This window comes from Salvelinus fontinalis, chromosome 5 (genome assembly GCF_029448725.1).
Source record: "Salvelinus fontinalis isolate EN_2023a chromosome 5, ASM2944872v1, whole genome shotgun sequence".
Taxonomy (NCBI): domain Eukaryota; kingdom Metazoa; phylum Chordata; class Actinopteri; order Salmoniformes; family Salmonidae; genus Salvelinus; species Salvelinus fontinalis.
The window spans coordinates 54549669-54611481 of NC_074669.1; the positions used below are offsets into that span (position 1 = coordinate 54549669).

A 61813-nucleotide genomic window follows, 5' to 3' on the forward strand; every position below is an offset into this window, starting at 1 on the left:
GCATTCATATTGAAACACAGCCCTGAAGCAGGAACTCCTATACGGCCCCAGACACCAATATTGAAATGTGGCCTATTAGAAAGGAATTCCATACATGGACATAGAGCCGTGACCAGCCATGCCAATCTGCTCAACTGCACCCAATACTCATTAACTACAAGCCAAAACTGTAGGAAGCATTGGAGTCAACATGGGCCAGTTTTGGGGAGGCAGGTAGCCTATTGGTCAGAGTGTTGGATTAGTAACCGAAAGGTTGCAAGATTAAATCCCCAAGCTGACAAGTTAAAATCTGTCATTCTGCCGCTGAACAAGGCAAGTCAGTTAGGCAAGTCAGTTAACCTTTCACGAGTATCTACCCCGGATCCGGGATCACACCCCACCCCCCCCCACACTGATTAGCATCGCTAGCATAGCGTCACAATTAAATAGTAGCATCTAAATATCATTAAATCACAAGTCCAAGACACCTAATGAAAGATACAGATCCTGTGAATAAAGCCACCATTTCAGATTTTTAAAATGTTTTACAGGGAAGACACAATATGTAAATCTATTAGCTAAACACGTTAGCAAAAATCACCATTTTTCTTGTCCACCATTTTCTCTCAACATCAGTAGCTATCACCAATTCGGCTAAACTAAGATATTGATAGCCACTAACCAAGAAAAAACCTCATCAGATGACAGTCTGATAACATATGTATGGTATAGGATAGGTTTTGTTAGAAAAATGTGCATATTTCAGGTATAAATCATGGTTTGCCATTGCAGCCAGCATCACAAATCTCCCTAAAGCTCCTAGAATTACTAGAGACAGCAACTTGTATTACCAATTTACTCATCATAAAACATTTCTTAAAAATACACAGCACATAGCAATGGACAGACACAGATCTTGTGAATTCAGACAACATTTCAGATTTTCTAAGTGTTTTACGGCGAAAACACAACAAATCGTTATATTAGCATACCACATACGCAAACGTTACCCGAGCACTGATTCTAGCCAAAGAGAGCGATATCATATCATCGCCAAAATATATTAATTTTTTCACGAACGTTCTCAGAATTCTTCCGATGACACTCCTGTAACATCATATTACACAATCCATATACAGTTTGTTCGAAAATGTGCATATTTAGCCACCAAAATCATGGTTAGACAATGACAAAAATTGCCCAGCTGGTCAGACAATGTCGTGCGCCATATTAGACAGTGATCTAGTCGTATACATTAATACTCATAAACGTGACCAAAAAATATAGGGTGGACAGCGATTGATAGACAATTTAATTCTTAATACAATCGCTGATTTACATTTTTTTAATTATCCTTACTTTTCAATACAGTTTGCGCCAAGCGAAGCTACGTCTAAAAAGATGGCGTCATAAGCCATTAACATTTTTCGACAGAAACACGATTTATTATAATAAATTGTTCCTACTTTGAGCTGTTCTTCCATCAGAATCTTGTGCAAAGAATCCTTTCTTGGGTCTAATCTTCTTTTGGTTGAAAGATGTCCACTTGTCCGTCGAAATGCCCACTAACGTACGACCGGGACCCCGAAATGTGCCCAGCACGTCAAAGTGCACAACAAAGCAATGCCTCAAAATCGCACTAAAAGGATATAAATTGCTATACAACGGTTCAAATTAACTACCTTATGATGCTGTTAACACCTATAATGGGTAAAAACATGACAGGAGAAATATTACTGCCTACACTAATGTTTGGAAAAAGAGCAGCGCGGTGTCCAACGCGCATCCGGTGCAGCTGGAAAAGAGTTCCTACCTACAGGATTTTTTCATTTATAGTGGCTGTGATTGCGCAATCGATACCATTCAAATCGTCATCACGTAAAGGCATCCAGGGGAAGACGTAAGCAGTGTCCATATCCTGATAGCGTTCACAGTCGCCTTTAAACTGACTCCAGATCAGGGGCCAAAATGTGTGAAATCTGACTCCATGTCAGGGAAATTGCTGTAGAATGAGTTCTGTTCCACTCAGAGACAAAATTCCAACGCCTATAGAAACTATAGAGTGTTTTCTATCCAATAATAGTAATAATATGAATATTGTACGAGCAAGAATTTAGTAGGAAGCCGTTTAGTCTGTAATGCAATTATGCTAATGAGAAAACAGCACCCCCTGTAGTCGCAAGAAGTTTTAAGAACAAATTCTTGTTTTCAATGATGACCTAAAAACAGTGGGTTAACACTGTTTTTAGGTCATCATTGAAAACAAGAATTTGTTCTTAACTGATTTGCCTAGTTACATAAAGGTAAAATAAAAATCCCAGTGGAATGCTTTCGAGCCCTTGTAGAGTCCTTGCCCTGACAAATTGAGACTGTTCTGAGGGCAAAAGTGGGGACGCAACTCAATATTAGGTGTTCCTAATTTTTGGTACACTCAGCTAGCACATCAATTATTAAAAATATCAGAACTTTTCCTCTGAAAAATGGATTGTGACTCAAACTCAGTCATTTCATGATTTAAATGGTGCTGTCCAACTGCTGACATGAATGTAGTTAATCACAGGGGTACCCTGACTGGGACTCAAACCCTGCTACCTGGGACTGTCATTCTAAAACCATTCCCAAAGACTAAAAACTCTTGCTGAAGTCGTTAGGAGTTGTACGAATGTTGTTTAGTATTTTTACAATACGTTCAACTTGTATTTTGTTTATTTTATTAGCTTGCTCGTAATGTTATCAATAACAATGACAACAATGATAATCACACTTATGATGACAAAAACGCCATTGTTTTCAAAACATCAACATAACAAACTCTTGTCTCCAGACACATCTTGAATAATAGGTCTGACGCAGATTTTCTGAATACATGTGACAGTAACACGGAACCCAAACCGGCTGCGCGCGTGCGCCATCGTGCGCTATCGTGCATACATTTATTTTGTCCCCCTACACCAAACGCTACGCACGACACGCAGGTTAAAATATCAAAACAAATTCTGAACCAATGACATTCATTTGGGGACAGGTCGAAAAGCATTAAACATGTATGGCAATTTAGCGAGTTAGCTTGCACTTGCTAGCTAATTTGTCCTATTTAGCTAGCTTGCTGTTGCTAGCTAATTTGTCCTGGGATATAAAAAATGAGTTGCTATTTTACCTGAACTGCACAAGGTCCTCTACTCCGACAAATTAATCCACACAGAAAACGGTCAACCGAATCGTTTCTAGTCATCTATTCTCCTTCCAGGCTTTTTCATCGTTGAACTCATATGGTGATCGCAACTAAACTATCATTGTATTACCACGACACCCGGCAACAAAATTTGTCTTTCAATCACCCACGTGGGTATAACCAATGAGGAGATGGCACGTGGGTACCTGCTTCTATAAACCAATGAGGAGATGACTTTCAGCGCGATCTGCGTCACAAATAGGAACGACTTCTATTTTAGCCCCACAGACGCTCATTGGCGCGCGCGCGCGAGCAGTGTGGGTGCAATAATTGAATAACATGGATTTCTAAATTTATTTTGCAACGCTCGCGCACGCGACGTGCCCGGTCTGGTCAGCATGTTAGTGACCAATTTCCCTGTTCTATAAACATCATCATAAGGTAAACAGTGGTGAACACCATCCAGAAACACAGAAAGCCTAATTATGCAGTCCCAAAACCCCAGAGGCACGTCCTCCAAAAGCATCTCAGAACCACTTGCATCCTGTTTAGCCATCTTGCTGGGCAACAAAACAAAAGATCTACAGCATTTCCAAATAAGTACCCCTCCCTTCCCCCTCCTCCCACCACCCCATTGGCTCCATCCTGTAGGTGCATACCTCAGTGCATGCAGGAAGAGTGTGATCAGAAGAGGCAAACCAACACCGCTCGGTGCAGTTGTCGAAAGGTCGAAACTCTTCTACAACAAAAGCTCTGACAGGTCTCTAAGAGAAGAAAAGGCTATGCAAACAAGACGTAGCATGTGACCTGAGAATAAAACGACATTTGTTTGATTCACAGTCATTCCATCCTGTTTCCTTATTTCAAGTGGTTATACTTGTATTATAGCCAGGTAGCCTGAATTACATTTGTCGTGTCGTGATGTAAACATGGTTGCCGTTTCATTTGTTTTCTTTCAAAATCTCTATTGTTTTTCAAATGCACATCCCTAAAATGAATGGACTCTGTTGATGGGAAAGAAGGAGAGAGAGAGAGTTAAAGGGAGCATACTTAAATTCACACAGGACACCAGATCACTGCTCGTTGTATCATTTTTTCTCGCATCTACTTGCTCTCCTCCTCTTACCTTTTCCCTTCGCTTGTGGACTTCAGTGCACAACACATCAGATGTCTGTGACCAGGCGAAAAAAACTAAGTTGTCACCAAAAGTGACCTGTTTCAAGATTCTAGGTGTATGTCGCACGTCACTTCACAGGAGAAGCATTTGATTTGATTTGATTTTTTAAAAACCAATCTGCTCACCTGCAACCAATCTCCATTAGCCACAAGCCACCACTGTGGGAAGCATTGGAGTCAACATGGGCCAGCATCCCTGTGGAATGCTTTCGACACCTTGTAGAGTCAATGCCCTGACAACTCAACAAATGTTTGGTTTACTCAGTGTATTTCAGCTAGCACATCAATGAGTTGAATCGACATGCATTGATTTGGAAACAGATCTGGCGAGATCCATAAAAATGGATGATATTTTCTCTTCCGACATAATGAAATACCTTTATTACATCACATTTGCTCCATAATTATTATTATCTTGATGAAATACCCTGTTAGGCTTTGTACTATGTTATAACTTACGTCAAAATTCCACCTTAATTCGCTCTAACTTCATGGAAAAAGGATTAATTCAATAAATAAAGCAACTCATCTTTTACTGCGAAAAATAAATTTCCTGGACTTATGGGCAGTTTTCCCTAAATGTATTACACTGAATGAAAAAATCCCATAAGCGCTTAGACAGTCATTTAATGCTTTTTTTTTTTCTCTATCAAATGATCCATAAAGAGACCACTCTAAACCTCTCAGAATACTTTATGCACCCCTTACGTATGGGTGTGCAAGGTTGTATATTATTATTATTTCCATTAACAAATCTCCAGTAATCGATTATACGCACATACAATTTCAACATTTTCCCATATATCTTCAACGAATCAATATATGACGTAGGAAATCTTAGGTACTCACATTAATGAACCGCTACATGTGCATTTCCAATGACTCTCCATCCATACACTCCCAGCGGAACCCAAAAGCGTTAGTTTCCCGGACGCTGTCCGGCCGGTCATGGGAATAATGCTCCACACGTATCGTCTACGGTTCCCTGGACTTCCAGAAATTATAGGCTTGCAGCTACTTTCTAAAATAACATCTAGCACTTAACAATAACACCCCGTGATATTCCATGATTGACAGTGTTGAACGGAACCCCAAGATAACACTACATCTCAAAACGTATTATCCAAATTGAAATCAACTTAGTATACACGACAGGTAGCCTAGTGGTTAGAACGTTGGACTAGTAACCGAAAGGTTGCAAGATCTAATCCCCGAGCTGACAAGATAAAAAACATCTGTCGTTCTGCCCCTGAACAAGGCAGTTATCTCACTGTTCCTAGGCTGTCATTGAAAATAAGAATTTTTTCTTAACTGACTTGCCTAGTTAAATAAAAAAATATACATTTCTATATCTTAATATTCTGTAACGGTCCTGACCTGTTTTATGTTGTTTTTGTATGTGTTTTAGGTCAGGGCATGTGTTTTGGGTGGGCAGTCTATGTTATCTGTTTCTATGTTGGTTTTGGTTGCCTGGTATGGCTCTTAATTAGAGGCAGGTGTTTTGCGTTCTCCTCTAATTAAGAGTCATATTTAGGTAGGGTGTTCTCACTGTTTGTTTGTGGGTGATTGTCTCCTGTGTCTGTGTCGATGTTACACCATACGGGATTGTTTCGGTTTGTTCGTGCGTTTATGTAGTCTGTTCCTGTGTCAGCGTGCTTCGTGTATTTGTAAGTTCGTTTGTTCAGGTCTGTCTACATCGTTTTGTTATTTTTGTTAGTTATATCAAGTATAGTTCGTTCTCGTCTTTGTCTGTTTTGTTTATTTAAATAAATTCATCATGTATTCACAACCCGCTGCGCCTTGGCTCGATCACTACTCCACCTCTTCTTATGAAGAGAGAGAGGAACGCAGTAACATATTCAAACTTCAGATTAACCTTATTTCCACACGCACACAACTTTCGTTCACATTCACACAATACTGTTCCCAAAACATACTTTATCAATTAGTTGTTTTCTAAAATATTTTTTATCACCTGCAGGAATATTTTCTAATTTCTATCTCGGTGTTAGATCCTAAGAAAATGCAACTCATATATTTATATCTTACAATACTAACCCATGGTACAGGATCTCATAACCTTAAAACAGCAGTAACCTCAGGATTTATTTCTAAAATGGGGTTTGTTCTAAAACAATTACAGATGCACCTTACTATCTTATACTATATCATTATAATGCATTCTCTAATGCATTCTCTAATATTTATACAGCACTTTTTTTGGGGTCCACACAGGTCTCTAACCTACACAGGGTTTTTTGCTGGACTCTGTTTAATGTGATTTTCTCTACACAGTAAAATCCAGACTGGAGCTGTGAAAACACATAATGTAGCAGGTGACCTGAGAATGAAGTCTTAACTAGTCCACACAGGTCTTGTTTCCATCCAGTCCACAAAGGTTTGGATGGTCATCCGCCCCCCAAGGTTCTGGTCCACACAGATTTAGATGCTCAAGTTATTTTGGTCATAACTAGTTTCCACAGGTTTGGATGCTAACGTCAATTGGTCTTAACTAGTTCATACTGATCCTAGTCGTCATCCGATACACACAGATTTGGAAGTTAACGTCAGATGGCAGATCCCTCGGAACCCCAATGCACATTTTTTATTTTTAAAAATGCTATTGTTTCCAAGAAATGTCAGTCTCACCTTATTTCTCTGTCTCTGTTCAGAACATTGTAACCACCCGCCTGGCACCCTCCTTCATATCTTAGACAGGTCCCTGGCTTCTCCTTCAGTAGAGAGTGGGTTTCCCTCAAGCCACTAAGTGTGGCCCCATGCACAGTTAAACCCAGGTCCTCAGGAGCCATCAGCAGATGGAGTTTGGTGTCCCATCTGGGTCGCCAAATATTGTGGTGAAAATTCTAACCAAGTGAGAGAGACTTTGACATTTCTTCAAACAATCATCTTTATTCAATATCGATGAATTATTGAAATAATAAGACTAGTCAAAGAAAAAGTATGTATTTACCTGATTTATTTGATATTAATGCTTAACAATTCATATTTAACTCAACTTTACAGACAATGCAGAGTTTTTATATGGTTGACACTAAAATCCGTAGTCGGGGCTGGTTCCACCCCTCCCATGCTGATCGGGGGCACCACAAGCCATGCTGGGTTCATCCTGTGGTTATCTCAACCCGGTGCCGTTTTAACCTGACCCCGGCTTAGTTTCCCAGAAGCCAGGATGATTAGAACAATTAGGGATTGTTCTAAACTCTTTCAGGCTATCTCTATCTCGGGTCACACAAACCACATCTTGTCTATGTAAGGCCGGCTATTGGATTTTTATCACAAAGTCATTGTCAGCTCAAGCTAATCTCTATCAAAACCCATTTCTTGACCACACACCCAGACTAACTGCAGGAAGCTAGAGTGGAATCCATAAAAACACAGCATCAGTGGGACAGAAATATGTTACTGTTAGTTAAATATTAATTGTTAAACATTCATATCAATTAAATCAGGTAAATATGTACTTTTTCTTTTACAATCCTTACATTTTCATAACCCTTGACTAATTCCACATATTGCTGTGTTCCAGACTGACTTCAAAATTCATTAAATATATATTTTTCCCCTCAACCATCTACACAAAATACCCCATAATTACAAAATTAAAACATGTTTTTAGAAATGTTTGCAAATTTATTGAAAAGGAAATACAGAAATATCTAATTTACATAATGTTCACACCCCTGAGTAATTTTTGGCAGCGATTACAGCTGTGCATTTTTCTGGATAAGTCCCTAAGAGCTTTGCACATGGATTGTACAATTCTTGACAATTATTATTTTCAGAATTCTGCAAGCGCTGTCAAAATGGTTGTTGGTCATTGCTAGACAACCATTTTCAAGATTTGCCTTAGATTTTCAACTAGATTTAAGTCAAAACTGTAACTCTGACATTTAGGAACATTCACTTCTTTTTTGTAAGCAACTCCAGTGTAGATTTGGCCTTGTGTTTTAGGTTATTGTCCTGCTGAAAGGTGAATTTATCTGCCAGTGTCTGGTGGAAAACAGACCCAGGTTTTCCTCTAGGATTTTGCCTGTGCTTAGCTCCATTCTCTTTCTATTTTATTCTGAAAAACTCCCTAGTCTTTAATGATTACAGGCATACCTATAACATGATGAGGCCACCACTATTCTTCAAAATATGGAGAGTGATACTCAGTAATGTGTTGCATTGGATTTGCCCTAAACATAACACTTTGTATTCAGAACAAAAAGTGAATTGCTTTGCCACATTTTTTGCTGTATTTCTTTAGTACCTTTTTGCGAACAGGATGCATGTTTTGGAAAAAATATATTCTGTACAGGCTTCCTTCTTTTCACTCTGTCAATTAGGTTAGTATTGTGGAGTAACTACAATGTTATTGATCCATCCTCAGTTTTTCTCCTATCACAGCCATTTAACACTGTAACTTTTTAAATTTCACTATTGGCCTCATGGTGAAATCCCTGAGCAGTTTCCTTCCTCTCCGACAAATGAGTTAGGAAGGACGCCTGTATATTTGTACTGACTGGGTGTATTGATACACCATCCAAAGTGTAATCAATAACCATCCTCACAGGAATTTTTACTACCAATAAGTCCCTTCGTTGTGAGGCATTGGAAAACTCGACTGAGGGACCGTACAGATAATTGTATGTGTGGGGTACAGAGATGAGTCAGTCATTCAAAAATCATGTTGGACACTATTATTGCACACAGAGTGAGTCCGTGCAACTCATTATGTGACTTGTTAAGCAAATGTGTACTCCTGAACTTATTTGGGCTTGCCAGAACAAAGGGGTTGAATACTTATTGACTCAAGACATTTCAGCTTTTCATTTTTAATTCATTTGTAAAAATGCCAAAAAAACATAATTCCACTTTGACATTATGGAGTATTGTGTGTAGGCCAGTGACAACAAATCTCAATTTAGTCCATTTTCGGTTCATGCTATAACACAACAAAATGTGGAAAGAGTCAAGGATTGTGAAAAGTTTCTGAAGCCTGCGTGACTCCAGAGAATGCGTTAGCCACACACCTTCTGCAGGTGTGTTCAAAGAATTCTTCAAAGATTTCAAGACAGTAGTAGCTTCCTGGTAGCAAGTGGATGTTATTCTGGTTACTATGGTTATTGTTACAATGATCAACCGGTAATGTGAGTTGAGCAACTTTCCAGAAAATGAGAGACAGACAACTATTGAGATTAATTTTATATGTCTCTATGTACTATTTAATCTACATACAGTATTAAAGGTAATACACAACATCCGTAACACCAGCCATTTTTGCTTGTTGAATTACATTCTCAACGTTGACCATTAATGCATTTCTGTATTGGATATTGATTTGTTTTATTTCTTATATATTTCTTATATACGGTTGAAGTCTGAAGTTTCCATACACTTAGGTTGGAGTCATTAAAACTTGTTTTTCAGCCACTCCACAAATTTCTTGTTAACAAACCATAGCTTTGGCAAGTCGGTTAGGACATCTACTTTGTGCATGACACAAGTCATTTTCCCAGCAATCGTTTACAGACAGATTATTTCACTTATAGTTCACTGTGTCACAATTCCAGTGGGTCAGAAGTTTACATACACTAAGTTGACTAAGTTATTGTTCTATTGATCAACCGGTAATGTTAGTTCTGCAACTTTCCAGAAAAAAAGAGACAGACAACTATTGAGATTATTTTTTACATGTCTCTATGTACTATTTAATTTACATACAGTATTAAAGGTAATACACAACATCAGTACCACCAGCCATTTTTGTTTGTTGAATTACATTCTCAATGTTGAATTATTATTGCATTTCTGTATTGGATATTGATTTGTTCTATTTGTTATATATATATGATATAATTTATTCGGTATTACATGTACAATTCCTATTGTTGTTGCTGTTTTCGTAATGTTTATGTGTATCACTTCACTTTGACAACATCGACCTTGTCATTACTGCCTATTGAATTTCAGAGAGAGAGAGAGAGAGAGAGAGAGAGAGAGAGAGAGAGAGAGAGAGAGAGAGAGAGAGAGAGAGAGAGAGAGAGAGAGACGGAGGGTTGCTACAACCTAGCCTATAAATTAAAGTTTACAACTTAGATGCACAGGTCGAGATAAACATTTTAGTAATCAAGGTGACAGACAGTGACACATTCAATACTGCCTTGCACAGTCTAGTCTGCATCTATACCTGATCAGGGGTGTAATCATTAGTCCAACAGTTGCATTCTGTTTCGTTCTGTTTGTTTCCGTTAAAGAAAAGAATCGGATGAATGAATACACCCCTGATCACAAGCAAACACTGTTCACTTTCATAGCAGCCACATACAAACATCATGATCATTTTCCAATATAATTTACTCATAAAACCTTTTAACATCAGCAGTTTTCCCAAGTGCTAATACATAAACTCAGCCTTAAACCCCAAACAGCAAGCAATGCAGATGTAGAAGCACGGTGTGCTAGGAAAAACTCCCTTGAAAGGTAGGAACCTAGGAAGAACCCTAGAGAGGAGCCAGACTCTTAGGGGTGCCCAGTCCTCTTCTGGTTAGGCCAGGTGGAGATTATAAGAGTACACGGCCATTAAGGCCAGATTGTTCTTCAAGATGTTCAAACGTTCATAGATGACCAGCAGGGTCAAACAATAATCATAGTTGCAGAGGGTGCAACAGGTCAGTACCTCAGGAGTAAATGTCAGTTGGGTTTTCATAGCCAAACATTCAGAGGTTTAGACAACATGTGTGGTAGAGAGAAAGAAAGAAAGAAAGAAAGAAAGAAAGAAAGAAAGAGAGATTTGAATACAGCAGGTCCGAAACAAGCTACCACGTCTGGTGAAGAGGTCAGGGTTCCATAGCCGCAGGCAGAACAGTTGAAACTGGAGCAGCAGCAGCACAACCAGGTGGACTGGGGACGGCCAGGAGTCATCAGGCCAGGTAGTCCTGAGGCATGTCCTAGGGCTCTGGTCCTCCAGGAGAGGAGGAGAGAGTTAGAGGGAGCATACTTAAATTCACACAGGACACCAGATCAGTTATCGTTGTATAATTTAACATCTACTCGCTCCTCTTACCTTTTCCGTTTGCTTGTGGACTTCAGTGCACAACACATCAGGTGTCTATGACCAGGAGAAAAAAACATAGTTGTCACCATACGTGACCCGTTTCAAGAAACTAGGTGTATGTCGCACGTCACTTCACAGGAGAGGCATTTGATTTAAAAAAATGCTTCACCAATCTGCTCACCTGCAACCAATCTCCATTAGCCATGAGCCACCACTGTGGGTAGTATTGGAGCCAACATGGGCCAGCATCCCTGTGGAACGCTTTCGACACCTTGTAGAGTCCATACCCTGACAACTCAACTAATGTTTGGTATACTCAGTGTATTTCATCTGGCACATCAATTATGAAAAATGAATTGTGACTAAGACTCAGCCGGGACACGCTGTCACGCCCTGACCTTAGAGATCCTTTTTATGTCTCTATTTTGGTTTGGTCAGGGCGTGAGTTAGGGTGGGCATTCTATGTTTTATGTTCTATGTTTTCTGTGTGTTTGGCCGGGTGTGGTTCTCAATCAGAGGCAGCTGTCTATCGTTGTCTCTGATTGAGAACCATACTTAGGTAGCCTTTTCCCACCTGTGTTTGGTGGGTAGGTGTTTTCTGTTTTTTTGCGTCTGCACCAGACAGAACTGTTTCGGTCGTTCTCTTTGTTGGTTTTGTTATTCAGTGTTCAGTATTATTAATAAATCATGAACACTTACCACGCTGCGCTTTGGTCACCTTCTTCAAAAGACGACCGTTACACACGCTGTAAATGGTGCAATCCATCTCCTGCCACACACGAATGTAATTAATCACAGGGAACTCCAATCCTGCTACCTGGGACTGCCATTCTGAAACCATTACCAAAAGTCTAAAATCTCTTGGTGAAGTCGTTAGATGTTGTACGGAAGTTATTTAGTATTTTTACAACAGGCTCAACTTTTATGTCGGGTTTTTTATTTGCTTGCTCGCAATGATATTAATTATAATGGCAACAATGATAATCCCACTTATGACAATAAAAACATCTTTTTAAAACATTTTTTTCAAATCATCAACATTTCAAACTCTCATCTCCAGTCCAGACCCATCCTGAATATTAGCCCAGATCAGTCCTACAACTTTGTATTTACCAAGCTCTGTTTTAAAAGGCGTTGTACTAAAGGGCCTTGCAGCCAACTCATGTCTTCTTCAAAAAGTATGTATCTTTTGCGTTTGTGGCATTGGGCAGTCACTGTTACAGTGCCGATGTTTCACGTGATCACAAAGCCAATCCAGTTGTCGTACAATCGGTGGGACACACACACCAGCAGCAGCCTCCCTCCTTGTCTCATTCACCCTTTTCAGATTGGGAACATACCGGTCCCGAATCTTTCTCCATGTTTCCTTGATATCAGTATCGATTTTCAAATTTTGTGATATCTCCCTCTAGCTGTTGTCCTTTTGCGTGATTGTCCGAATTCAACCATAAAAGTTCTCGTATTGTCTCACCAGCTCGCACGGACGCTCGTCAAAACCGGACAGAAACATAGACATAATTGCACGTAGCAAATCTCGAAATAAAAGCACAAAAAGGAAGCTTGCAAGTAGTAGAAGCAAAGTAGCAGAACATCAATCTCTTCTCAGTTTATACCAGATGTGATGTAGACACAGGGGCGGGACTTCCGTTGCAAAAATCACTCAATACTAGCTCCCAGTCTTCACAAGGAATGATAATTATGTTTATAAATTAAATATTGTCTACTCAAGAAATGTTTCATTGCAGGTGTCGGGTCTCAGATTTCAGGTGGAAAATTTGTGTAATCTCTGGAGACCCCTTTAGGCTTCAGACAAACCATCTAATCCACAGCAGGAAATTGCATATATGGGCATTGCCTTCAGTATTGGAATGCAGTCTTGGTGCAATAACTCCATATATGGGCACAGACTTTCATATTGGAATGTGGCCCCGAACAGGAACTCCATATATGTGCACCGGCATTCATATTGAAACACAGCCCTGAAGCAGGAACTCCTATACGGCCCCAGACACCAATATTGAAATGTGGCCTATTAGAAAGGAATTCCATACATGGACATAGAGCCGTGACCAGCCATGCCAATCTGCTCAACTGCACCCAATACTCATTAACTACAAGCCAAAACTGTAGGAAGCATTGGAGTCAACATGGGCCAGTTTTGGGGAGGCAGGTAGCCTAGTGGTCAGAGTGTTGGATTAGTAACCGAAAGGTTGCAAGATTAAATCCCCAAGCTGACAAGTTAAAATCTGTCATTCTCCCGCTGAACAAGGCAAGTCAGTTAGGCAAGACAGTTAAGAACAAATTCTTGTTTTCAATGATGACCTAAAAACAGTGGGTTAACACTGTTTTTAGGTCATCATTGAAAACAAGAATTTGTTCTTAACTCATTTGCCTAGATACATAAAGGTAAAATAAAAATCCCAGTGGAATGCTTTCGACCCATTGTAGAGTCCTTGCCCTGACAAATTGAGACTGTTCTGAGGGCAAAAGTGGGGACGCAACTCAATATTAGGTGTTCCTAATGTTTGGTACACTGAGTTAGCACATCAATTATTAAAAATATCAGAACTTTTCCTCTGAAAAATGGATTGTGACTCAAACTCAGTCATTTCATGATTTAAATGGTGCTGTCCAACTGCTGACATGAATGTAGTTAATCACAGGGGTACCCTGACTGGGACTCAAACCCTGCTACCTGGGACTGTCATTCTAAAACCATTCCCAAAGACTAAAAACTCTTGCTGAAGTCGTTAGGAGTTGTACGAATGTTGTTTAGTATTTTTACAATAGGTTCAACTTGTATTTTGTTTATTTTATTAGCTTGCTCGCAATGTTATCAATAACAATGACAACAATGATAATCCCACTTATGATGACAAAAACGCCATTGTTTTCAAAACATCAACATAACAAACTCTTGTCTCCAGACGTATCTTGAATAATAGGTCTGACGCAGATTTTCTGAATACATGTGACAGTAACACGGAACCCAAACCGGCTGCGCGCGTGCGCCATCGTGAGCTATCGTGCATACATTTATTTTGTCCCCCTACACCAAACGCTACGCACGACACGCAGGTTAAAATATCAAAACAAATTCTGAACCAATGACATTCATTTGGGGACAGGTCGAAAAGCATTAAACATGTATGGCAATTTAGCGAGTTAGCTTGCACTTGCTAGCTAATTTGTCCTATTTAGCTAGCTTGCTGTTGCCAGCTAATTTGTCCTGGGATATAAACAATGAGTTGTTATTTTACCTGAACTGCACAAGGTCCTCTACTCCGACAAATTAATCCACACATAAAACGGTCAACCGAATCGTTTCTAGTCATCTCTTCTCCTTCCAGGCTTTTTCATCGTTGAACTTATATGGTGATCGCAACTAAACTATCATTGTATTACCACGACACCCAGCAACAAAATTTGTCTTTCAATCACCCACGTGGGTATAACCAATGAGGAGATGGCACGTGGGTACCTGCTTCTATAAACCAATGATGAGATGACTTTCAGCGCGATCTGCGTCACAAATAGGAACGACTTCTATTTTAGCCCCACAGACGCTCATTGGCGGGCGCGCGCGAGCAGTGTGGGTGCAATAATTGAATAACATGGATTTCTAAATTTATTTTGCAACGCTCGCGCACGTGCCCGGTCTGGTCAGCATGTTAGTGACCAACTTCCCTGTTCTATAAACATCATCACAATGTAAACCGTGGTGAACACCACCCAGAAACACACAAAGCCTAATTATACAGTCCCAAAACCCCAGAGGCACGTCCTCCAAAAGCATCTCAGAACCACTTGCATCCTGTTTAGCCATCTTGCTGGGCAACAAAACAAAAGATCTACAGCATTTCCAAATAATTACCCCTCCCTTCCCCCCTCCTCCCACCACCCCATTGGCTCCATCCTGTAGGTGCATACCTCAGTGCATGCAGGAAGAGTGTGATCAGAAGAGACAAACCAACACCGCTCGGTGCAGTTGTCGAAAGGTCGAAACTCTTCTACAACAAAAGCTCTGACAGGTCTCTAAAAGAAGAAAAGGCTATGCAAACAAGACGTAGCATGTGACCTGAGAATAAAACAACATTTGTTTGATTCACAGTCGTTCCATACTGTTTCCTTATTTCAAGTGGTTATACTTGTATTGTAGCCAGGTAGCCTGATTTACATTTGTCGTGTCGTGATGTAAACATGGTTGCCGTTTCATTTGTTTTCTTTCGCAATCTCTATTGTTTTTCAAATGCACATCCCTAAAATGAATGGACTCTGTTTAAATGTGATTTTCTCCACACAGTAAAACACAGACTGGAGTTATGCAAACACATGACGTAGCAGGTTACCTGATAATGAAACCACATTTGTTTTTATTAACAGTCATTCGTCCGGTTTTCTTATCTCAAGTGGTTTTACTTGTAATGTCAGGTACATTGGCAGTGAAACCTGCTACCAGTGTTGCTGAGAAGCCAGGTACCTTAAGATACTTTATGTATCAAAGAGATCAAACACAATGTTTGAAATCCTTGTAGTCAAATTACATAACATGATGAGTGAAAGAGAAAAAAAAAGTAATGGCAGAGAAAGCAAGAGAGAGAGAGATTATGCGTTTGCAACACAATAATTACAGTTGAAGTTGGAAGTTTACGTACACATTAACCAAATATATTTAAACTCAGTTAATCACAATTCCTGACATTTAATCCTAGTAAAAATTCCCTGTCTTAGGTCAGTTAGGATCACCACTTTATTTTAAGAATGTGAAATGTCAGAATAATAGTAAAGAGAATGATTTATTGCAGCTTTAATTTCTTTCTTCACATTCCCAGTGGGTCAGAAGTTTACATACACTCAAATACAATTTGGTAGCATTGCCTTTATATTGTTTAACCTGGGTTAAACGTTTCGGGTAGCCTTCCACAAGCTTCCCACAATAAGTTTGGTAAGTTTTGGCCCATTCCTCTTGACAGAGCTGGTGTAAGAGAGTCAGGTTTGTAGGCCTCCTTGCTCGCACACGCTTTTTCAGTTCTGCCCACATATGTTCTATAGGATTGAGGTCAGGGCTTTGTGATGGCCACTCCAATACCTTGACTTTGTTGTCCTTAAGCCATTTTGACACAACTTTGGAAGTATGCTTGGAGTCAATGTCCATTTGGGAAGACCCATTTACGACCAAGCTTTATCTTCCTGACTGATGTCTTGAGATGTTGCTTCAACATATCCACATAATTTTCCATTCTCATGATGCTGATCTATTTTGTGAAGCGCACCAGTCCCTCCTGCAGCAAAGCACCCCCACAACATGATGCTGCCACCCTTGTGCTTCACGGTTAAGACGGTGTTCCTCGGCTTGCAATCCTCCCCCTTTTTCCTCCAAATATAACGTTGGTCATTATGGCCAAACAGTTATTTTTGTTTCATCAGCAGAGAGGACATTTCTCCAAAAAGTATGATCTTTGTCCCAATGTGCAATTGCAAACCGTAGCCTGGATTTTTTACGGCGGATTTGGAACAGTGGCTTCTTCCTTGCTGAGCGGCCTTCCAGGTTTTGTCGATATAGGACTCGTCTTCCTGTGGATAATGATACTTTAGTACCTATTTCCTCCAGCATCTTCACAGGGTCCTTTGCTGTTGTTCTGGGAATGATTTGCACTTTTCGCACCAAAGTAAGTTCATCTCAAGGAGAGAGAACGCGTCTCCTTAATGAGCGGTATGACGGCTGCGTGGTCCCATAGTGTTTATACTTGCATACTATTGTTTGTACAGTTGAACGTGGTACCTTCAGGTGTTTGGAAATTGCATATATAGGCAACGACATTCATATTGAAAAGCAGCCCTGAATCATCAACTCCGTATGTGGCCCCAGACACCCATATTGGAATGCGGCCTATTAGAAAGGAATTCCATATATGAACATAGAGCTGTGACCATGCCAATCTGCTCAACTGCATTCAATATTCATTAGCTGCAAGCCACAACTGTAGGAAGCATTGGAGTCAACATGGGCCAGCATCACTGTGGAAAAATTTCGACACATTGTAGAGTCCATGGTCTGACGAATTCAGACTGTTCTGAGGGAAAAGGTGAGGAATGCAACTCAGTATTGGGTGTTCCTAATGTTTGGTACACTCAGCTTGCACATCAATTAGGAAAAATGGCAGAACTTTTCCTCTGAAAAATGAATTGTGACTAAATCTCAGTCATTTAATGATTTAAATGGTGCTGTCCAACTGCTGACATGAATGTAGTTAAGCACAGGGGTACCCTGACTGGGACTCAAACCCTGGTACCTGGGACTGTCATTCTAAAACCATTCCCAAAGACTAAAACTCTTGCTGAAGTCATTAGGTGTTGTACGAATGTTGTTTAGTGTTTTTACAACAGGTTCAACTTTTATTTGGTTTAATTTATTAGCTTGCTCGTAATGCAATCAATAACAATGACAACAATAAAATTCCCACTTATGATGACAAAAAACGCCATTGTTTTCGAAACATCAACATAACAAACTCTCGTCTCCAGACACATCTTGAATAGTAGGCCTGACGCAGATTTCCTGAATACATGCGACAGTAAGTGACCAACTTCCCTGTTCTATAAACATCATCACAAGGTAAACAGTGGTGAACAACACCCAGAAACACAGAAAGCCTAATTATACAGTCCCAAAACCCCAGAGGCACGTCCTCCAAAAGCATCTCAGAACCACTTGCATCCTGTTTAGCCATCTTGCTGGGCAACAAAACAAAAGATCTACAGCATTTCCAAAAAGTACCCCTCCCTTCCCCCTCCTCCCACCACCCCATTGGCTCCATCCTGTAGGTGCATACCTCAGTGCATGCAGGAAGAGTGTGATCAGAAGAGACAAACCAACACCGCTCGGTGCAGTTGTCGAAAGGTCGAAACTCTTCTACAACAAAAGCTCTGACAGGTCTCTAAAAGAAGAAAAGGCTATGCAAACAAGACGTAGCATGTGACCTGAGAATAAAACAACATTTGTTTGATTCACAGTCATTCCATCCTGTTTCCTTATTTCAAGTGGTTATACTTGTATTGTAGCCAGGTAGCCTGATTTACATTTGTCATGTCGTGATGTACCATGGTTGCCGTTTCATTTGTTTTCTTTCGCAATCTCTATTGTTTTTCAAATGCACATCCCTAAAATGAATGGACTCTGTTTAAATGTGATTTTCTCCACACAGTAAAACACAGACTGGAGTTATGCAAACACATGACGTAGCAGGTTACCTGATAATGAAACCACATTTGTTTTTATTAACAGTCATTCGTCCGGTTTTCTTATCTCAAGTGGTTTTACTTGTAATGTCAGGTACATTGGCAGTGAAACCTGCTACCAGTGTTGCTGAGAAGCCAGGTACCTTAAGATACTTTATGTATCAAAGAGATCAAACACAATGTTTGAAATCCTTGTAGTCAAATTACATAACATGATGAGTGAAAGAGAAAAAAAAAGTCATGGCAGAGAAAGCGAGAGAGAGAGAGATTATGCTTTGCAACACAATAATTACAGTTGAAGTTGGAAGTTTACGTACACATTAACCAAATATATTTAAACTCAGTTAATCACAATTCCTGACATTTAATCCTAGTAAAAATTCCCTGTCTTAGGTCAGTTAGGATCACCACTTTATTTTAAGAATGTGAAATGTCAGAATAATAGTAAAGAGAATGATTTATTGCAGCTTTAATTTCTTTCTTCACATTCCCAGTGGGTCAGAAGTTTACATACACTCAAATACAATTTGGTAGCATTGCCTTTATATTGTTTAACCTGGGTTAAACGTTTCGGGTAGCCTTCCACAAGCTTCCCACAATAAGTTTGGTAAGTTTTGGCCCATTTCCTCTTGACAGAGCTGGTGTAAGAGAGTCAGGTTTGTAGGCCTCCTTGCTCGCACACGCTTTTTCAGTTCTGCCCACAAATGTTCTATAGGATTGAGGTCAGGGCTTTGTGATGGCCACTCCAATACCTTGACTTTGTTGTCCTTAAGCCATTTTGACACAACTTTGGAAGTATGCTTGGGGTCAATGTCCATTTGGGAAGACCCATTTACGACCAAGCTTTATCTTCCTGACTGATGTCTTGAGATGTTGCTTCAACATATCCACATAATTTTCCATTCTCATGATGCTGATCTATTTTGTGAAGCGCACCAGTCCCTCCTGCAGCAAAGCACCCCCACAACATGATGCTGCCACCCTTGTGCTTCACGGTTGGGACGTTGTTCCTCGGCTTGCAATCCTCCCCCTTTTTCCTCCAAATATAACGATGGTCATTATGGCCAAACAGTTCTTTTTGTTTCATCAGCAGAGAGGGCATTTCTCCAAAAAGTATGATCTTTGTCCCAATGTGCAATTGCAAACCGTAGTCTGGATTTTTTACGGCGGATTTGGGAAAAAGTGAGGGATGCAACTTAATATGAGGTGTTCCTAATGTTTGGTACACTCAGCTTGCACATCAATTAGGAAAAATGGCAGAACTTTTCCTCTGAAAAATGAATTGTGACTAAATCTCAGTCATTTAATGATTTAAATGGTGCTGTCCAACTGCTGACATGAATGTAGTTAAGCACAGGGGTACCCTGACTGGGACTCAAACCCTGGTACCTGGGACTGTCATTCTAAAACCATTCCCAAAGACTAAAAACTCTTGCTGAAGTCATTAGGTGTTGTACGAATGTTGTTTAGTGTTTTTACAACAGGTTCAACTTTTATTTTGTTTATTTTATTAGCTTGCTCGTAATGCTATCAATAACAATGACAACAATGATATTCCCACTTATGATGACAAAAAACGCCATTGTTTTCGAAACATCAACATAACAAACTCTCGTCTCCAGACACATCTTGAATAGTAGGTCTGACGCAGATTTCCTGAATACATGCGACAGTAAGTGACCAACTTCCCTGTTCTATAAACATCATCACAAGGTAAACAGTGGTGAACACCACCCAGAAACACAGAAAGCCTAATTATACAGTCCCAAAACCCCAGAGGCACGTCCTCCAAAAGCATCTCAGAACCACTTGCATCCTGTTTAGCCATCTTGCTGGGCAACAAAACAAAAGATCTACAGCATTTCCAAAAAGTACCCCTCCCTTCCCCCTCCTCCCACCACCCCATTGGCTCCATCCTGTAGGTGCATACCTCAGTGCATGAGGAGTGTGATCAGAAGAAACAAACCAACACCGCTCGGTGCAGTTGTCGAAAGGTCGAAATTCTTCTACAACAAAAGCTCTGACAGGTCTCTAAAAGAAGAAAAGGCTATGCAAACAAGACGTAGCATGTGACCTGAGAATAAAACAACATTTGTTTGATTCACAGTCATTCCATCCTGTTTCTTTATCTCAAGTGGTTATACTTGTATTGTAGCCAGGTAGCCTGAATTACATTTGTCGTGTCGTGATGTAAACATGGTTGCCGTTTCATTTGTTTTCTTTCACAATCTCTATTGTTTTTCAAATAAAATGAAGGGCTCTGTTTAATGTGCTTATCTCTGCACAGTTAAATCCAGATTGGAGCTTTGCAAACACATGACATAGCAGGTGACCTGAGAACGAAACAAGATTTGTTTGATTAACAGTCATTCATCCTGTTTTCTTATCTCAAATGGCTATATTTGTATTGTCTGCAGTGCCACCTGCTACCAGCGTTGCCAAGATGCCAGGTAGTCTAAGAGATCAAAATTGATGTTTTTAATCCTTGTTGTCAAATTACATAACGTGATGAGTGAAAGAGAGAAAAAAAGTAAAGGCTGAGAGAGCGAGAGAGAGAGAAAGAAAGAGAGAGAGAGAGAGAGAAAGAGAAAGACGGAGTGTGGTCACCTCAAGGCCTAGTGTGTCTGTCTGTCACATCTTGGTTATTGAGAAACCAGCCCTTACCCAGGAACTTCCAGACATCAGAATGTACACTGCAAAACAATGACGTTTAAGATGAGGGAGGAATATCATTTTTTCTATTACAGCATATTGGATGACTTTCATTCATATTCCATTCACCCAGCTCAATGTAACATCGATAGGTTTTGGCTACCACATGATTCTCAAGTTTTCCCTATACACATTATGAGGTTGCTACAACCTAGCCTATAAATGAAAGTTTACAATGTAGGTGTACAGGTTAGGATAAACATTTTAGTAATCAAGGTGACAGACAGTGACACATTCAATACTGCCTTGCACAGTCTTGTCTGTATCTAAACCGGATCTAGGGTGTAATAATTTGTCCAACAGTTGCAAACGACAGATTCTATTGGACAAATTCAGGTATGTTTATCCACATTTCGTTCCGTTTGCTTCCGCCGGTCGGTCGAATGAATACACCCCTGATCACAAGCAAACACTGTTCACTATCATAGCAGCCACATACAGACATCATGATCATTTTACAATATAATGTATTTATAAAGACCTTTTAACATCACCAGTTGTCCCAAAGTGCTAATACAGAAACTCAGCATTAAACCCAAAACAGCAAGCAATGCAGACGTAGAAGCACGGTGGCTAGATAAAACTCCCCTGAAAGGCAGGAACCTAGGAAGAAACCTAGAGAGGAACCAGGCTTTTAGGGATGGCCAGTCCTCTTCTGGCTGTGCCGGGTGGAGATTATAAGAGTACATGGATAATTAGGGTCTCAGATTCCAGGTGGAAAAAAATGTGGGATGATGGGGCTGCGGTACGCTCCCTGTTTGTGTATTCTCTGTAGACGCCTTTAGGCTTCAGACAAACCGTCTAATCCACAGCAGGAAATTGCATATATGGGCATTGTCTTCCATATTGTAACTTTTATTTTGTTTATGTTATTAGCTTGCTCGTAATGCTATCAATAACAATGACAACAATGATATTCTGACGATCAAAACGCCATTGTTTTCGAAACAACAACATAGCAAACTCTCGCCTCCAGACACATCTTGAATAATAGGTCTGATACAGATTTCCTGAATACATGTGACAGTAAGTGACCAACTTCCCTGTTATATAAACATCATCACAAGGTAAACAGTGGTAAACACCACCCAGAAACACACAAAGCCTAATTATCCAGTCCCTAAACCGCAGAGGCATGTCCTCCAAAAGCATCTCAGAACCACTTCCATCTTGTTTAGCCATCTTGCTGAGCAAAACAAAAGATCTAGAGCATTCCCAAAGACATACCCCTCCCTTCCCCCTCTTCCCACCACCCCTTTGGTCTACCCTGTAGGTGCACACTTCAGTGCATGCAGGAAGAGTGTGATCAGAAGAGACTAACCAACACCGCTCGGTGCAGTTGTCGAAATTCTTCTACAACAAAAACTCTGACAGGTCTCTAAAAGAAGAAAAGGCTATGCAAACGAGACGTAGCATGTGACCTGAGAATAAAACGACATTTGTTTGATTCACAGTCATTCCATCATGTTTCTTTACCTCAAGTGGTTATACTTGTATTGTAGCCAGGTAGCCTTGATTACATTTGTGTCGTGATGTAAACATGGTTGCCTTTTTATTTGTTGTCTTCCACAATCTCTATTGTTTTTCAAATAAAATGAAATGGCTCTGTTTAATGTGCTTATCTCTGCACAGTTAAATCCAGATTGGAGCTGTGCAAACACATGACGCAGCAGGTGACCTGAGAACGAAAGAAGATTTGTTTGATTAACAGTCATTCGTCCTGTTTTCTTATCTCAAGTGGTTATACTTGTATTGTCTGCAGTGCCACCTGCTACCAGTGTTGCCAAGACGCCAGGTAGCCTAAGAGATCAACATTGACGTGTTAAATCCTTGTAGTCAAATATAACATGATGAGTGAAAGAGAGAGAAAAAAAGTCAAGGTTGAGAAAGCGAGAGAGAGATATTATGCGTTTGCTACATATGACACAAATGACCCGTGAATTGACGTGGTTATAAGCCTCTCTTAAATTTATCAGTCATGTATTTCTGTCACACAATATTGTGGCTGCATTATGTCGTGGGTATGCGTGTCATCGGCAAGGACTAGGGAGTTTTGTAGGATAACAATACATGGAATACAGCTAAGCAAAGGCAAAATCCTAGAAGAAAACCTGGTTCAGTCTTCTTTCCAACAGACACTGGGAGACAAATTCACCTTTCAGCAGAACAATTACCTAAAAGACAAGGCCAAATTTACACTGGAGTTGCTTACGAAGACGACACTGAATGTTCCTGAGTGGCCTAGTTTCAGTTTTGACTTAAATCGGCTGGAAAATCTATGGGAAGACTGTCAATGGCTTTCTAACAATTATCAACAAACAGCATGACCGAGCTTGAAGAATTGTTGCAAGAATTATGGGCAAATATTGAACAATCCAGGTGTGCAAAACTGTTAGAGACTGACCCCCAAAAGACTCACAGCTTTAATCGTTGCCAAAGGGGTTTCTGACATGTATTGTCTCGAGGGGGGAATACTTATCTAATCAAGATATATTAGTGTTTTATTTTTCAAATGTTTGAATTTTTCTTCCACTTTGACATTACAGAAAATGACAATTTAATCAATATTAATCCCACTTTTTAACACAACAAATGTGGAAAAGACAAGGGGTGTGAAGGCACTGTTTGTAATGTGAGTAGTGTTATAAAGACAATGACTGTCTGTATGTACATAGTTCCAAATTTAATTTAATTTAACCAACCCCCTACACATACCCACACACAGGGGCAGATTGGCCATCTGGCAATTCTGGCAAATGCCAGATGGGCTGGACAATTTGTTGACAAACAAAAATGTTTAAAAAAATGTTTTTATAAAAATGAAACAATTCAAATTTTGACGTTGCCATGGGCCTGTTAAGAATACTTTTTTAAAGATGATTTTTATGACATTTCTTTTTTATACTAATCTATAATGATCTATAACCACCCTACCAAGATGGGCTGTCCCGGTTTTTCTGAGCTGAGGTCACACAAACTCACATTCAAAGTCAAATGCGGCATCAGCAAAGAGACCTGCTCTGACTCTGTCATCAGTTAGACAGCCAGGATCATGGATAATTAAAAACGGAAAGGGTGCCTATTAACATAGAAAGAGCACATTCCACATTGTCACCCCACCACTCAAAACGTCCTCTTTTTGGGGGCGGCTAAAACCATGACTTGCTCAAACAGTAAAGTGTAATATCCTCATGATTCCTGTAATGAAAGTGTCTGCCTTGCCCCTGTGCCTGCTGCTGTGATGAGCAAGACACTCTCCTCTCCCCCTATGCGCTAGAGAGAAAAATCCGTTCTGATCGTATAACATTTAAAAATGCAATTGCTGGAAAATCTGGAGTCCTATTTTGACATTAAAATGTAGCAACTATAGTCTAATTGTCAACCCAAAATGCATCACAAATTCAATCCCTGAATTAGGTTGCACATCAAAAAATCTTGAATCATGCATTCCTGCTTGGACGTGTTAGATGAAAACATTTTTCTTGATTCAGTAGTCTATTTATTATAGTTCTTAATAAAGTACTATGAATGACTTTATAAGATGATTCCAAATCATGATTTGGGTCTGACCAAATCATAGGCTGGTGCCACCAACTGTAAAAGTTAGAGGCACCAGTGACACCAGGGGAAAATGTTATTCTGGAGCCCTGTAATAATAATTAACACTTAAGGTCAATGTGGCCTCAGGCCAATTCGTAATTTGATGTGTGTAAATCTGTGACAGTACGGATCTTCCAGCAGGACAATAACACCAAGCACAAATCAAAATCCACAAAAAAATTGTTAATTGACCACAAAATCAACATTTTGTAATGGCCATTTAAGTCTCCAGACTTCAACCCCATTGAAAACCTGTGGTTGAAAGTGGGTGTGGTGGACTTGGTGGTGGACTGCCTCATGCCTCACATCATCAAGGGGCCTTGTTCGTGAGCTGAGCATAATTTCTCAGTTTGCGGATCCCCCATGCTCCGCTCGAGGCCCCCCAACCCTACATATAGTGAGACAGAGGGGGCGCTGTTTTGCTCGCTCAGATGCTTTCTCCGGTGAGATAGTATTAGCCACTTGCGAATTGACGGAAAGCTGGCAGGTGCACAGTGCTGGAATTTTTGGGATGAACGTGCGAAGTGATTTGTTTGACAATCAGATGAAAACATAATGACTGGTTGTGTTCATGGCACATTCAAAGGTAATACATTTTTACAGTTAAATGACGTCTATTTACTATGAAACCATTTTTTTTTTAATTAGGAAGGGGGACCTCAGACTGGCCTCTGCCTGGGGCCTCCAAATCACTATGTCCGTCCCTGTTAAAGAGGGCAGTTCATAATTGCAGATAAAGGATATCAAGGATCTGAAAATACTATTTATGGAGAAACGGTCTAAGATCTCACCCAATGTGTTCTTCAATCTCATAAAACATTTTAAAGTTAGCAGCGTGCGCAATGATGTGAGCTTGTGTGGATAAAATGCCAGGGCCAAATTCTTGTCCCAATCAGCCCCTGCCCACACACATTAAGAGGCTGGAGCAGCAAAGCCTCAGCTGCATGTAGTGTGCCACTCCAAAAATGGTATATTGTATTTTATTGTATTTACATGCCACCAAGTGGCTGTGAAATATACAAACGTGAAGAGCATCATACAGGTGTCTCTCTCCCGACCGGGTTACCAAAGCTGCATAGTGATAAAAATGGTGGTCAACACTGCAGCCCAGTGGTGCTATTAAGTCATTTATCTAGCACTTCAACAGGTCCATGTCGGCTCTCATGTCAGAAGACTTTGGATTGATTTAGAATAGTTTATATTAAGGGAAACCCCTTTTAATGTTTCTTTGGAAGATTCTGAAATTATGTTTTATTTTGACACAACTGATATGGACCCCTGTTTAAGGTAGAACTGAAACCTTATTTTGAAATGATGAGAAAATGTCAAAACAAAAAAAGCAGTACATACCATAAAACCTTTTGACAAAAGTGCATTTTCTTTTGACGTGTAATACCCCTGTCTATGTTAAGTTTATGTACTCTTCTCAATATATTGCATTTTTTGTATGTTTTGTTATTGTTCAATATATAATTAAACGAATACATTTTATGTGAAAATCCATGTTAAAGACCCATTGCAGTCAAAAATGCCTGTGTTTTGTATTTACACACTATGAGGTTGGTATAATACTGCGAAATTGTGAAAATTATGATAATGCCCTCTAGTGGATAAACTGTTTGACAAGACTGCCTGAAATTGCAGCCTGTTTTGGTCAGATGGAGTTTTGGCCTGCCTGGTGATATCACCAGGTGGTAAATTAGTTAATAGACCTATAAGAAAGAGAGTTCCAAACCCCTCTGCCAATAATAGCTAGTTTTTAGTTTCCCCCTCCCCACTCAAACCACTTCCAGATAGTTCTAGCAAAATTCTTGCTTGAGAAATTGCTCTTTAGTAAGAAGCTTTGGTCCCGTGTGGCTCAGTTGGTAGAGCATGGCGCTTGCTACGCCAGGGTTGTGGGTTCAATTCCCACGGGGGGACCAGGCTTCAATTCCCACGGGGGGACCAGGATGAATATGTATGAACTTTCCAATTTGTAAGTCGCTCTGGATAAGAGCATCTGCTAAATGACTTAAATGTAAGCTATTTTTTGTTTCTTTTTTACATGGAACCTGGAAACTAGCCACTAGGGGCAACAGTAAGCGTCGGTCTCTGATTCCAAAGGTTACAAGTCTGAAACCAGCAATAGAAAGATGTTTGAGATTTTGAATTTGGAGTAAATGCCTAACCTTAAGATTTCGGAGTTAATGCCTCAACTTAACCTTAAACATTTGGAAATTTGATGTTTGAGAAACATGGATGAATGTCTAATTCTGACGTGAGATTGTTGGTAGTGGCCTCCGAACAGCGCCCCGTCTGCTACCCAGTCATTTTAGAACAGTCATCCAACTTCAGGCTACACTGCCATCTAGTGGGAAAATAACTTGCAAAATATAAAATAACAAAACATTGTATAATTTACAAAGAAAGGACTGGATAACACAATTTACTCTTACATCCACTGTACTTTGTTAGACTATACATTCAAAATAAAATCAGATAAAATAGCATGTGTGATCTTTGCACTCGGCCTACATTTCCCACCACTAGAAGGGCTGTCTGTGCGCGCGGACTCTTTGCACAGCTCCTGCGCGTCCGATTTCACTGATCTGTAAACAACTAGGATGGGACCAACACGTGCTATGTGGTCTGTACTTATATGTTTGGGTGATGATGCTGCGAACGTGCGCTTCTGCTGAACAGTATGTTGCTTATGCATTTAACCTTGGTTTTATTTTGGCTTAAAGGAGACGCAACAAAGTGGTAACGCGACATGGCCCGTGCAAATAGTTAGGTTTACTATAGCTTTAAGAATGCAAAAATAGTGTCTGGTTCTTTAAAAATGGATATTGGTTTATTATTATAGTAGGAATTAAGGAAAGTTTTTATTATTGATCAATAAATGAACGCTTATAATTTGCGGACAAGGCCCGAATTCTGTGAATTATGTCACAGTCGGATTACGGCCTTTAGCTAGCAATCCAAGCGTTTTGATCGATGTGATATCAAATGTAATCATTTGTTTACTGTCAGTACAGTATCAGAGAAAGTAATAAATACGGTTCGGGACAAAAGGGTAAGAACCGGGAACACGCGGTGATGGAGCCGCAAATCACCGATAACAATAAAAGGGAAGAGCCCGAGGATGACAAGGCCACGGTACAATCCCCGGCCTCGAGTGCAGCGGTCACCCCGCGCAGGACTTCGAGAGGCCGAGGAGTTGGCCGGAAGAAAGGGGTTTCTCCTTCGCCGTGTACGAATGGAGCAACACCAGGCACTCCGAGTTCTGGACGAGTGTTACGGGACCGGTCTACACGAACACTACCAGCTTGGTTGCAGAGTGAGAAGAGTGATGATGCAGAAGAATCGAGCCCTGACAAAGCCGTAAACCGCCGGAGGAAGGCTGCTTGTCCACGACCCAGGAAAAATGCCTCCTCCGCAGCTTCAACAGAGAGTACCGGAGAGGTCGGGGATGACAGTAGTCAAGCTCATGAGTACGTTCGTATACGCCTTTACTACACCATAAATTGCAATATAGCCGTGTCTACAGTAAACGTAACATCTTTACATGCCTGTGAAATTGTTAGCCAGCCAAGTTTGCGTGTCAACATTTTACGGCCATAAAACCGGTTGTATGCATTGCTGCTAATTGTATTCCCTAACATGTACGTATTCCAGCACAGTTCCTTTAAAAAGGGAGGAGGAAGAGGGAGGGGTAATACCTGGTTTTAATGTCTAATGTGCTTTACCTGTCCTCCCATTCCCGGGGTGAGCGGTTTTGTCAAGTTGCGATCTGTATGTAGCAGTTTTAAATGACATCAACTCATGATTATGTCACATTGTACATAGCTAGATTAACAGAAAGTCAGCCGAGAAGTTTTCACTATTTTGATAACTCTTTCTCTGCAGCTCAGGGGACCCAAGGAAACCCACTGATGTTCAAGGTAGGTGACCACCCTCATACATTGCTTGATAAACTAGACCAAGATATGTGGCTACAGTAACAAAGTAGTGAGACACACATTGAATTAGTATTCTAATTCAAGGTGTGTATGATGGCACTCACTTTGCCCTTTCCAGCCCACCTTCACTCACAGAATGCTCAGACTCGTGCCAAGGCCCCTTCTGCCCGGGGTGCCAGGGGGTTGGCCAAGCCTGTGTGCAAGAGTGAGCCTGGCACCGACAACCCAACCGGTAGGCACACCAACCGGCTAAATTGTGTTTGGGATTAAACTGAGTGTGCTAAGAACGTATTGGGTTGTATGGACACCTGGGGTTGGATTTTCTGGTCGGTTACATCAACACTGTGGGGTTTGGGCCGTTCCCGAGACAGAGGGAAATGTGTCATCCTGAAAAAGCCCGATCAAATTCTAATGGTTGTATTGGCATTGTGTGATAATGTTTTATTTTTTTCCAGTGGAGGTGGAAGCAAAGGTAGTTACAAAGAAGACAGTTAGGATGTGAGTATACACATGCATTCCAAATTGTATTAGTCACATGTGCCAAATACAGCAGGTATAGATAGACCTTACAGTGAAGTGCTTACTTTACGAGCCCCTAACCAACAATGCAGTTAAAAAAATACGGATAAGAATAAGAAATAAAATTAAAGAGCAGCAGTAAAATAACAATAGCGAGACTATATACAGGGGGGTACCAGTACCGAGTCAATGTGTGGGGGCATCAGTTAGTTGAGGTGAATAAACAAACGGAATTCTTACTCATCTCATGGCTGGATGGCTGTGTGTGTGCGTGCGTAAGAGGCTTGGGTCTGTCTATCTGTGCTGCCGTAGTAACACGGACTCCTCTCGCCTCAGTGAGAAAAAAGAGGAGAATGAGGAACATGTTCTCTTGGGAGGAGAAGATGAGTCTCCTTTCCAAGATGACCCTAAAGACTTCAGCTTCCAGCCACAGTCTCAGAGGTAATGTTGGCGAGACAGCAGTGTGTGTGTATCAGTATAGGCAATAATCAATTGTCCACATACAGTTGAAGTTGGAAGTTTACATACACCTTTGCCAAATACATTTAAACTCAGTTTTTCACAATTCCTGACATTTAATCCTAGTAAAAATTCCCTGTCTTAGATCAGTTAGGATCACCACTTTATTTTAAGAATGTGAAATATCAGAATAATAGTAGAGAGAATGATTTATTTCAGCTTTTATTTCTATCATCACATTCCCAGTGAGTCGAAAGTTTACTTACACTCAATTAGTATTTGGTAGCATTGCCTTTAAATTGTTTAACTTGGGTCAAACGTTTCGGGTAGCCTTCCACAAGCTTCCCACAATGAGTTGGGTGAATTTTGGCCCATTCCTCCTGACAGAGCTGGTGTAACCGAGTCAGGTTTGTAGGCACACGCTTTTTCAGTTCTGCCCACAAGTTTTCTATGGGATTGGGTACAGGGCTTTGTGATGGCCACACCAATACCTTGACTTTGTTGTCCTTAAGCCATTTTGCCACAACTTTGGAAGTATGCTTGGGGTCATTGTCCAATTGGAAGACCCATTTGCGACCAAGCTTTAACTTCCTGACTGATGTCTTGAGATGTTGCTTCAATATAGCCACATAATTTTCCATCTTCATGATGCCATCTATTTTGTGAAGTGCACCAGTCCCTCCTGCAGCAAAGCACCCCCACAACATGATGCTGCCACCCCCGTGCTTCATGGTTGGGATGGTGTTCTTCGGCTTGCAGGCCCGCCCCCTTTGTCCTCCAAACACAACAATGGTCATTATGGCCAAACAGTTCTATTTTTGTTTCATCAGACCAGAGGACATTTTTCCAAAAAGTACGATCTATGTCCCCATGTGCAGTTGCAAATCGTAGTCTGGCTTTTTTTATGGCAGTTTTGGAGCAGTGGCTTCTTCCTTGCTGAGCAGCCTTTCAGGTTATGTCGATTTAGGACTCGTTTTACTGTGGATATAGATACTTTTGAACCTGTTTTCGTGTCTCCTTCCTGAGCGGTATGGCGGTTGCATGGTCCCATGGTGTTTATACTTGTGTACTATTGTTTGTACAGATGAATGTGGTATCTTCAGGCATTTGGAAATTGCTCCAAAGGATGAACCAGACTTGTGGAGGTCTACCATTTTTTTTCTGAGGTCTTGGCTGATTTCTTTAGATTTTCCCATGATGTCAAGGCAAAGAGGCACTGAGTTTGAAGGTAGACCTTGAAATACATCCACAGGTACACCTCCAATTGACTCAAATGATGTCAATTAGCCTAACAGAAGCTTCTAAAGCCATGACATAATTTTCTGGAATTTTCCAAACTGTTTAAAGGCACAGTCAACTTAGTGTACGAAAACTTCTGACCCACTTGAATTGTGATACAGTGAAATAATCTGTCTGGAAACAATTGTTGGAAAAATTACTTGTCATGCACAATGAAGATCTCCAAACCGACCTTTCAAAACCTATAGTTTGTTAACAAGAAATGTGTGGAGTGGTTGAAAAACGAGTTTTAATGACTCCAACATAAGTCTATGTAAACCTCAGACTTCAACTGTACATGTTTAGCAAGTGGAGGTGTTTTAGGATCATTGTGTTTGTGTACGGCTATGAGTTTGAGCACTGTGCTTGTGTTAGTGGGGAAATCAGCAGTGATGATGACATTCCCTTCAGAGATGACCTCAACGACCAGAGCTACAACCCGGAGGCTGAGACTACTAGGTGTGTATGTGTGTCGTAATGCTTTCCCTTTGGGAGTGTGTGCAAGTGTGTGTGTGTGTGTACATGTCAGCTCCAATGTATTATTCCCTTTGTGTGAATGGGTGTGCATATGCATATAAATGTTTGCGTGTATTTTGTGTGCATTTTACCCATGTGACCTGTCTGTTGACCTTCCAAATGGATCCTCCGTCTCTTAGGGATGCCCCCAAACCCCGGCGCAAACCTCCTCCGAGACAGAAAGAGAAAAAAGAGAAGGAGACAGGAATCAAGATAGAGGGTACAGACGTGAAGTTGGAGAACGAGTTCGGAGAGGGCGATTTGCCCAGAAAGTATGCCCCCCCCGGATTCTCCAACCTTCTCCCAAAGTGTGCACCTGCACTCTCCCCATCATGTATTTAAAAGCATTGGAAGTGGCTGGCATTTCCACCATTGTTAAATCCATAACGGAGAGTGTGCAATTTCAGACTTCAAAGGAAGGGTGTGCAAGGGTAGACTTGTGTCACTTTGGGAATTTGAATTGGATCTGGCATTGGTTTGGTCTCTTGATTTAACTCTTTGCTTGAATCGAGTTCTCCAACTTCTTTTATTTTCTCTATTTCCCTCAGGAGAGGCAGGCGAAGGAAAGATGATAAAAGTCCCCGGCTCCCGAAAAGAAGGTAAAGTTGACATTACTGTTCAACTGCAACAATACTCTTTATTTATTATTTTACAGTCAACTAACAAAACATTAGTGAAATCATATGTATAAAAGCTGAACCCTCACCTCTGACATACATGATGATTGACACACATGATTGACAGTTCTGTCATGTCCCGCCCCCACAGGAAGAAGCCCCCGGTGCAGTACGTGCGCTGTGAGATGGAGGGGTGTGGCACAGTCCTGGCTCACCCTCGCTACCTGCAGGTCTGCCATAGCGACGACGAAGCGCACAAGCTATTCTGAGATTGAGTTGTGCACAAACAGGGTTGGGGTCGATTTCAATTCAGAATTTTTTTTTCCAATGCATGCAATTGAATTTCAATTTCACTTCCTGAATTGACTGTTGAAATGGAATTGACCCCAACGTAGGTGAATAGTATTACGTTTTTTTCCCCCATCCTTCGTCTCTCTCGCTGACTCTCTTTTTCCTGTAATTCCCAGCACCATATTAAGTACCAGCACCTTTTGAAGAAGAAGTTTGTATGTCCTCACCCATCCTGTGGAAGACTCTTCAGGCTGCAGAAACAGCTACTTCGCCATGCCAAGCACCACACCGGTAAACACACACATACACACACACGAAGAGATCCACGTACAGACACACTGAATGCTAACTATCCTCACTTAACATTTACATGTACATTTACATCACACACAAGTACAGTATACATGCAATCACAGAAGCAGCGCTTGACCTGTCATTGTTTTCTGTGATGAGCTACTGCTAACTCTCTGTTCCCTCTCTCAGACCAGAGGGACTACATCTGCGAGTTCTGCGCCCGCGCCTTCAAGAGCTCCCACAACCTGGCTGTGCACCGCATGATCCACACCGGAGAGAAACCACTGCAGTGAGTTTCCATCTCCAACCTCATTTATTTGTTTGCCTGGTCCATTTATTAAATGTTGCACCTGTCTGTACATGCACCTCATCTGACCCCCTGAATTTACCCCCCCCCCCCCCGTCTCCGTCCCCGTCCCTTTCTCTTTTACGTTCTACTTCACTTCCTGTAGATGTGAGATCTGCGGCTTCACCTGCCGCCAGAAGGCCTCCCTCAACTGGCACATGAAGAAGCACGACGCTGATGCCACCTACCAGTTCTCCTGCTCCATCTGTAACAAGAAGTTTGAGAAGAAGGACAGTGTGGTGGCCCACAAGGCCAAGAGCCACCCGGAGGTGCTCATCGCAGAGGCCCTGGCGGCCAACGCAGGGGCCCTCATCACTACCCCTGCCTCCCTGCTGGAGTCCTCGGGAGTGGGTTGTGTCGGGAACCAGGGGGAGCTGGTACGACTGGAGCCCGCCCAGCAGGTGACCCAAGTGGGTGAACAAGTGACCCACATGGGGCAACAGATAGCTCAGATGGGTCAGGTGAGCCACCAGGTGGTAGTAGTGAGTCAGGACCAGGGCCTCCACGCCATGCAGATGCCCCTGACCATTGCCCTGTCCCCCATCGACCCCCCGTCGCCCTCCGACACCCAGCAGCAGCAGCAGACCCACCACACCCTCCAGCTCCAGATGCCCCTTCATTTTGTTCAGCAGGTGGCGGCCGCTTCCCCACAGCAGCAGCAGTCGCAACAACAGCAGGCCCAGATGCAGCAACTGGCCCTTCATTCCGGCTCAGTAGTGACCCAGCAGCATCAGCCCCAGCAGCTCCAGCAAATGACCCTGCAGTCTTATCAGCAGCAGCAGCAGAATCAGCAGCCGCAGATTCTCCACATGACCTTCCAGACCGTCGACGGGTCGCAGACACATCTCCAGCAGATCCCCTTGTTAGCCACCCCCCAGCAACTCCAAACCCTCCAGAGTAGCTCCCATATTTCTACCTCCAACCTCCCTCTCTTGGCCCAGGTCCAACCCCAACTTCAACGTCCGCCCCAAACTCAGGACATCCAGCTTCAGGACCCAACCACTGTGGGTTGTAGCGAAAGCTACGCTCTGGACGATTCTGTTCTCTCTGCCTCCTCTCCTTCCGCTAACACCCTTCAACAGTGTGAGACTGTAGGGGAGGGAGAGGTAGTTTGGGAAGGGGGCGGAGAGGGGGACGGAGTGGTGGAGGGGGATGTCTTGACCGATGCCACAGAAGTGCACATGCAACATGTACTTATCTAGAGTAGTCGGGTGGGGGTGGGGCGGGCGGGACTAGCCTGGAAATTCAAACTGAATTCAGCTGTTTCACTTCACGATCACTAATTAGGGAAGTGAAACAACATAAGGTGATTCAGTCTGGATTTTGAGGTTAGGGGAAACTGGGAAAGACAATAATAAAAGGAGAGGTCTAGCGATGTCCCTCCTAATGTATTGTGGCACCATTTGAAATATATAGGATCACAGAAATATGTATTTATAGTCACTTTTGGTAGCTTTTTAGATCTACCCGCATCAGGGCAGTTGTGTGTGTGTGAGTTGTTGCCTTTGTACATAAAGTGATGTAGCCATCTATACCCATCAACTGGCCTTCTGTGTTTGTGTGTTTAGCGTTTTCATCAGAAGAGGCTGGTGGGAGGAGCTATAGGAGGACGGGCTCATTGTAATGGCTGGAATGGAACCGAGTCAAACACGTTCCCATGTTTGGTGTGTTTGACTCCGTTCCATAGTTTCCATTCCAGCCATTCCAATGAGCCCCTCCCACCATCCTCATGATACTAGTATCACAATACTACGGTCCTCAATTTTCCATGGCAAACACAAAGCAGACCGTTTTGTTTCTATCAGATCTGCCCTAGCCAACACCCTTATAGTGGTGGTTTTGGAGGTGGAACTGGGTTAGAGCTGTTCAATGTACAAGCGGCTTATGCCATTATACCTAGAGTTGACATTGGCTGCACAGAATCGCATCATAAGAAATCCCCATGCAGCCTTGTTTACAAGTTAGAAAACACTGGAATGTGAGATGTAGCCTTATCTAGCCTAAACCTTGATTAGGTTGATTGGAAATCGTTAAACGAAAGGAGGATTTCTGAGTGTCATTATTTCTATATAGCCCTACACTTTCTCATTCTGAACATCTAATGCAAGTGGGATGGGTGTGTGCTCACGGATTTGACAGCTCTAACGCAGTTACACCTCCAACGCCGCCAAAACACCAGCTAAGCGGGTGTTAGCGATCACTTGATCTGATTGAATCAAGCCTATAGATCAGGCATGCATCGGCAAAGCCTGGGCAGAGGAAATCGCTCAGAGACGGACAGGTTATGGCAATGTTACAGAGGTCATGGAAATCACCTTCAAAGTAAATGCTGCATATGGCTCAATCGGAATTGACTTCAATGTCAAACGCTTTCGGATCTTCCACAGTCCACTCCATATTTTATCCTGGCTTTATCCATCCACAGTAATCCAACTAAATATATATTTTATTGCAAAAAACATCAAATTATGGAAAAATATTTCTTTCAGACATAGATCCTTCTACATTATCTTACAAATTGTCAATATAAAAGGGAAATTATCAAGTTGTACTTTTATAGTACAATAGCTATCCGCAGCTTCTGAGCAGCACAACATATAGAGGAATGTTCATGTGTGTCTGCCCTCTTGTGGCCACATTGTGTATGGCATGTATCAGATTTCAGGAAGCTCTTGCTTCAGCTACAAGGAATTGTGTCAAGTACATGATAAGTTATTTGAATCTCAGTTTACGTGTCCGGTGTCTACCAGTGGTCCACAAAAAATAACTCACCCTGTGGACCCCCGGGATAAGGGTTAAAGGACACTAAGCTACATCTTCTCATAGGTCAGTTGGTGTTACAGACATTCCTGTAGAGATCCTCCTCTTCAACCACTAGCTCCTCAGGGCCGTATTCATGACCAATGGTGTCATTTGTCTACACGCTGCTCCTCACTGCACGACACAGCTCGGTTCACAACAGACTAAATAACAATATAAAACATTTAATATGAATAAGTATGTGGAATAAACATAAGTGATACGGGCAAGCTCAGTGTGCAGGTTTATCTTTTAAATCAATAAAACAAAACTGCATCACCCACTTTCCACAATCCACTGGAGCTGGTAGGTTTGATCTATATTAGGTGACTTACTTGAGTAGTTCTGTTGTCAGTAAAAGCCTATTGTCTGTCTCAATCCCAGTATTTCATTCATGTTTATAAACAATTGTTCACAAAAAATGTTTAACTGTTACTGACCTTTGACCTTTGTGTGCTGAAGCGCTTCTGCACCTCCCTGTTCTCTCTGGACTCCTTAGCCTCCTCGGAGCACCCCGCCTCTAAGGAGCGCTTCTGCACCTCCCTGTTCTCTCCCGACTCCTTAGCCTCCTCGGAGCACCCAGCCTCTAAGGAGCGCTTCTGCACCTCCCTGTTCTCTCTGGACTCCTTAGCCTCCTCGGAGCACCCCGCCTCTAAGGAGCGTTTCTGCACCTCCCTGTTTTCTCTGGACTCCTTAGCCTCCTCGGAGCACCCCGCCTCTAAGGAGGGTTTCTGCACCTCCCTGTTTTCTCTGGACTCCTTAGCCTCCTCGGAGCACCCCGCCTCTAAGGAGGGTTTCTGCTCTCTAGCCAACTGCTTGTGGAATTGTCAGACCGAGCAGACATGGCGCCCAGGTTAGCTCAACACTGTCTACACTACTAGCACATTTACATGTGATATCTTTGTCATTTAGCAGACGCTCTTATCAAGAGCAACTTACGACCAATGCAGAGTGCTAGGAGTCAGTCAGCCAGCCAAGGTGCCCTAGTCAGTAAAAAAAAAAACACCCTTGATTATTGTTGTTACTGATTGTTTCTTGTGACAACCTTGATAATTGTTGATGTTGTTATTGATATGGCCAATGTTTCAGGTAGCTGGGCTATAGAAAGAAACTGACTCCACTTAGCCACTGGCATTTGCTATGGCATGAATCCATACGGGGGCACACATATCTTTGACAGATGACAGCATAGCTGCTAGATAGATGACCTCTGATAGACGTTGACATAACGCAACAGATATGACTCTGCTGCCTCCTGCAATGGTTGATTAGTTATAAATGTACATACCTGGTTGACGCACCACCTTACTCCCCCTTTGCTCCTCCTGTCCTCCTTCTTCATCAATTGCTCCTCCTGTCCCTCCTCTTCTTCATCAATGAAGAACCCGCCTCGAGAGTCGAATGTTTTTTTTACGACTTTAGCCGAGGTGCCACCCCCCTCTCCTGCCAATAGTCCGCTAGCAAGTCGGGCTTGCCTCGGCATCAGAGTCCGCTGTCCGTTCCGTTCGATCTTGGCTTTCATTGCAGTTTTTTGGGGCTGGAGAAGCATCAATCGCCGGTGTATGGGGCTCCAATAGATCCATCCCAGAAAGCAGGAGCTAAGTGTGTGTGCTTTACATTGTGACTGATGCCGGAGTGTGTTGCAACTGGTCCAAAAGAAGCAACCCTGTGCTGCCTCTCCTTACAATCTTTCTCTAATCAAAGGAAAAACCATTGAAATGAACGGTTACATTTTCCTAAACTCAACCCATAACTTTATTTGTATCTCCAGTTCCTATGTCCATGTATCATTTAGGTGATCACAAACACAAATAACAAAACATTTAAAGCATTTATTTAACAATGATCAAATGTAGCTTATATTTCCAACGGACAGTTTCTTCCAAAAGGAATACGTTTTCAATGAAACTACAAAAACTTCATGTACAAACTACCAATCTGACGTATATGTTCTGGACTGAACAGAGGTTCGGAAGTGTGGTATAGTTATCCTATCTTGCATACTGACAAGCGGTGTATAGAATACTCTCTGGCTGTAGTCTGGTTAGTTTGCACTTGCTCACTCGTAAGCATGGGTAGGGAGAAATTTAAACCATATTTTACACCAGTCCATACATCCATGGGGGGAGTAAATGAGTGCAGAATAATGGTACAAAATTGGAACACATTCCCATTTTATCTTGTCACACACTAAAACAATGTGAGCGTATACACACACGCATATACACACACACACACACACACACACTGTATTGCTGCTGACAGTATTCCTGTGCAAGTCGCTCAGTTCAAATTGACCTGCTCTCTCTTCCTCTGCATTGCATAATTCTTCATTGACCTTTTAGGGGGCACTAGGGTGTTACTCAGCCCTACTCTCCTCTTCCTAGACTGCTGACCCTCCTCCTCTTCAGGGTCTCCTCCCTGGTTGTGGTGAAAGTTCTGGCGAACCCTGTGTGAAGAGCCTCCCGCGTTGGGGTCAGCTTGATGCGATCCGGGAGCGTCATCCGCAGGGGGGTCATAGTCACTGGGAATGATGGAGCTCTGGAGATCGCTGTCGTGGGCAAACTTGCATTTGATCCCGAACCTGCAGCGTCCGTCCTTCCTGTACGCCACACACATCCTCTTGCCCCCTATCTGGGAGGGCCGGGCCTGCACTGTGAGAGGGACATGCTTCTGCAAGACGTTGAGCTTCTGGTCGGCTTGAGCCTTGAAGGGGTTGGCGAATACGCCACTCTTGGATGAGGCCCCGAGGGGGGGAGGGGGGAGTTTGTGGGAGAGGGAGCTAGGGGGTGCGGGGATGAGAGTGGTCCAGGACTCTGAGTGGGGTCCCATACAGGAAGGAGGAGGGCGTTTTGGTTGTAGTTGAGATACGGGGTCCACCTCTTCCTCTGGGTTGGAGTCACAGTCCGACTCACTGGAGGCTGACCCGGACTCTAGGAGGAAATTGCGGCCCTTCTTCTGGGTCTCTCCATCCACCTTGCTCTCAGTCCTTCAAAGAAAAAACATCTATAAATGGACTAGTATACTAGCTGTAGCGTTATCCAAAAAAAGATTTCAAGGACTTCTCAATCTGGAAATATTTAATTTGACTGGAAGGGGGAAATCATCTGGTTTGGGTAGCAAGACCAATCACAACACTCCTCTCCATAGAGAACAATAGTAATGGCATCTTTTTGTAGGCACCGACTCATGGTTCATTGGACAAAGCCTATGGGGAAATTAATGGAGTTTTTGGAGGGTTTCTGGTTAACTGCCGAAATTAAGGTCTGTGGTAAACACAGGCTTAGGGAGATCTTGTACGTTTTGTTCCTTGACATAATCTTCATCAGCTAACGTCACTTTTTTGTCCATTTTGAAACATTTATGGAATCAAAACAAGCATAAAGCACAAAGGCGTCATAATTCATATAGGTAATGTTAACTAATATTTGTCTAGTGGAGTATGCATTAGAGATACGAAACAGCAAATTACTAATCCTTGTTGAATTAAGATCACTTTAAAAAATGTTTCTCCTTAAGCGGTTTTACATAACATGTTCTACTCTGATTTAGCCACGGTCTCCTGTATTCCTTACCCAGAATTGGCTCTAGAAAATGTATCCTCGATATGTATTCCTCTGACAAATAAACACACCCCTTTAAAAACAATTTAGAGTCAAAGATAGATCTAACCTTTTGGTTTTCTTCGGAGCTATCTGAACTCATTCAGATGAGAAATCAGGCTTGGGCTAAAGCAAGGAAAACTGACTCTCCAGTGGACTGGCAATCTTTCAGAATTGAGAGACAGATGTATTAAGATGTATTAAGAAAGCTATATCAAGCTACCTTTTAAGCTCCATCTCTGACTCGGCTGGTGATCCTTCAGAATTTGGGAAAAACAGTAAATGCACTGAAGCATAACAATTCCTCTTCTTCCCTGCCTAAACAAATTCTGTCTGAAGTTCTGTCTGACTCTCTGGCATCGTAACTGGGACGAATGGGATAAGTGATGCTTTTAAATGATCATTTCATCATCTCAGCAGACTTTTAATTTGAGAGAAACAGTTGTTTAATTGACCCTGGTCAGTCAATTGACTGCTTTTCCCTATGCCAGCCTCTAGCTGACTCGACGATTAACCCGTCAACTTCGAGTGAATATTTGTTTCCATTTCAACAATTCACTATCTGCGATATGCCTTGCATAAGATTGATGTAAAAATTATAAAAAAATCCACTAGTGCTGACGATTATATACCTATACATGACGATTATATCTGGTACTATCCCCAAGGTTCAGAAGGTGACCCTTTTGACCTAAATAATTATCTGCCTATTTCTAAACTTTCTTGCCTGGCATCATTTATAACTAGGGATGATGTGGTTTAAAACCTGACTGACTGTACACTACCAGTCAAAGGTTTCAGAACACCTACTCATTCAAGGGTTTTTCTTTATTTGTACTATTTTCTACATTGTAGAATAATAGTGAAGACATCGAAAACTATGAAATAACACATATGGAATCATGTAGTAACCAAAAAGTGTTAAACAAATGAAAATATATTTTATATTTGAGATTCTTCAAATAGCCACCCTTTGCCTTGATGACATATTTGCACACTCTTGGCATTCTCTCAACCAGCTTCACCTGGAATGCTTATCCTACAGTCTTGAAGGAGTTCCCACAAATGCTGAGCACTTGTTGGCTGCTTTTCCTTCACTCTGCGGTCCGAATTATCCCAAACCATCTCAATTTGGTTAAGATCGGGGGGAATGTGGAGGCCAGGTCATCTGATGCAGCACTCCATCACTCTCCTTCTCTGTAAAATAGCCCTTACACAGTCTGGAGGTGTGTTGGGTCATTGTCCTGTTGAAACACAAATTATAGTCCCACTAAGCCCAAACCAGATGGGATGGCGTATCGCTGCAGAATGCTGTGGTAGCCATGCTGGTTAAGTGTGCCTTGAATTCTAAATAAATCACAGACAGTGTCACCAGCAAAGCACCTCCACAACATAACACCTCCTCCTCCATGCTTTACGGTGGAAAATACACATGCGGAGATCATCCGTTCACCCACACAGCGTCTCACAAAGACACACCAGTTGGAACCAAAAATCTCATACTTGGATTCCAGACCAAAGGACACATTTTCACCAGTCTAATGTCCATTGCTTGTGTTTCTTGGCCCAAGCAAGTCTCTTCTTATTATTAGTGTCCTTTAGTAGTGGTTTCTTTGCAGCAATTTGACCATGAAGGCCTGATTCACACAGTCTCCTCTGAACAATTGATGTTGAGATGTGTCTGTTACTTTAACTCTGTGAAGTATTTATTTGGGCTGCAATTTATGAGGCTGGTAACTCTAATGAACGTATCTTCTGCAGCAGAGGTAACTCTGGGTCTTACATTCCTGTGGCAGTCCTCATGAGAGCCAGTTAAATCATAGCGCTTGATGGTTTTTGCGACTGCACTTGAAGAAACTATCAAATTTCTTGACATTTTCCGGAAATAGACTGCTCTTCATGTCTTAAAGTAATGATGGACTGTCGTTTCTCTTTGCTTATTTGAGCTGTCCCTGACATAATATGGACTTGGTCTTTAACCAAATAGGGCTATCTTATGTATTCCTCCCTACGATGTCACAACAAAACTGATTGGCTCAAACGCAATAAGGAAAGAAATTCTACAAATTAACTTTTATAAGGCACACCTGTTATTTGAAATGCATTCCAGGTGACTACCTCATGAAGCTGGTTGAGAGAATGCCAGGAGTGTGCAAAGCTGTCATCAAGGCAAAGGGTGGCTATTTGAAGAATCTCAAATATAAAATTGGTTCCAATTTTTTGGAACATATGTGTTATTTCATAGTTTTGATGTCTTCACTATTATTCTACAATGTAGAAAATAGTTCAAATAAAGAAAAACCCTTGAATTAATTTTTTTATTATTATTTTTTTTTATTTCACCTTTATTTAACCAGGTAGGCCAGTTGAGAACAAGTTCTCATTTGCAACTGCGACCTGGCCAAGATAAAGCAAAGCAGTTTGACACATACAACAACACAGAGTTACACATGGAATAAACAAACATACAGTCAATAATACTGTAGAAAAAGTCTATATACAGTATGTGCAACTGATGTAGGATAAGGGAGGTAAGGCAATAAATAGGCCACGGTGGCGAAGTAATTACAATATAGCAATTAAACACTGGAATGGTAGATGTGCAGAATATATATATATATTTGGCACATGTATATATGTATGCATATATATATATATATATATATATACATACATACATACATACATACATACATACATACATACATACATACACACACACACATACATACATACATACATACATACATACATACATACATACATACATACATACATACATACATACATACATAAGTAGAGATACTGGGATGCAAAGGAGCAAGATAAATAAATATGAGTAGCTTTATGAATGAAAACAGCAATCTATCAACCTAAAAGAGGGCCAAACAACTTTCTGGTAGAGAATGTAGTGATGAGTCCTACAATTGTTGGCCATAATAATGTGCTATCTAAAACTTTTGACCGTTAGTGTACATTTAGAATACATTTCAAAGATAAGAAAGATCTTAGCTGAGAATTAATAAAGGATTCAAATATTTTAGCGGTTAACTGTATGGATAAAAGGCAACCTTGGGCTGCCCTCTTCATTGACCTGTCAAGGGCTTTCAATACAGTTCATCACTCACTGCTAATTCAGAAGCTTTCCTCAATTGACCTAGACCAGTAACTGTAACTATTTAAAAAATGACTTGACAGATAGAACTCAATCTGTATCTACTGATGGTGTTAAATCAGGTTTCCTGGATGTTAAAAAAGGTGTCCCGCAGTGGTCAATTTTGGGTCCTGTACTTTTTACTGCTTACATTAAATTGCAACCTGATATGCCAATGATACTGTTGTGTACTCTATTGTCCCCACAGTTGAGCAGGCTCTATTTGAACTACAGTCTGCCATCATTGTATTATAGAAAAACTTTATTGACCTGAAATGAGTACCGAATGCAGGTAAAACTAAGTATATGTTGTTCTCTAGAGCGCATAAAAATAACTCTGATAATTTAAGCATATGTACTTTGGATGGTGTCCATATTGATCGTGTCCCTGCTTACAAATGTGCATCTGAATAGACAAAAAGCTGTCTTTTAAAAAGCATATTGCCAAGTTAGTTAAGAAGCTGAGAATAAAAATGAGCTTCTTCTATAGAAAAAGGTGCTGCCTCTCGCTAAGTAGTAAAAAACGGATTATTCAGTCGACGTTCCTATCGGCCCTAGACTATGGCAGCATCATCTATACTAGGAACACAGCTACCACTTCATTAAAGCCATTAGATGCAGTTTATCATAGCACATTATTATGGCCAACAATTGTAGGACTCATCACTGCATTCTCTACCAGAAAGTTGGTTGGCCATCTTTTATGTCACGTAGGTTGATAGATAACTATGTTTTCATTCATAAAGCTATTTTACAATAAGTCCCACTATACCCAATATCTTTACTAAACTTTAGACATACGAGTTACCACACTGGGTCTCAGGGATGGCTAACTGGAAATTCCTTTGGTCTCTGACTTATGTAAATCAGTTTATAGTTTTCTTGCACCTTATTTGTTGAACAGTATTCCAAAATATTCTTAAATGTGTTGTGTTGGTGCCTCTAGCACAATTCAGAGAGCTGATTGAGGACCTTAGTACAAATTAATGTGTTTGTTTTTTATGACCGTGTTTTTCTTTCTGCTTGCTTTTTGAAGTTTATATGTTGATGTGTGTATTTTCTGTAATTTGTGCAATTCAGGGCTCATCTGTAAAAGAGAGCTTGGTATCAATATGACTTCCTGATAAAATAAAGGTTAAATAAAATAAAACTGACCGATATTATCTCCTAGAACAAAACATATAAGATCTCCTAAACCTGTGTTAACCTCAGACCTTATATTCTGCATTTATCCCCAAACCCTATTCTTTCCGCATAGGAATTGCTGAACGAACCAGGTAACTCATTTCCGGGTTTTAGGACTACAAACTGGCGAGCTCTATGGAACACACGTCAATCTTTTCAATTCATCTTCCACAAACAAAGTTTTTCTAAATTGTATTCCTGAATTGTAACTTACTTCTTGTTGTTTACAATATCCCCATCGCTGTCAGAATCAGAGGACACGCCATAGCCGACGAGAGAATTCATGTCAGCTTGCTGCTAGCCTTTACGTTAACAGGCTAACGTAACGTTAGCTAGTAGCTATATTTGTCTTTCTCTTCGTCCTTGTTTCGCCTTAATCCAGTCACAAATTGCGGTCTGCGTTTTGTGTTTGATTGAACTGGAAGTTATAATCCGTATGAAGATGTTTGTTGCTCAATACATTTATGAAGTGTTGTATTTCTGTTGTTAGTGTAGCTACAATTTGCTAATCCAAAAGAAAGTGTCCGCAACAGTAAAACAGTACTTCTGGGTCACGGAATTTCGAAAATATTCAAAATAAATAAAAGTCCAGGTAATTGTATAAAAGAGCCCGTTACCTGTACTTATTCATGATATATGAGCAATAATTGTCTAAACAATAATTAACAATAACTCGTATGGGTTCATAATTAAGTGATATTTGCATTACATTTGGGTTTTAAAACCAGGTCAAATATATGCCCCCAATGCAACACTATATGAAATACATATTGGTTTATAGAGAGAACTATTCTACGTGCCGTAGTAAAAGTGGGATTGGGACTCTTCACTGGTATCTGTAGAATCTATATATGGTGTTATTTCATGGGGGATTGCGGTCTATATGCCCAGCCACACGTTCTACTCACACTATAGGCCTATAAATTACATATTGGCTTATAGATTGAAAACTATTATTAAAAGTGAGGCAGTATCCTGGTAAAATCATATTTCTATAGGTTTGTTACCCCAAATATGCTATGCCTTCCAACAATTTTCTTAAACCCACCTTGGTCGCAATCAATCAAAAGTTGTTTTATGTATTTATTTTTTTATTTATTTTTTTAATCAAAAGGTTTGCCTCTTGGACTTGGGTTTTGGACTGGATTCGTGGATCATATAGGCGGTACCGGAGCGTTGGGTCTCGGACCAACAGGCTCCGAGACAGCTTCTATCCCCAAGCACTGATACTTTTGAACAGCCAATAACTCCAAGCACTGAGACTTTTGAAAAACTATGCAATGGCTGCCCAGCCTGACCCACTGTCTATCTGCACTGACTACTTGCCACTCACGGGTCTCTACCCACACAGTCACACACGCCTACACTGACACTCCTGCACATACATGCACACACACTGACCCCAGCACACATATAAACACATGCACACACCCACACAACACTACATTGATGTGTACCTTGATCTTATAAAATCTAATTTGGAGGATCACGTTGTGTTGATGTGCCAACAGTCACAGAATTCCTGTTCTGAGAGGATGATGTTCTGCCTAAGGTACCTAGAATAGCACGCAATTGGTGGTGTTTACATTTTTTAATATAATACCTTAATATAATAAACATGAAAAAGAAAGTAATGTGCTTGCAATAGTATTACATTGAGTGTTAAAATTAATGAACTCCATAAAGCAGTATGAGAAGGAACTGGAGGGCATTCTTCACTCACTACAGAAATATCTCTACAGTATTTGGCATTACATGGAAAGGTTGTGGACATTGTTCTGAAATATGAATGTTCTAATCATTGTGGGAATTTCAAAGCTCAGGAGGATGTTAATACATGGGACTTAGTGCTTTTCAAGGACCCAAAGTCACTTCACAATTATAGAAATGAAAAGAAAAAGAACAAAATAGGAGTCAAAACAAAACATCAGACTATACACAACATGAAGAAAGACAGGGGTGGGTTCAAAGGCAAATAGTGATGTATGGGGAGGGTAGGGTTGGGATTTGGATACGAACCCGGTTTAGGGTAAGGGGCGGGATTGGGGTTAGGATACAAACCCGGTTTAGGGTAAAGGATAGGTTAAGGGTTTGGTCTAGGTGCTGCTCCGTATGGTGAAGAGAGGAGTAGATGGAAGTAGTTGTGGTCCCTATGTGTGTGTGTGTGTACACTTAAGCAGTCCTATTTGGAGATAACATCAATGAATTCATTCACAAAAACATGAGGTTTTGTACGAATTATCAGGGGGAAAAAGATTATTGCATGACATGTTATGTAAGAATGTGTATACAGTACATCAGGTTCATTGAATATAATGGTGACTCCAGGCACTGAGTCTTTTGAACAGCTAGAAAATAGCTGGCCATCCTCACCCATGGTCTATCTGCACTGACTATCTGCACTATATGCCACTCACGGGTCTCTACCCACACACTCACACATGCACGTACTGACACTCCTGCACACACACTCACACTGACACCGACACACATAGACGTACACACTCATCACCACGCATGCACACACCAGCACACCCACCCACCACTAAAGCCTGTATTTATCTTTGATTGATTAGAAATATTTTGAGGAAGTGTTATGGCTATGTTATCGCTACGTCGTCTCAAGAGGGACAAACCGTAATATTGCCATTTTTCAACTCGTTTTACAAACTAATGTGTTTTTAAGGGAATATGCGTGGCACAGACATTCGCTTTACCTAGCCGAGTTCTGGTAGAAGCAAACCGAACCTAGTATGAGGGTGCCTTCATGCTGCTGCTATGTTGATTTGTTATTATTTATCCTGCTACCAGTCACTTTCTCCTTACCGCTGCCTACATGTACATATCTACCGTAACCACTCTAGTGTCCCTGGTACTGACCCTGTATATAGCTTACTTTCTCGTGTTTTTCTTATTTCCCGTGTGTTTTAAAGAAAATCGACTTCATACTATTTGATATTGAATACTGCATTTTTGGGAAAGAGCTAGCAAGTCAGCACTTCACTTTACGTGTGCACGTGACAAAACTTGAAACTAATTCAAAACTTGTAACTGTTGATGATCAATTGTATTAATTCATGTCAATGTGATATTTCTTATGAATAAAGTATACTTTTTTGGACCAAATTTACTTGCATCTCTCTTGACTTTTTGAATAAACATATTGTATGTTGTATTTCTTCCAAAGTGTACCCCAGAAGGAAGATTAAGATATGTGTCTTTTACATTATAAGGTATGACAGTATACTGTATGCGTCCTATGTCATAGTGCTATATTTTAACTGTATAGTGTCCAGGCACCCCATTTTAAGCTGTTTGACCACAGTAAAAGTCCAGCAACACTTCTTATGATTTGGCTATTTGGAAGTAAACGTAAACGAGACTGGAAGTAAACGTTTTCCTCTACAGTCCAATATCTATTCCCTATGTAGTGAATTGCTATGTTCTGTTGCATGGGTAAATAGTCGCACGTTTAGATTTTTCTCTGATGTAGTTATACATTAGAAACATAATGTTAACGGATTGATTTCGTATCATACACATAGCGTTTTACTGCAGACTTTGATTTTGAAGGTAAAATCGAAACACCGGAAGTCAATGTTGTTGTTGGTACGCTAAAGTTGCTGCCATGACGCTAATAAGGAATGGGCATGTATGAGTCAAAATGGCTTCACTGTTTGAAGTGGACACTATGCCACCCTGAGTATCGGAGTGGTATTTCACTTTGGAACATACCTGAATGTTGCCAATCTAGACAACAACAAAAATACATCTGACATTTTGGAAGAGTAACGTCTGACATTTTTGTTAATACATTTAATCCTCTAAAATTCCAATTGAACTGGTTTAGCGTGATTTTAGCTTTAGAATTACACATAAATAGTACACATCATATATAGCTCAAGGTGTTATCTTTCACACCCAAGGCTTCAAGATAATATTAATGCCAACACAATTTAGATGTTTACAGATATACCACACCAACCCTTTTGTAAACTTTTAGCCCTCGTTATTTCTCTAATAATTCAGTATATACAACAGGCTCCATCTATCCCCCGCGATCTACAACAATGTTACTAATCCCGACCTTGCAACAGTATAGAACGTTCCGGGAAATGGAAAAGAAAAACGCGCACTCAACTGTTTAGAAATGTTGCTATTTTCTAGGCATATGCATATTAGCCTATGATTTGGTTATAAACCCATTTTCCCGGTTATTGACAAGCAATAAATATAGAGCCACACAATAACCTAATAATAAAACTATACTTGATCATCAAATCAGCTGAGTTATTAATTTGGGCCGTAAACTGCTGCTTTGAGCACTTTCCAATGATATAGCCTATACCACAATTATGTGCTAGTAGGAACTAGGAAAGTCGGAAATGTCATACTTGCTAACTGGATGAACATACCAATTAGCAAGTCTGACATTTCCGACTTTCCTAGTAACGACTAGAAAATCAACGCATCACTAGTCCTGGTGAATGGATTCGTAATTCTGTCAAGCTAATTCGTTTAAACTCTTCATGTATAAATAATAGTTCACCAACGTGCGACTCCTCCCATTCACACGCCTCGGCTTTAGTTCTCCCGTTAAATTCCACATGCCTGCCTGACATAAACCACCCAAGGGAAGGGGAGGAGTGGCACTAGACAAGGACATTAATACTGTAACATAGTAACACAAGGGGTAAAGTTGTGGAAGTTAGGGAAGGAATTCGTTTTCAGAAAGGTCATTAATTAACTGGCTTGGTTACAGGGTGAGAAAAGGCCGAGACGCGCTTCCTGTTGGCTGTCTAACTTTTAGGAATATGAAACGGGAAAACTAGTAGACATAAGAGAAGGTAAAAAAAAAAAAAAAAAACGTTAACGCTATCCGGTGCCTGTCTGTTGCTTCTTTACTGAATATGGCAGGGACACGGACAAGAAGAGGGACTGGTTCGGAACAGTCTCGAACTGCGAGGGCAGCTGCTATTGCTGAGCAGTTAAACCATGAATGCACCCTCTTATTGGAACTGTATGTAAGTATTTATTCGAGTGTAGCCTAGAGTGGGTGAAGTCTGGACAGGCTAGTGCATTTTGCTTCACAATTATTAACCTGTTATTAGGCCTACTGGTTACTGGACAAAACATGTCATTTGGCCAGTATTCTAGCCTATGCAAGGGATATGGAAGACTGGGATATGGAAATGTGGGTGATGCATGGACATGTATTGATGGATTGTGTGTGTGTATGTGTGGCATCCGATCCAGGAGTGGGGGTCCAGGAATGTAGCTAGATAAGGAGGGGGAGTGAATATGTGAATAGTCATGCACGCCCCATATAAAAACAATGACCGAGGTAGGCGGTTTTCTGGACATGCACGTTTTTCCATGTGCATCGCTTTTTCACTCAATGAATGACACTATGTGAATGATGGGGTGCGAATGATCACAGTAGTCTTGATTTCCTGCCAAATGGCCAGATAAATCCCCCTCAAATACGCACACACCTCAACCTGCATACTCTGGCTCTTTGCTGGTGTAACAGTATAACTTTACGTCGTCCCCTCGCCCCGACACGGGCGCGAACCAGGGACCCTCTGCACACATCAACAACGGTCGCCCACGAAGCATCGTTACCCATCGCTCCACAAAGGCCGCGGCCCTTGCAGAGCAAGGGGCAACCCTACTTAATGTCTCAGAGCAAGTGACGTAACTGATTGAAATGCTACTAGCGCGTACCCGCTAACTAGCTAGCCATTTCACATCCGTTACACTGGGAGGAAGGCGAAGCGGTTACGAATGTAACCGTTATCAATCAGCCAACTAACTATAAGACAATGCTTTTGAATCACCACCACAATAGCCTGCACAATATTAGGCAATAAGGTCTACTAAGGTTATAGTAAAAAAAAAAACGTGTGAAACTAAATATATATATATATATATTCGTTTTTTTACCGTAGTAAAATAATGAACAAACCCGTTTGAAAAACTCCAACTTTACTGAAATTATTATCTTTGACACCAAAACTAACTAAAATAAAAACCCTAATGAATTATGTTCAGGTTTTTAAAAAATGGGGGCAAAAATCGAATGGGGTTTTCAAGCTTTTTTTACGGAGGTTTCAAGCTTTTGAATCTAATGGTTCACATTGAGATTGACTTTATGACTGAAAGGTAGACTCAGCAAGATGACATTGCCACAAACAGCACCATATTGGGCATGTTTGAGTTGTAAGGCTAAAGCACCCGACAGTAGATGCAAGTCGAGGAGTAAGTCAGGGGAGGTGCATCTGCGACATGAAAATAGGACACTAATGTGGTTTTCCAACAGCAAGGCTCAAATCAACATGACAGTGTTGCCATTGATTATAAAAGGTTTTCTTTATAATTTAGAAATAAACATGTATCTAACCCCCATATCACACAAACTGAAATCGTAATATACATTTTTGTGTGTTTACACATTTTACAATAAAGTAGAGAGAGAGAGAGACTCAAATATCACATTTATTTTATATATCTACTGTACACAGAAATCATGGCAAATTGGTTCTTGTTTTTGGTCACATGGGTCTAACAAAAACACCCTAATGATTGGTTGACAATAGAGCCTTCACACTGCAGGAGATGGCTACTGGACGAAGTTGGTGAAGAGCAACTGCAGCAACTTGCAGTCGACTGCAGTCAAAACTTCATGCCCTTTGATCACATGATTTTTGTAAAGTTCATGCAGTCGACAGGTAGGCGCAAGTCAGACAATTTTTAACCCCAGAATGCAACACAATTTGAAAGGTGGTGAGCAACGATTGTCACCAACTTGACAAAAATGATCAGCTCGAACGTGCCCATTGAGATGAGCATGATGCAAGACTTTGCTCATACACAGTCACACATAATATGTGCGTACTGGCAAGGGTGCGCTTTATGCTGCTACAACGTGGTAGCCACGGGACCAAAACAGCAGAGACGTTTAGCCACGCGCTTCAACGCTCCAGATTGTTGCAAAAAATGTCCCCACTACTACTGTTCACTTCGTGCACCGACGTCATCTCGCTGAGTCTACCTTTAAACCGAACCTAACCTATGACCTGACCCATCACCTTAGGGCATTTCCATTTTAACGGACCCATGAACACCAACACGTAAAGTTCATAGGAGCATGTCAAATTGGGTGTCAAATGAAAGCTAAGAGTCTATATTTGTTAGGAATTAAGGCATATATACATTTTTCAACCATTTTCCATCCTAAAAATTAGGAATAAGCAAAGGCTTTTATTTCTGGTCAAACAGATGGAAAATGGGTCTTAGACAACATCTAACATCTTAAAAAGATATTAGAGATGCACAAAAACACAACAATGTAGAACTAAAGAGCCCTGCCAACTAATATCAACACCTTTCTATTTAGTTTTGGAGAAATGATTTTGGTAAGTTTAAGAAACATTGTCGTGAAGATATTTTCTAATTTCCCTCGTGAGGAGGGAGGATTATAAAAGTTCACAGAAGTAACATGTAAAGGTAGACCTACCAATTCATTATAGTGTTCTTATTGATATCAAGTTTGTTCATGAATTATTAGTTGATTAAAACTTATAGTTCTGTAACCAAATTGTAGTAATGGAATTACTGCAATTGAAATGGCTACAATGGAAAATCAGAGTAGTCACAAGCCACAGTTGGGTCACCTGCTACTGTCCTCCCTTCCACTGGTATACTGCTATGTTTAGCTCATAACTGTTTAGTTTTTTTCTCCTTTTTCTGTCATCTGGTGGTCAAAGCAAGACTGGACAACCCCTCCCTCTCACGCTTCCTCTCTGCTGCTCTCTGTCTCTGCCTCTCTCTCTCAATCATATTAAATTCAAGGGGCTTTATTGGCATGGGAAACATATGTTAACATTGCCAAAGCAAGTGAAGTAGATAATAAACAAAAGTGAAGTAAACAATAAAAATGAACGGTAAACATTACATTCACAGAAGTTCCAAAAGAATAAAGACATTTAAAATGTCATATTATGTATATATACAGTGTTGTAACGATGTGCAAATGGTTAAAGTACAAAAGGGAAAATAAATAAACATGAATATGGGTTGTATTTACAATGGTGTTTGTTCTTCACTGGTTGCCCTTTTCTTGTGGCAACAGGTCACAAATCTTGCTGCTGTGATGGCACACTGTGGTATCTCTCGCTCTCCAGTTAATGTCACTCTCCTGAGACCTACCATGACACCTACCCCCTACCCTCTTTCCATTTACAGTAACAAGTATCCTCATCCACTGAGCACCCACCGACTCCGGACATCCGTGGCTGTACCAAATCTGAACCAATCATAGACGTCTATGTTTCACAAGTTTGGACATCACAGTACAGCACAGTAGAATTCAGTACAGTGCAGTAGAGTACAGTATAATGTTCAGTATTGTACTGAACTCTAATATGCTGTACTGTAATTTTCAAATTTGTGAAACATAGACGTCTATGATTGGTTCAGATAAAAAAAAAAAAATTGGGGGGGGGGGGGGGGCTGCTCATTACAATAATAGCCCGTGTGTAGAATAATAACCAAATATGCAAAATAAGAATATTGCATATTTCTACCTGTGTAGCTATTCAGGATACATCACCATGAAGGGAATGATATTCATATCCATAATTATGTATTTCTGTACAACACAGATCAGGGACCCATGATGTAATTCTGTTACCGTAATTCCATTACCGGAGGTAAATCCATTTCACGTACTGTAGTTCAATATCCAAAATGTATGTTTTTTCAAACTCAAAGTGTCATGTCGTAGCTGACACCCCATTATTTCTGCAGAAATATTTTAAACTTAATATTAAACAGTAGTTTTTGGAAAATGTGCTTAAACATCTGAGGGAAACTTTATTGTAATTCTGTTACCAAACTTTGCATCTGCACAGTTCTTCCAGTAAATGTGATTTTGTGAACTTTTCTGTGTAAATTGTTCAAACTAGTCCTTATGCATAGAATTGTATGGTTTGTTCAACTTTGAAATCAATGGTTTTGGTTTGCCATACATTTTTAAGAGAAAAATCTGAGTCAAAGCGTAATTACGTTACCATGGAATTACCCCTTATGCATTACTTCCCCACAGTACAAGAAATGACATCCCAAAAAACACAAAACTATACAACACATACATGTCTCCTAGCCTCCCACACATAGGCTTCTTTCTGTCCCTAACACTGAAACTGAAAGTAAATAACATAAAAACGAAATAGAAATGTTTTTATATATTACTCAACATATATACATTTGCGGTCTATGTGCATTTATTCAAGATACAGCCCACAAATATACTAATGGTTTTCAACTTATCTATCACCACACAGTCATTACTCGTAATAATGTATTGTAATAGATCATGACAGTGAAGACCTTGCTGTCTCTGGTTTGCCGTACCTTTGCCTCTCCCTCTAGACAGGCCTATACAATATAGGCCTATCCCTCACATTTCATAGCTCACTCCACTGCTTCCTCTCTCGCTGCCTATTACAAACCTATATACACATTTACATTTACTTGACCATTGCTCTTGCATAAGCAGGGCTGCCTGGTCAATGTTACACGGTAATCATTCTACCTCACAGGCACATAATCATTTCATGGTGGTCAGAATGTTAGTACCTTGGTATAATGTCGTGACCGGGGGCCAGGTACTCAATGGAGTCACAGCTCTCTCACTATACTCTGATCTCTCACTATACTCTGATCTCTCTCTCTCTCACTATACTCTGATCTCTCACTATACTCTGATCTCTCACTATACTCTGATCTCTCTCTCTCTCACTATACTCTGATCTCTCACTATACTCTGATCTCTCTCTCTCTCTCTCACTATACTCTGATCTCTCACTATACTCTGATCGCTCTCTCTCTCTCACTATACTCTGATCTCTCACTATACTCTGATCTCTCTCTCTCACTATACTCTGATCTCTCACTATACTCTGATCTCTCTCTTTCTCACTATACTCTGATCTCTCACTATACTCTGATCTCTCTATCTCTCACTATACTCTGATCTCTCTCTCTCTCTCACACACACACACACACACACACACACACACACACACACACACACACACACACACACACACACACACACACACACACACACACACACACACACACACACACACACACACACACACACACACACACACACACACACACACACACACACACACACACACACACACACACACTCGACACCTATGTTGTCAAACATCCTGCCTGTTTGTCCCCCTGGAATGAAGTAGGGGAAGGTTGGTTCTGGTAGTTGAACCAGCTATCCATTTGAACCACTAACCTCTCTGTTCCAATGGGGCCAGGCCGGATAGGGTTCAAACATTTGCCAGTTGTTGCTCATCAGGGAAAATTGCTAGATTATCAATCGAAAATGCACAATCAGGCTCTTTACTGCCACAGTCTCTTAGGTCAGCTCTTTTGTACTTCGTCAACCATTGCACAAGCAGTTTGGTTTAAATGCGAACTCGGAATGAGTGACTTATTCATATATACAATTCTCGTGGCCACAGCTTCCATTTACTACGGTGTCCATATTCTGACAACCTCAGCCTCTGGAGCAGTTAAACGTCGTGTCCATGGTGGTATTGCAAAATACAAAAAAGTGGTGTCTTTGAAACACTTGCCCAAATTTGTTGAGGCTATGACTAGTACTTTATATTTGATTAACAAAATACGGTAGTGGCACTTAAGCAGCATACCTTTGGTCATGTATGCCTCGTCTCTTTTAGAGAACTGGATTAGAAGGGCTGTCTTTGAGTTGCTTTAGCACATTGAGTTTGGTTGTGCACTAATCGTTGGGTTATACCTGACTTTGGTCATTTGTGGTTGATTGCCTTGCCCTGTAACAGTTTGGTTGTGCACTGAAACATGAGTTTTACTCCACTCACCGTCATGGAAATGTACTTTTAAGTACTGCTAATGTGTTTTTTCTTTACACGCTATCACCCTCTTCTTCCTCTCCACCTCCACACTCTCTCCATCCCTCCTCCTCACTCCCCACTTCAGAGAAAAAAGGAGACGTTCGCCGAGGAACTCACCATCGGCGGGGACCGCCTGGTGACCGTGCCACCACTCTCCTCCCAGCTCTCGCCGAATGACATGTTGTGGCGCCTCTACTCCGCCCTGCAACAGTGCCGGAACCTCCTGGAGCATGCCATTGGCCGGGAAGAGGGGGTGGGAAACGACAGGAACAGGACCGAATACGAGAGCCAGATGAAAACAGTGAGGGACCGGCTGGGGCACCTGCTAGAGAGCACACGGCTCCTCCTGGCGGACGGAGCTGGAACTGCAGCCTTCACTCCTGATCCGAAGAATACTGAGGTACAGAATTACTGGTGTATGTTAAAGTTTCCCCTAGACACTGATCTGGGGTTAGTTTTGAATTTGCCCCACTAATGGTTAATATACAGTACCTACTGGAAACCCTCAGTAGACCCAGCAGGCCTCATTTCAATACTTGTAAAATAACTGTAAAATCCTACTTGGAAGTCATCCTTGATCTGACATAGCTGGTGTGGTGAACATAATATAGTGTAAACCCTGATGAAGGCTATGGGACAAAACATGTTGGTTTTAACAATAATAAAGCATTTTATCAACTGACACTCTTCCAAGAGTTGCTGAATTTCCTCTTCACTTCAGTTTGCTCCTCAATTCATGTAGCTTGGTTGGAGAGCGAGGTAGCGGCAATATTAATTTCCCTTTTTTAGTGTAAACCAGGGCCACGTATAGACGACAGATAAGACTGGTGGAAACATTTTGCTTTCAGATATCCCTAATATTTCAGATCAGTGATGAGTTCAAGGAGGAGAGGAAGAAATGAGGCTTTTGTTAACAACTTATGATAAACTTATAAACTGTTTATGTAAGGACTATCCTTTCTAGTATAAACAAACTGATTATATTACATAGTTTATTAATCATAGATTGTTGTTCATTATTTATATACGGTTAGGTCAAATCAGTTGTTTACATGTACTGTATATAAACAGTGGGGTCTGAAATGATTGACACCCTTAATAAAGATAATGGCTGTATAAAATAAATTATTCAAACACTGAGCTATATTGTATGCTCCAAATAATTGGGAAATGATATTCTTTTATACTAATACAATTGATCAGAAAAAATACATTTTGTTTAACAAGTTTCATTTTTTTCTCTCAAAAACCTAAGGGGTTAAAATTATTGACACCCCCATTTTCAATACCTCACCTTATGACGATAACAGCACTTAACCTTTTTCCAAAAAAATGTATGCGTTTGGAGAACACATTGGGAGGGATGTTAGACCATTCCTCCATACAGAATCTTTCCAGATCTTTGATATCCTTCACCTGAGCTTATGGACGGCCCTCTTCAATTCAAACCACAGGTTTTCAATGGGTTTCAAATCCGGAGACTGAGATGGCCATTGCAAAATGTGGATTTTATGACAAAATTAACCAATTCCTTGTGGATTTTCAAATCAAATCACATTTTATTTGCCACATATGCCGAATACAACAGGAGTAGGTAGACCTTACCGTGAAATGCTTACTTACAAGCCCTTAACCAATGACGCAGTTTCAAGAAAAACAATAACGAGGCTATATGCAGGGGTACACCAGTGTGTGTGGCCAAAGACCTTATTCTCATATAATCTGACCAAAGCACCTGCTCCAATTCAAGTGGCAATTTCTTTGACATTTGTAGAGCTCTTTGGCCATGCACACCAGTGATAGGGTTGGCATCAAAATGAGAATGCCTGAGCAGAAAATAATCCAATACCTACTGTAAAATATGGTTGTGGCTCTTTGATGTTCTGAGGCTATTTTGCTTCCACTGGTCCTGGGGCCCTTGTTAAGGTCAACGGCATCATGATCTTTACCCAGTACCAAGTGGATCTTCCAGCAAGAAAATAACCCCAAGCACACATCAAAATCCACAAATAAATGGTTAAATTGGCCATAACATCAACATGATTCTAATGGCCATCTCAGTCTCCGGACCGGAAACTCAAATCAAATCAAATTCTAGCCTCTAAGGTACAGGGTTGAGTAACCGGGTGGTAGCCGGCTAGTGATGGCTATTTAACAGTTTGATGGCCTTGAGATAGAAGCTGTTTTTTAGTCTCTCGGTCCCAGCTTTGATGCACCTGTACTGACCTGATCTTCTGGATGATAGCGGGGTGAACAGGCTGTGGCTCAGGTGGTTGATGTTCTTGATGATCGTTTGGCCTTCCTGTGACAGCGGGTGCTGTAGGTGTCCTGGAGGGCAGGCAGTATGCCCCCAGTGATGCGTTGGGCAGAATGCGCCACCCTCTGGAGAGCCCTGTTGTTGCGGTCAGTGCAGTTGCCGTACCAGGTGGTGGCGCCTTCTTCACCACACTGGACCATTTCAGATTGTCAGTGATGTGTACGAGGAACTTGAGGAACTTGAAACTTTCCACGTTCTCCACTGCGGTCCCGTCGATGTGGATAAGGGCGTGCACACTCTGCTGTTACCTGAAGTCCACGATCAGCTCCTTCGTTTTGTTGACGTTAAGGGAGAGATTGTTTTCCTGGCACCGCTCCACCAGGGCCCTCACCTCCTCCCTGTTGGCTCTCTCATCATTGTTGGTAATCAGGCCTAATACTGTTGTGTCTTCTGAAAACCTCATGATTGAGTTGGAGGAGTGGGTGGCCATATAGACATGGGTGAACAGGGTGTACAGGAGGGGGCTGAGCATGCACCCTTGTGGGGCCCCTGTGTTGAGGATCAGCGAAGTGGAGGTGTTGTTTCCTACCTTCACCAACTGGGGGCGGCCTATCAGGATGTCCATACCCAGTTGCACAAGGCGGGGTTCAGACCCAAGCCCTGAGCTTAATGATGAGCTTGGAGGGTATTATGGTTTTGAAGGCTGAGTTATAGTCAATGAACAGCATTCTTACGTAAATATTCCTCTTTTCCAGATGGGATAGGGCAGTGTGATGGCAATTGCATCGTCTGTAGATCTATTGGGGCGGTAAGCAAATTGAAGTGGGTCTAGGGTGTCAGGTAAGGTAGAGGTCATATGATCCTTAACTAGCCTCTCAAAGCACTTCATGAGGATACAAGTGAGTGCTACGGGGTGATAGTAATTTAGTTCAGTTACCTTTGCTTTCTTGGGTACAGGAACAATGGTGGAAATCTTGAAGCAAGTGGGGACAGTAGACTGGGATAGGGAGAGATTGAATATGTCTGTAAACAGTCCAGCCAGCTGGTCTGTGCATGCTCTGAGGACGCGGCTAGGGTTGCTGTCTGGGCCAGCAGCCTTGCGAGGGTTAACACACTTAAATGTCTTACCCTTGTTGGCCACAGAGAACATGATCCCACAGTCCTTAGGAGCGGGCCGCATCGGTGGCACTGTGTTATTCTCAAAGCGGGGCAAAGAAGGTGTTTAGCTTGTCCGGGAGCAAGACATTGGAGTCCCTGACATGCTGATTTTCCATATGTAATCCGTGATTGTCTGTAGACCCTGCCACATACGTCTCATGTCTGAGCGGTTGAATTGCAACTCCACTTTGTCTCTCTACTGACGTTTTGCCTGTTTGATTGCCTTATGGAGGGAATTACTACACTGTTTGTATTCAACCATATTCCCAGTCACCTTGCCATGCTTAAATGCGGTGGTTCGAGCTTTCAGTTTTGCGTAAATGTTGCCATTTTACCACAGTTTCTGGTTTGGGTATGTTTTAATAGTCACAGTGGGAACAATATCCTCTATACACTTCCTGATGAACTCAGTCACCGTGTCCGTGTATATGTCAATGTTATTCTCAGAGGCTACCCGGAACATATTCTAGTCCACGTGATCAAAACAATTTTGAAGTACTTCCTGTTTGAGTTTCTGCCTATAGGAATGGAGGAGCAAAATGGAGTCGTGATCTGATTTGCTGAAGGGAGTGCGGGGGAGGGCCTTGTAAGCATTGCGAAAGGGGGATTAACAGTGGTTTTACCAGAGTGAGTACTACTGTCAATGTGTTGATAGAACTTCGGTTGTGTTTTCCTCAAATTTGATTCATTAAAATCCCCAGGTACTAGAAATGGGGCCTCCGGATATGTTTTTTACAGTTTGCATAAAGTCCAGTGTAGTTCCTTGAGGGCCATTGGGGTATCGGCTTGAGGGGGAATATACACATCTGTGACTATAACCGAAGAGAATTCTCTTGGGAGGTATATGGTCGGCATTTGATTGTGAGGTATTCTAGGTCGGGTGAACAAAAGGACTTGAGTTTCTGAATGTTATCACAATCACACCCTGAGAAGTTAATCATGAAACATACACCACCGCCCTTCTTCCCAGAGAGTTCTTTATTCCTGTCTGTGCGATGTACTAAGAACCCAGCTGGCTGTATGGACGGAGACAGTATATCCTGAGAGAGCCAATATTCCGTGAAACAGAGTATGTTACAGTTCCTGATGTCTCTCTGAAAGGAGATCCTCGCCCTGAGCTTGTCTACTTTATTGTCCAGAGACTGAACATTAGCAAGTAATATACTCGGAAGCGGTGGATGGTGTGCACCTCTCCTGAGTCGGACTAGAAGTCCACTCCAAATACCTCTTCTCCGCCGGCGGCGTCTTGGAGCAGCCTCTGGGATAAGTTCAATTGCCCTGGGGCGTACGAACAAAGGATCCAATTCGGGAAAGTTGTATTCCTGGTCGTAATGCTGGTGAGTTACCGCCGCTCTGATATCCAAAAGTTATTTCTGGCTGTATGTAATAACACAAAAAAACATTCTGGGCTAATAATGTAATGTGAAAAACCTTATTACTGCAAAGTTGTTTTGGAGCTAGAAGCAGAGCTGCCATGTCTGTCGGCGCCATCTTGCTATATCATTGAAGACCTGTGGTTTGAATAGAAGAGGACAGTTTATATTATGCAGAAAAAGAATGTCAATGAGGAATGGTATATGATCCCTATGTTTTTTCCAACTCAAAAAACATTTTAGAAGAAGTTGCAGTGCTGTTATGGCCACAAGGTGAGGCATTGAAAACAGAGGTGTCAATAATTTTAACTCCTACCTTTTTGAAAATAAATATTACTTGATAAACAAAATCTCTGTCTCTGAGCAAATGCATTATTATAAATAATCAATTTTCCCATTTTTTAAAAAGATACAATATAGCTCAGTTATTTGAATTATTTATTTTATACAGTCATGTTTTCTCATCTTTATCCAGGGTGTCAATAATTTCAGACACCGCCGTATGTTCTAGTGCAGTGTTTCCTAATCTATTCCTGAGGCACACCCCGGGTTTGACCAGGCATTGATTAGTCCACCAGTCAAATCGGGTGTGCTAGAACAAAAATACACAACCCTCTGCATCTCCGGGGAACAGATTGGGAAACACTGTCCTAACACATCTCACTCTATCCCTCGCTCTCTCTCTCTCTGTCGGTCTCTCTCTCTCTTGCTCTCCCTCCCTCACTCTGTCTGCTCTCACTCTCTGTCTCAGAATGTCCCTCCCTAACCCTCTCTCTCTCCCTCCCTTTCTCTTCTTCTACAACCCCCCTCCCACCCTCTCGTGAGTAGATAGATGGTCCGGTGAACGGCAGCCCGTTTGCGCTAAAGCTCTGGATCTACCGCATCTTCAACGAGCTGGAGCACTGGACGCTCACCGCCTCCAAGACCCTGAAGGCCCTGCACCCCGACGGAGCCGCCCCCAAGGAGCGCGGAACGAGGGGGAGGCCAAGAGGGAGGAGGACCCGGAGATGAGACAGTAGAGATTGGGAGAAGTAGCCTGTGTTGAGGAAGGAGAGAGCAGGGAAGGACAAAGAAAACAAAGAAAGACAAAGAAAGAGAGGGAGGGGGTGAGGAGAGAGAGAGAGAGATAGAAAGAGGTACGGATGGAAAGAAAGAGAGAGGTAAACAGATTGAGAGGATGAGGTGGAAGGATGTGACGTGGAAGAAGAAAGAGAGAAGGCATGCAGGAGTCAGAAAGGCTGAGAGAGATGGAATGAAGAGAAGGAAAAGAGTGACAACAGCCAGTGGAAGTATAAAGATTATGTGAAAAGAGGGAGAAGAGTATATGTTAAAGTTAATAACTATATACAGTGGTGACATGGACACATAAGAAAGTCTACTACAACATACAACCAATGTGTGACATAACAGTGTTGATTTTGAAGCAATTTTGGTCATTCATGACATACTAGCGCTGTAGCTCCACTTGCTGCTAACAAACATAGGACACTGGGTGTCAGGTAGCCTACCGGTTAGAGTATTAGGCCAGTAACTGAAAGGTTGTGAGTTTGAATCCCCGAGCTGACAAGGTGGAAGAAAATCTGTTGATCTGCGCTCGAGCAAGGCGCTTAACCCTAAGTGCTCCAGGGTCTCTGTCAATAATGGCTGATACCTGGTTGTGTCTCAAGGGGGGTGGGATATACAAAAAAAACACATTTCCACTTCACACGCATACATGCAGTGAAACAGGACAAATATAAGCAACTTCTATTTGACCTTTGACGAAGATAGAATTAATGAGTTACATAGACTGTTCATCACTTGAGTCAATCCCTTTAAAATCTCTAATTCGAGAGCTTGACATTCTATAAAAAAATCATCTTTGTAATTCAACAGGGTTTGATGCAGCAAAAAGTGAGTTAAGGAATTACTGAAGAATTTCTGCTGTTTACACCTGGTATCAAAATGTGTTCTCTGCCTGGTTTTGCTGCCTAGAGTCAAAGGACTCTACCATGACCTTCCTTTTGCCTAATCCAGACATACTACGGCCAGTCTTTCAGAAAATTTCATTTCGTTTCCTCCCGCTTGGCACACACTGGTTGAATCGACATTGTCTTCACGTCATTTCGTTGAACCAACG

At 41.4% G+C, this 61813-nt stretch overlaps 4 protein-coding genes across 6 annotated transcripts; 2 read left to right on the plus strand and 2 right to left on the minus strand.

The window, feature by feature from the left end:
• Positions 1 to 27592: 27592 nt before the first annotated feature.
• On the plus strand, positions 27593 to 34741 carry LOC129855852 (E3 ubiquitin-protein ligase ZFP91-like). 3 transcript variants are annotated; one of them, XM_055923916.1, is made up of 12 exons: positions 27593 to 28411; positions 28827 to 28861; positions 28998 to 29111; positions 29335 to 29377; positions 29735 to 29839; positions 31547 to 31594; positions 31792 to 31923; positions 32200 to 32250; positions 32420 to 32498; positions 32736 to 32850; positions 33043 to 33142; positions 33306 to 34741. In XM_055923916.1, the coding sequence occupies exons 1-12, from the start codon at positions 28017 to 28019 to the stop codon at positions 34399 to 34401; spliced, it is 2313 nt and encodes a 770-aa protein (XP_055779891.1). In that variant the 5' UTR covers positions 27593 to 28016; the 3' UTR covers positions 34402 to 34741. The 3 variants fall into 3 exon arrangements, with proteins under 3 accessions (XP_055779891.1, XP_055779893.1, XP_055779890.1); XM_055923915.1 differs by having other exon boundaries at positions 27596 to 28411; positions 31511 to 31594; XM_055923918.1 differs by lacking the exon at positions 28998 to 29111 and having other exon boundaries at positions 27594 to 28411; positions 31511 to 31594.
• A 1682-nt stretch (positions 34742 to 36423) lies between these two features.
• LOC129856127 (DNA repair protein complementing XP-A cells homolog) lies at positions 36424 to 37520 on the minus strand. Its single transcript, XM_055924233.1, has 2 exons — positions 37287 to 37520; positions 36424 to 36810 (listed from the first exon to the last, which is right to left on the minus strand). Exons 1-2 carry the CDS (start codon positions 37518 to 37520, stop codon positions 36424 to 36426), a joined length of 621 nt encoding a protein of 206 aa, XP_055780208.1.
• Positions 37521 to 37815: 295 nt separating this feature from the next.
• Positions 37816 to 44489, minus strand: LOC129855853 (uncharacterized). Its single transcript, XM_055923919.1, has 2 exons — positions 44154 to 44489; positions 37816 to 38987 (listed from the first exon to the last, which is right to left on the minus strand). Exons 1-2 carry the CDS (start codon positions 44222 to 44224, stop codon positions 38282 to 38284), a joined length of 777 nt encoding a protein of 258 aa, XP_055779894.1. The 5' UTR covers positions 44225 to 44489; the 3' UTR covers positions 37816 to 38281.
• Positions 44490 to 48520: 4031 nt separating this feature from the next.
• Positions 48521 to 60748, plus strand: LOC129855854 (uncharacterized). The gene is made up of 3 exons (XM_055923920.1): positions 48521 to 48963; positions 54992 to 55306; positions 60523 to 60748. Exons 1-3 carry the CDS (start codon positions 48850 to 48852, stop codon positions 60703 to 60705), a joined length of 612 nt encoding a protein of 203 aa, XP_055779895.1. The 5' UTR covers positions 48521 to 48849; the 3' UTR covers positions 60706 to 60748.
• Positions 60749 to 61813: the final 1065 nt, after the last annotated feature.

Excerpts from the sequence above, each read along its gene's own strand:
- LOC129855852 (XM_055923915.1), top strand. The coding sequence starts at position 28,017 with ATGGAGCCGCAAATCACCGATAACAATAAAAGGGAAGAGCCCGAGGAT. Across the intron at positions 32,851-33,042 it reads CCATGCCAAGCACCACACCG|ACCAGAGGGACTACATCTGC; the intron begins GTAAACACACAC and ends TCCCTCTCTCAG. Across the intron at positions 33,143-33,305 it reads ACCGGAGAGAAACCACTGCA|ATGTGAGATCTGCGGCTTCA; the intron begins GTGAGTTTCCAT and ends CACTTCCTGTAG.
- LOC129856127 (XM_055924233.1), bottom strand. The coding sequence starts at position 37,520 with ATGAAAGCCAAGATCGAACGGAACGGACAGCGGACTCTGATGCCGAGG. Across the intron at positions 36,811-37,286 it reads TAAGGTGGTGCGTCAACCAG|TTGGCTAGAGAGCAGAAACC; the intron begins GTATGTACATTT and ends TTCCACAAGCAG.
- LOC129855853 (XM_055923919.1), bottom strand. The coding sequence starts at position 44,224 with ATGAATTCTCTCGTCGGCTATGGCGTGTCCTCTGATTCTGACAGCGAT. Across the intron at positions 38,988-44,153 it reads GATATTGTAAACAACAAGAA|GACTGAGAGCAAGGTGGATG; the intron begins GTAAGTTACAAT and ends TTTTCTTTGAAG.
- LOC129855854 (XM_055923920.1), top strand. The coding sequence starts at position 48,850 with ATGGCAGGGACACGGACAAGAAGAGGGACTGGTTCGGAACAGTCTCGA. Across the intron at positions 48,964-54,991 it reads CCCTCTTATTGGAACTGTAT|AGAAAAAAGGAGACGTTCGC; the intron begins GTAAGTATTTAT and ends TCCCCACTTCAG. Across the intron at positions 55,307-60,522 it reads CTGATCCGAAGAATACTGAG|ATAGATGGTCCGGTGAACGG; the intron begins GTACAGAATTAC and ends TCTCGTGAGTAG.